This window comes from Camellia sinensis, chromosome 1 (assembly GCF_055761805.1).
Source record: "Camellia sinensis isolate YWXY chromosome 1, ASM5576180v1, whole genome shotgun sequence".
Classification (NCBI taxonomy): domain Eukaryota; kingdom Viridiplantae; phylum Streptophyta; class Magnoliopsida; order Ericales; family Theaceae; genus Camellia; species Camellia sinensis.
Genome location: NC_138961.1, coordinates 15,175,914 through 15,248,002, shown reverse-complemented (window position 1 = coordinate 15,248,002; position 72,089 = coordinate 15,175,914). Strand labels below are relative to the sequence as shown.

Sequence of the window (72,089 nt, the reverse complement as noted above, 5' to 3'; positions counted from 1 at the left end):
TCCGCTAGTATTTATGGATGTGGATTTCAATAGGCCAAGACGATAGTTCTAGGTCGAGATAATAGTGCCGAGCATTATTGTATAGTTTGCCGAGAATGTCCAATGCTGTGGAGGATGTTGTAGGGACGCCAAATAGTGTTTGTTAGCTGTGCCGAGCTGGGCTAGTACATTTGGGTTGTCGAAAGCTAGATCAGTAATTCATCTTTGATTGTGCTAAAAATATTTCCTTATATTGTTTAGTCTTCGACTTTATTTTGGCAACGCGGTCGGCTGGGTATTTGCTATTGCCGAATGATTTAATTAGAGTGGCATCACTGAACTGCGGAGGTAGAGGAACAGGCGAGTTGATAGGCCAATGGCGACGCCAAGTAAGGCGAGTTCCCAAATTGCTTAAAACAGTGGTGGCCGAGAAGTGCCAATGTACTGACTCTTGATCGGATTAGAACTCGATGAGTGAATGGTTGCCGATCAATTTGCCACAATGGGCTTATGTTTTTGGTGCATAATTGCTTGGAACTTGACCTACAGTTAGCATGCATTAAAAATCAATTGCCGATCACACGTCTTGTTACTTGCCGAGAACCTTTCTTAGAGGAGCAAGACCCAATTGGTGATTCTTGAATTGGCCCTATATTTTGTTTTCAAGCCGTTTCATTCGGACGACGGTGTCACCATAAGGATGACTACAACATTGCCCGTTGAAGTTGGGGCAAGTTGGCCATGCTTAAGTGAAATATTATTCTCAGCGACGAAATTGTCTATGCATTTCCAGTTGGTTGAGTGCCGTGAAACCATGCAATCTTATATCGCCATGAGGTGAAGGCATGCTGTATATCATCGAGCAAGTTTTTCGTTGCCGAGATGTATGGAACATAAATGGAGCATCTTTGTCGAAGGGAGCCTTTCATGCAAAATTGTTAACGATGTGCACAGCTTGATATAAACAATATAGCTATATATGTATGTATGGTTGCCGAATTGATTGTATCCATCGAAGTGCCCCACGTGAAGGTAGGTGATAATGATTATTGCCCTAGAAACAATACAGACGGTTGCTGGCCACTCATCTTGGATTTTGATGTGCCGAAACCTGCGATCGGTAACCTCTTTTGGTCGTGCTGATGATGCGAAGAAGTGGGGTGACGTTTGGCATGGCGTTGGGAATTTGTTGATCACGCTAAGAGCCGAGATGATTGCCGAAGCAACATAGAAATATATAAAGCTTTAAATAAGGAAACAATTCCAGGTGTGGATTTGGCAGAGCCACCCTTTGTATATTGCCGAAATGAAACTCCCACAAACAAAAGTGTGAAACCCAGTTTTAGAGAGAAAAAGTGAAAATGCTCTGCTTTGTTTTTGTTCTTGTTGGTTGTAGCAGACAAAAATTGATATTCAAAAAACAACCCACCACAACTAGCATCACAGATATATATTATATGTACGTAGATATGCATATTGTGAATCAAGTTGAATCAAAATGAAAATAAGAAACCCAACCATGGGTTGTATTACTTGGAATTGAGTTTAATTTTGTAGAAAGTGCACTAACCTTAATTCAACCAGCATACGTTTACTTACAGTAATATGTTTGTTGCGTTCTTCGTTGATCTCGTTCAGTCGTTCCCACAGACGGCACCAATTGTGAGACTAGGAAAATCCTCTCACATGGATTGTAGAGATCCAACAAAGAGATGAGCTTTGCCTATATAGATCTGCAAAGATGAGCCTGGTTAGCGCCACCCAACCGGGTTGCCGATTGGAGACACACCGATGGTGAAGTTAGTCACTGGATCTAGAGAAAGAAGATGAAGGAAATGAGGAGTGTTTGTGTGCTGTGTGGGGAAGAGAGATCATACCTCACTCTATGAGGTGTCTTCCTTTTATAGATGGGGAGTGGGCCGAATAAGCCCAACAGTTGGCCCATTAGCAGGCCTTATTTGGGTTAGCTTAATAAACTGATATATATTTTTTTTCTGGCTCCCGCAGATATATCTCTTAAGTGCTTATGGATGAAGGCTAATTGCTTAAGTTTGGATGAATTGATCAAATGTACATATGAGACCACTTTTTCAAGTGGTACATATTCAAAACAACTTTCAAAACATAACATGAAATAAAAGGGCTTGTTTGGTTTGTATTTGGGAGAGTTATTTTTGAAAAAAAAAATTTGGGGAGAGAGTTTATAATTTTTTTTGGTTTGTTTGGTTGTATATTTTGAAAGTAGTTTTGGAGTTTGGGATGATTTGATATTTTGTTGTAATTGAGTAGATGTATGTGAGAGAAAAAGTGATTGAGAAGGAGAGAGGAGAGAGAAAAGTGATTGATTGATGTGTAAGAGAGAGAAAGTGATTTTGGAAATTTTTTGAGAAAAACCACAAACCAAACAAAATTTTGATTTTTTTTTTTCAAAAACAACTCTCCCAAAAACAAACCAAACAAGCCCAAAGTGTTCCAATTTTTCCAAATTAATCTATACTTGTGTGCATCACCTAGTAAATTAGCCTAATAATCGGAACAAGAGCATATAATGTAAATAAGAATCACGTCATGATTAGTAGAGGTCAATCTTTGATCGGGCGGGTGGGGGTGCTCAATTCATGACCTTCCCCTCTCGTACCTAAGTTCCTGAACCAAGACACTTTGATGATGACGGATAAGTGGCCTTTGGCACGAGTCACAGGTTTCCTAAATTTTCTAAAAATATTTAGGTGGCGACTCTGTATCTGGCAAAGCAGTCCATTTTTGGCATTTTGATTCAAAATTGATTTTCCAAAAGATTTGCCATGTAGCACTTGTACTCTTTTAAAACTTTTGTGAAGTGTATTTGAATCCTTTATTTTGTTTAGGGAATCTTTGGTGTTGTTGTATCTTTATTTTGGAGGAGTACAAATTAATTTAAACTTGTTGGGATTGTTTGTTCATGCTTGTTTACGTTGAAAAGTTGTTGGGGAACTTAGAAATCTTGTTTGGGGGTTGACACCAATCTTGGTGGTGTTGACACTTGCCTTTTGTTTTTGGCCTTAAGGGTCGACACCAGTTTGGAAGGGTCGACCCTTGTGTGTTGCTGAATCTGGAAGTTACTTGCTGAAATTTGGTGTCGACACCAGTCTGGGAAGGGTCTACACCTTGCCTGTTAAACTCTTTGCTTTTCTGTTTGAAGGGTCGACCCCTGTGCCTGAAAGGTCAACACCTGCATATAAGTTTCAGCTTTTTGGATTGGTTTGGGCCCTACTTTTTGGGGGTTTTTGACTTGTCCTTTTTATTTGACTTTAGGGGAACTTTCTACTACTATAAATAGACCCAAACCACTTTCATCTCATTACTTTTTCTTCTCTTTTCCCCTCAAACCGTGATTTTTCTCCCCTCTCTCTAAAACTTAACTTTTCGCACCTCGATCTCTAGATCTACTCACCTACAGTGATCTTTTCACCATGGTCCTTTGAGAAAGATTATAGATCTCATCAAGGGCTTCCTTTTGGTCCGAATAGTTCGTGGTTTCGTTGCCGGTGGATTTTTGGGTTGTTTTCTCTTCGCTTCAAGAGGTAGGGATTTCTGTGCTCCTTTCCAATACTTCATCTATAGATAGATATGTGGTAGATTTTATTGCATAAAAACCATATTCATTATGGATTTCTTGAAAGCCATGAAAGGGGATCTAGGGTTTGATATTTGTGATTGGAGTTGTCAGGTTGTTTGTCGTTGGGTTATTTGGGAAATGATTTATTATGTTTGTGAGGAAAGGGAGAAAAACCCTAATTTATTATTATTGATTTAATGGATTTTAAAAAGGGAGGAAAGCCCTAATTTAATAGTATTGATATAATGGATTTAAAAGGGAGGGAGTTGAATAATCTTTAAATTTTGCTAATATGGGTTAGATAATTGTGTTTATATCAAAAGCAAATAAAAAGAGAAGTAACCACGGTGTTGGTATTATTTTAGACTAATCATGTGAAGTTGAGTTGAGTTATGGTTTTGATACCAATGGAATTGGTTTTGTAAAATAAAGAGGATGGATTTGGTTTTGGTTTTGTAAAATGACGAGAATGAATTCTTAGAAAATGGTTGGAGTTGTGTGGATTGGAAAATAAAGAAAAGTGGTCTTTTTGAAAGAAAATGAAATCGTCACCTTCTGTAAATTGATAATGAACTTGAGGTCGGATTTTGGAACCTTTACATATTATCACTTTTATTGAACTGAAAGTCTTGCGGGAATTGGATTGTTGTCCTACGAGTATTTATTACCTTTACTTAGAGGTTTTGTCCTTGGTCATCGGTGGAGGATGGCATTGTTGTGTTGAATAATATCGTGTATGTAGTACACTTGTGTTATTATGCATTCTAGTATGTTGAGATGGTTGGGAATTGGTCGCGCTTGGAATGAGAGGTACCAGTACCTTCCAGCTAGTGCCTAGAGAACTTGGCTGAGGTGCCATTACCTTCCAGCTGGTGTTTGGTAAATTGGGATTTTGTTATGGAAAGGTGTACCCTTGACTTGGCATTTCGTTATGGAAAGGTGTATCCTTAGCTTATCGTGCTTAAGGCAGATAGAGTAGAACTTATTTATCATTATTGTCTCAATGTATTTGTGTATATTATGGTTTATGATGGTTATGGTTCTGGAAGGCCGAGTTGCTTCATTCGTTGAGTAGATAGTTGTTGGTTGCTTGTTGCTTTCCCTTTGTACTGAATGTATATATATGTACAGATATGAGTGTGTTGGAAACAAACGTAAGTACTGTATTGAGATTGTGAATAATGTGAAGGACATCGAATACATATGAACATGTTTCAAAAGATAAATCAGGTGTACGTTCGAAAAGTGGGAGAAAACGTAATGAGCTTTGTGAAATTGTTTTCGTGAACTTGTTATTGTCATATGAATTTTGGGAAAAAGGGTAACAAGAAGAAAGAAAAGTAAATTGCTTATGTTGTTGAATGAAATGAATGATTTTGAGAAAAGTTCCTATATAAGTATATTTCTGTATAAACTGTCATATTGTGTACATGATATGATTTAAAGCATTCATGATCATAGCTATCTATATGTTGTTATTGTTTAGGATCATATTGGGATCCCTACTGGACTTTATGTTCATTCCACGTTGCTAATCTTTTTTCAGGTGAACGTGGAGAAGGATTTCAAGATCGAGGATCTTCTTTATGTGTTGGCCACGGGGCCTTTTATTTGTATGCGGAATGCCATTGATGTAAAAAATGGTTAAACCCTTTCTTTTAATTTAAAAGATGTAAGCCTACGGCCAATTTATTTATTATTATCACATGTTGCATTTATTTCATATTCGAATAAGAGAACCTATAATAATAGTACTCGTTAATGTATTAAATTTCTGCGCATGATCTCTGAAATTGTGTATAATGAAGGATTTGGTAATGGTATCCATTGATATAAAAAGTGGGGCGTGAAATACCGGATTTGGACTTATTTGTGTTTATCTATTTCACATTGCACTTGTGAAATCAGATTCAGAACCATGGGAGTCCGAACTATAGGGCTAGTCATATCTGAAAGGAGCACGAAAAACAAGCTACAACTGTGATCAAAATTTTATCACTCTATATCAAAATTTATCATTGAATTGGAAAATTCATTACTCAATTAAACAAACAGATGTTATAAACTGATAAAATTTATTTTTGAATAATTTGCTAGCATAGATGAGATACCGTGAAGATTACGAATAATTTTATTCATTAAACAATACACAAATATCTCAAAAAATGACAAATACAATGTATTACTTACATGGCAACTTGAAATGACTATGAATGATGTTGTTCCTTGTTTTTGTGCAAGCAAGTGTTCTGCATATTCGTTCATTATTTGTGTTGAAAACAAAAAACAAAAAAAGGAATTAATATAAATTAAACAGTAAAATGTTATTTCAATGAATTGCAAGCTGAGACTGAACTTTGGTTTCACTTGCTCTTCTCTCATTAAGATTTCCTTGTAGGCATTGTAGACTCGACTTTCTTCGCGCCCCGTTTCAGAGAGCTCGAATTGGTCCTACAGTTCGGACTCCTGTCACGGTTTTGAATCTAATCTCACAAAGTGCAATGTGAGATTGATAAACATCAAAGAGTCCAATCCGGCAAATCATTTTGGAAAATCAGATTTTGAATCAAATAATGCCAAAACTGGATTGCTTTGCCAGATTACAGAGTCGCCACCTAAATAATTTGTTTTTGGGAAATTTAGGAAACCCTGACTCGTGCCAAAGGCTACGTATCCGTCATCACCAAAGTTGTCTCGGCTCGGGAGCTTGGGTATGAGAGGGGAAGGTCCTGAAATGAGCACCCCCGCTTGCCCGATCAAAGATCGGCCTCTACTAAACATTATATGTTCTTTTTATAAATACATGTGTTCTTATTCCGGTTATTAGCTAACTTTACTATGTGACGCACACACAAGTATAGACTATGATCACAAGAATTGGAACGAATTCAACTTATGTTTGTTTTCGTAAATGGTTTGAAATTGCCACCCTCAAGTGGGCTAAAGCGCGGATTTGCCACCCTCAAGTGGGCTTAAAACATGATGATTTCCCACTTTGCAAAGTGGGCTTAAAACACGCATTCGTTGAATTGTTCCAATTCAAGCAACAAAGCCTTTATCCACAGGCATTCATGCAATTAATCACTTAAGCAAATAGCCTCATGGCAAGCATGCGAAACATGGCAACACTCACACTCATACAAGTATCCTAAAGAGTAAAACTTACATTGTACTCCAAGCTAAAACAAAAGCTAGTTAGAAATATGCATGATCCTAACTATGTAAAATGCCTAATATAACACATGCAATAATGCAACTAAATAGGCTTAGCTATCTAAGATGGCATATGAATGCAACAATTTTGATAACATGCTTTGAAACACGTATTCAAAGAAGTGTATTGAAATACGATGCAGTTTGTATGATGCGCCGAGCCCGGTGCATGCAAGCATAAGGTATACTAATCAAAACGTGCCCTAATCTAACCATCGAAAGCGGATAAATAAAAGGGAGAAAGAAGTGGGGTTGGAAGACATGCACACACACACACGCACACTTATACCAACATTTCGCCCTCGCAAAGGACGGTCCGAATGAATAGGCTAAGCTAATCTAACTAATCTAATTAAACTAATTAGACTAATTATTACACAACAAATTGAATAACTGGTAAACTACTTACTAATTATTACAACACTTAACTAATTAGCACACTAATTAATTAAATTACAAAACCAATGTATACTAACTAAACATGTAAAATGCTAACTCCACTGCCTCAGCTCTGCTTGAAAATTAGAAGATGCATGCATTGGTTTTCACCCTGAAAAGCCCACCGGTTTGCTCTTGAAAGGCTCTGTTTGCAGGGTTACTCCAAGAACTTTCTGCTCCACTTTACCAATTTACTGCTGAGGAATGCACCAGTGGCCTACTGGCCATGAGGGCTTGCTGCCGGACATCTGCCGGCCAAATAGAGGCACTGCCGGCCAAAGATGAAGCACTGTCGGCCACCAATGAAGCGCTACCGGCCACTGGTGTGTTGAATCACCAAACTGCAACAGAGCACAAACAGAGGAAAAATGAGGGTCTTCCAAGGATATGTACTATGCCCTCCTTATCATCTCAAAACATCAAAGAAGAGGCCCTCTTGGATCCAAAACCATCAATCAAGCATTTTCAATGCATGATGGCCAAAGATCCAAGTTGTACACTTTCAATAAATGCACAAAAACAAGACTCTAGACCATTACCTTGTCATGGAGGATCAAAGGCAATGGAGACTAAGGAGATTGGCTCATTTCATCACTTTGAGTATGAAATGGACCAATCTACCTTGTGTTCAATATAATGTCTGATTGAACACATGCAATGCAAACACAACATGCTTATCTTGGTCATGTTTTACTTGATTCAATTTTGTTTACACATTTTAGCATTACCAAGCCATTCTTTAATTGGTTTGTCCAAGGTGAGTGTCCTCTAATGAGAGATGGGTCAACCAAAGGATGATTTAAGACATGAGAGAGATCATGCCTTTGGCTAGGAGGAACTCTCAAAAGAGAGTTAAAGCCATTGAGCACAAGCTCTATCTCAAGCTTAAACACAATCATAAAGTTAACCAACCCTCAAAACAAATAGAAAAATGAAGAAATGAGGGAGGTCGCAGAATTTTTAGTGCTGAAATGGCATGCTCAAGACACTAAAACATGCAAGCAACACATGCACAACATGTTCCAAAGCCAAAAGCATAAAACTAGTGATGAGCATTACACTAGAGGCATGCAATATCAAGCTCAAATGATCAAACCAACTCAAAACAGAGCTAACACAAGCCAAAACAGTGGCTAAAACATGCTGAGATGGAAGCGTGAAAGACAAGAAAAACATGCTCGCATGCTAGCTCACAAACAAGACACAAAGTACAGCTCTCAAAAGCAATGAAAGAGTGGAATATGTGAGAGTGTAACAGAGATATATGCACTAAAATCATGTGTAAAATGATGTTATAACATGCAATCATCTCATACACAACATGTTGGAGGCCTTAAAACTCAAAGCTAGTAAAGGCCTTTGTACTACAACCATGCAAGATGAAGCTTATATGACCAAGACAACTCAAAACAAAGCCAAAGCATGCTAAATTAGTAGCAAAAACATGCTGAGATAGAGCCTCAATGAGGTAGAAAGACATGCTCACATGTTAAGCCAACTACACATGCAAACAAGATACAAGGAGGGGAGGCCACCCCCTCCTATTTTGGACCTCAAAACCAACTTTTTACCACTGAAAGGCCAAGAAAAGGGTGTTTCAAAAGCTTTGAAAGATGGCTCAAAAGGCTTTACAAGCCAAAGAGCAAAGGGAGGAAACCATCCCCTAACGAAACAAGGCTCAAACCATCATTTTAGAACCTTAAAACAGAGTTTTTTAGAGGTTAAAACCAGGCTCAAAGTAGTGTAAAAAGATGGCCAAGCACTTAACCAAAACAAAGCTTAAAAGAGGTAAGCTTATACCTTTGAAGCACAACAACAAAATAGCTAAAATTATAAGCCAAAACCAAGCTTAAGACCTCAAACCAAGCCTCAAAGAACCTCAGCTCCAAGGTGAAGGTGTTTGGTCAAGGTTCTTAGTTCAAATGTGTAGAGAATTCTCACTTTCAAGCACAAAATCAAGAGAGAGAGAGAGAGAGAGAGAGAGAGAGAGAGAAATTTTGCTCACAAAATTTTGTAACCCTTTGCATGTAAGAGGATGACTCCTATATATAGAAGATACAAAGGCTCTTCAAAGACATACAACCATCCACGTGCAAGCAGATGGCTCAACCTGTGCAAATAGCTAGCAAAAATATCACAAAAATATCTACTGATGCACTGGTGGCCGGCCGACCATCAATGATGGCCAGCAGGGCTCATCAATGGCTGGTAGGCCAAAGTCCATGGCCGGTAGTACCCAAAAGTGGCCGGCAGTGCACCAAAAAAAGCATGCTAAAAGGACCAACACATGGTCCAAAAATGATATAGAATTGATACAGGGTTTAGAAAGCTCAAACCTGTGGCGTTCTGCCGTGGCATTCGAGTGCCCGACGAGCAATCAAACTCGTCAATGGATGTACTTGCAAGAACATCCAAGTCTTGAGGATGGTTAAAAATGGGGTGTCTACAGGCATTTATTGCCTGCTTTAAAAGCAAAAGCAAAGTAGATTAATGAGAGAATTATTATTGGGTATTACAATTGATATATTCACAAATAGAGTTTTGATTCTACATTTCCAAAAAGTTCTTCACATTTGACTATTTTGTCAATATCATTCAAGTACAAATAGCTGCCTATTTGCTTTCCTTGTAAGATTGGATCACTGCAAATGTCAAAACAAAATTTATCACTGTATAACAAAATTTATTGCTCAATTAATCAAAAAAGGTTAGGGGAAAAAATTGAGCATCAAATTTTACTTGATGTATCAAATCCCTACAATGAACTCAAGTACACAATATAAATAAAAATGCCTAAATAATTTCATACCATTATTGAGACATAATGAAGATTAGCAAAATTTATCACTCAACTAAACAAATTAAGTAAAATTTATCACTATGTAACAAATTTTATCACTGTATATCAAAATTTATCAATGAATTAAGTAAACGAAGGTTATACATTGATAAATGCATGACTATATACCCAAATTTAGATTCCAAATTTGAAATTTTAGGACCAAATCATGTTCTTACCTATTGGTTTGTGTTGCCCAAAGACTAGTGAGTTTCATCCTTGATCTTTTTGGCAATTTGTGAAACATTGGATAGGAAGTGTCCATTTCCTTTATTAGATGTCATTGGTGTGTCTCCTCTTCTTTTGTGGTCTTTGCCCTTTCTTCAACCATTGGTTGTACTTCATCAACTTTCTTGTTCTGGTTTAGTTGTTTTTTCTTTATATACCAAATATTTGGATTCTTGTGCTCTCTTCTTGTTCCTCTATTTTTCACCATTTTTATCATTGAGCTCACAAGAGGCAATTTTTTGGGAGCAGTGGCTTCAACTTCAACTTCAATTTGTTGTTCTTGACTGTCAAGGTAGACATTTGATTCAACCAACATTGAAATTCTCTCATTAAATAGAACTATTTCCACATCCTTCACTTCCATTTGTATCTTTGCTTTGTTCCTTTCTTCTTCCATTTGTTTATTGTGCTTCATGAATTGGTCCTTAAGGTCATCATTTTTTTCTTGGATTCTTGCCTTCTCTATTTCTATCCTTTCGATTATCAATATATTTTCTTCTAGTTTCTCAAAGGTATGTTCATTAATTTTGACATGGTAGAGATTTGTTTCATAGGCAAGTTCCCTTTTTGCTTTCCTCTTTTCAGTCGACGTTTGATGCTTGAATCCTAGTGAAGCTGTTGGACCAACTTTCTGTTTGATCATTGTTTCTTCTTCATCATTTTCTAGCTTCCCAAAAGAATGCTCATTTCTTTGCACATGAACCGAACTTTCTTCAGTTTCATGCTCAAATTTGCTTTCCTTCTTGCATTCTTTTCTAATTGCAATGTTGTTGATTTCCTATTTTTTTTGAGCACTTGTTTCATGCTTGGGTTTTGGTGAATTTTTTCCTGGACTGAGATTGAATATCTTTTTTATAATTGGTTCATCTTCATTTTTAGATATTTCAGTCTGCTCTTCTTCTTCAAAGTTAGCTTCTTCATCTTTATCCTTCTTTTCAGTTTGTGGTAGCAATTGTTGGCATATGTTTTTTATCATTGTTTCTTTTTCATTTTCAGATATTTCAGCTTGCTCTTGTTTCTCAAAGTTAGCTTCTTCATCTTCATCCTCGTCTTCTATTTGTGGTAGCAATTGTTTGTATATTTTTTGTTCTTCATTTGTGTGTTTCAAAGTGCTCTCCTACATGAATGAAAATTATTAAAAAGAATGATATGATACAAATTTCAGTAATAAACTTATCATTCAGTGATTCAAATTTATAATAAGACTAGTCATTTGGTCCATGATAACAAGATTTTATCACTGAATTAGCGAAATTAAGCAAAATTTATCACTCAATTAAGGAAACTAGGCAAATTTATAACTGTGAGCAAAAATTTATCACTCCATATCAAAATTTATCGCTGTATAGCAAAATTCATCTCTCAATTAAGGAAATAAAGGTTATACACTGATAAATATTCTTTCTCGTATAATTTCCTAGGACAGAGGAAATGCGTAAATAATTTTCTACCAAAAATTGTGACACCATGAAGATTAAGAAGAATTTATCATTCAATTAGGTAAACTAAGGGAAATTTATCATTGAATTAGGCAAATTAAGTAAATTTATCAATGTGAGCAAAAATTTATTACTGTATAATAAAATCTATCATTCATTTAAGCAAAACAAAGGTTATCAATGCATACCACAATATTTTTCAGATCGTGCAAGGATGAATTTGCCAATTGTTGTCCCGTATATGTGATGTTCCATTTTACAAATCTTGGGATTGCGTTCTTGTCATTTGGTTTGACAATACAGTTGAGGACAAAAAAATTGTTATAACTAAGTATTTAGTAAATGTAAATATTATATCTTATAACTTGTAAGTGAGGTATTTACTTACTAACAAGACCATCACACATCCGGAGACTATATCAATTTGGTTCATGTTGCTTGCTATTGATCTTGTGAGCTGTTCTTTCGCTGCACCACACCAATCATAAAACTTCAATCTATCAATATCCTTGATATATTTCATGAACCCCCAATCGATTGTAGTCCTAGTGCCCAGATATAACAAAAGCGAACAGATAAAGAGGCACACAAGCCTGACAACATCTTCTATATCCTCGTTGTTGTTGTTTTCCAAAAGTTGAGTGACCGATTTTGTGATTGATGTTCTTGTTATTCTACTCTCTGTTATTTTCCTTCTTTTCACCATATCTATCTCATTTTTTCTTCCATATGAGAGATTCATATTCTTTTATCCACATGCAATCCCAAAAATCAACTTAAAGTCATTGCTTATCAATTTCAACTTTTTACCACCTATTTTGAAAGTTTCACCATCCATTTGGTAAGTTTGCAAGATTTTTGCAACCATATCATCATATTTCATAGAATCTCTTCTTTTTACCTTGTTTTTACTCAATCTATCAACTAGAAGTGAAAAAGGAGTCTTTGTCAATAATGCCAAATGCTCCTCTCTCAGTTTTGTTGTCTTGAAAAGCTTGATAAGAGATTGAATGTTAGAACGGTAGACATACTTTGCTTCATTATTATGTATCTATTTAGTCCTAGTTTTTCTTCCATCAACCTTTTTCTTCCCTCTTGCTTTGTGCAGCTATATAGCTTGTTTCAGTTGCTGGTGTTTGGTCTTTCCATTGTCAATGTTAGATTCAGATTCAACTTCTACTTCATTTTCACTTTCATCTATTGTTGGCTCTATAACACATTCAACTATGTCAATCTTTTTCTTCTTTGAGAAACTTGTTTCTCAACAACGTAATCTTTTATGATGACTGGGAACATCTTTAAAAAAACATCGAGCATAAACATTGAAGATTAAGAAGAATTTTTCACTGAACTAGGCAAACTAAGAAGAATTTATCACTCAATTATGCAAATTACGCAAATATATAACTGCATAGCAAAGTTTAGATTCCAAATTGCAAAAGAACATGAACATATCATGATGAAGATGAAAACAACTGATAATTTATCACTCAATGAGGCTGTAGACACCATATTTTTGACTGCCCTTAAGACTTGGGTGCTTTATTCCAAACACTCGATGATGAAAGTGGCATTGTGCGTGGTTCGAGGTCTCAACAAATGGGCCATGTTTAAAGCTCCAAAACAATACCAAACCTTCCATATTTCCACTGATTATACCCAAGAAATCCATTTTTACACATTGTGCCACCCTATGTTCTGGCTGAAATAGAAAAATAGGGGAACCCATTGAGGCTCGGTCATGCCTCATTGAGGGCCAGCCGTGTCTAAGTAGTTAGAAATGCTGTTCTGGGTGAGAGGTCACCAGTTGTCCATTTTTGAAGATATTTATGACACCTCTTGCTCAAATTCTATAAAAACGACCATATATCTCTGTTTTGAGGGTTGAACAATTTCTAACAAGCCTCTACACCACCTTGAGAGCTCTCTCTTCTCCTTCTTCTTGTGCAAGCAACACTTTAAGCTAACCTGTCACCTTGAACCTATATCCATACACCATATACACCTTCACACCTTAGCCTAGGAACCTTGGTTGAGCCTTGAACACCATAATTTAAGCTTGAGAGTGTGGTGAGACTTAGCTTGGTTCATAAGCAAAAGATTACTTCTTTGAGAGGCCTGGCCGAGCTTCATTGAGGGCCGGTCGGTCATCAATGTTTGGTCAGTAGTGTATTTTTGCAAAAAATAGAAGGCAATAGTTGAATGTGAAATAGAACAAGCTTGGGGCAGATAGAGCTGTTCTTGGACATTGTGTATGCAACCCTTGTGCATCCTTGCTTGCATCATGATCATTGTTATAATTAATTAATGAATTTATTATTGTTGTTATAATTAGTCTTGTCAATTATTAGTGATGTAATTAATTAATTTATTATTACTGTTTATTTGTAATTGTTATAGCTAGTTAGCTTAAATAGCCAGTTTACTTATCATGGTTATCCTTGTTGTAATAGCCTAGTTAGGTAGTTAATGCTTTAATTTATTCATTCGGTTATGTAATAATTAGTTTAATTCGGACTTTCGGACATTGATTTGCACCCTCTTGCATGAGGGCCAATATGTAATAACGTGTATGTCTTCCAACCCCACGTCTTTCTCCATTTTATTTACCTGCTTACAATGGTTAGTATAGAACATCATTTTTCAAATTAGCATTCTTATGATTCGCATCCATTGTCTTGCATGCTTCCAAGGTTTGGCTCATCATACTAATCCAATATCAATGTTGAAATTCATTGCATGAATACGTGCTTTATCGCATGTCTTGAATAGAATCATATGCCATGTTCATAGTCGAGCCTATTAAAATTGCATAACTTGTGCGTTGCATTTAGTCATATTGCATTAGTTAGGAGTATGCATATTTTCTAATTATTTTTCTTTATTTGGGCTCGGAGTACTAGGTGAGCAATTTTGAGTTTTAGCATCTTGCATTGAATGTTTGTGTTACCATGCCAAGTATATTTCCATGAGGCTAAGTGCTTAACTGATATAAGTGCTTGAATGCTTGCAGATGGAGGCCAATTGCCAAAATTGGGATAAATTGATTAATGTGCATACAAACTCACCTTTTTAAGCGACGAGTATCAAAAATAATTTTCAAACAAACATGAAATCAAAGCGTTCCAACTTTTGCAAATTAGTCTATACTTATGTGCGTCACATAGTAATGTTAGTCTAATAACCGGAACAAGAGCATATAATGTAAATAAAAATCACATCATGATTAGTAGAGGCCGATCTTTGATCGAGCGAGTGGGGTGCTCAATTCATGACCTTTCTCTCTTGTACCTAAGTTCCCGAGCCAAGACACTTTGGTGATAACTGACTAATGGCTTTTGGCATGAGTCTTGAGTTTCCTAAATTTTCCAAAAATATTTAGGTGGCAACTCTAAAATCTGGCAATGTAGTCCATTTTTGGCATTTTTCATTCAAATCAATCGATTTTCCAAAAGAATTGTCGGATTTGGACTCTTTTTGTGTTTTCACTGTTTCACATTGGCACTTGTGAAATCAGATTCAGAACCACGGGAGTCCGAACTGTACGGCTAGTCATATCTGAAAGGAGCATGAAAAGTAAGCTAAAGTTTCTGGCGACTCTGCTGGGGATTTCAAGAACTTGACTTAAAACTCGTGATGTGAAATTTTATCTACAGTTATATGTTCTTTGCATTGGATTTGCATTGGTGTGCTTAAGTCACTATGTTTGCCATCTGCTATTCCTGGATGGTTTGCCAGAGGCTTGCCCAAAAGCTTGCCAGAAGACTGATCGATCATGGACTCTGCCACGTTGGAAACACAACCCTTGGATCTGGATTACCGCTGTGCCGTTGGATCCTCCTTTCACTTTTCGGTGTTAGGTGTGAGAGGTATATTAGGTAGTCTTGCTGAGGTACCCCTTTTGACCAATCAGCCTAACTACATATAGTCAGCCTTAGTGACTTTTCAAACATAGGATAGGATGCCCTCCTATTTACTAGGCTATTATGAGACTGTTTGTTTGAATAGTAAAGCTGTAGATCACTCCAAAGCTAGGATGGGGAAACCTTAACCTCTCATAGGGGTGTTTTGAATGCTTTTGTGCAAAATGTGAAATCTTTGGCAATGTGTGATGCAATCCTTAGAGAGTCTTAATATTGAGGTGATTCCTTTTAAACTTGAGGGTCATATCATAATTAGATTTCGGTCGAAATCCAGGGGTTTGTGTTTGATATGGGTGCATGTTCTACAAGACCAGAACCAGGGCCAAAAATTGTATATTGCTTTGTTTTAACAAGTATACTTGGTATCCCGATCTGATGGGGCATTTGTTTTTAATGCTAGGTTTGTCTGAACCAAAGAAGGAGCAGTATCCAACTCAGCAAAGGCCCAAATCTAACCAGAAAGCCTTAACCCATCCTAGTCCATCCAATTTCGGAAAAAACACCCAGTAAAGGTCTAGTCCATCTAAAAACCCACTCAGCAAAGGTCCAATCCATCTGATCCCCAAGCTAACTCAGAAAAGATCCATCCAATACCAAAAGACCCATTCTAAAAAGCCCAATCTAGTCAAACTTGTCTAGACTAATCCGGTTAAGATACGTCAAGTATAACCGAGTCCAAATCCTTGTTAGTCAGCTCTCAAGTTAACCCATCTATTTCCCTGATTACTAACTCAACAGACTCGTAAAGGTATAGAGTCAGAAGAAGTTGTGGCCATGATAATGGCCCTAAACCAGGGGATTGCCATGCAGGATTAAACCAGTACTGAAATAAAACACCCATCTGGGGCAGCTACCATACATCCAGTCTCGGACCCCCAACCAAACTTTGGCCCACCTCGCTAGCTAAAGATTTGCAAGGACCAGATCCTCAAGAAGGGTTGGCTCAAGCTCGAGTTTTTAGACCCTTGATGCAGCCTAAAGAGGAGATTTTTCCCCTTGATAATAATGATCTCGACCCAGCCTTGTTAAAAATTACTAACCTTGAGAAGCAATTCAAAAAGGCACAGGGAATTAGCTGCATACCCGACATTGAGAATGGGTCCACCAAGGCTATTGTACGGCTCCCATATAGATTCAAAATGCCACCTATTGACCGTCTCGACAGGTTTGGAGATCCTATGGTTCATATCTAGCTTTTCTTGGATGTCTTGAAACCGATGCGTCTGACTAAGCCTCAAAAACTCTCCCTGTATGGAAAAACCCTGTCGGGTATAGCAGCTACTTGGTACGCCAAGTTAGAGGATAAAGTGAAGCAGAATTGGAAATATCTGGCTAAAGCATTTATCAATCAATATTCTTACAATACCCAAATTTAAATGACCACCCAAGACCTTGAAGCAACCCACCAAAATCCTGAAGAACCTGTTGTGGAATTTGTTGCAAGGTAGAGAGCAAAGGCAGCACAAATGACAGATTGACCTTCTGAGAGGGACCAAGTACTGATAATGGTGCAGAACCTTGAGCCTAATATGTTACAAAAGTTAATGGTTGCCCCACTATTCACTTTCAAACATTTGCATGAATTAGGGGTTCAAATTGAAAGTGTATTTAACAGAGGGATTATTCCTAGAGCAAGTGAACCAACGAGGAGGGTGTTTTTCGGGAGTACCAATGCTAGCAGTAGCACTATTCCCAAACCCACTGAAATCAATGCCATTGTCACTAATTCCAAGGCTGTTGACCTCTTTGCCAATACTAACCCACAAACAGCTAGCCTAACCTGAGCTTAAGGCAGAACTTTTACCCCCCTCCATATAAGCCTAACTAGCGCACTAAATGTCCTGGTGGAAAGAGGGTATCTCAAACCCCTTGATCCCTAACCTCTTCCTGACCAACTCCCTGCTAGACATAACCCCACTAAATGCTGTGCATATCATTAGCTGCGCGGTCATGGCATCGATCGTTGCTACCGCCTTCATCATGAGGTTCAGAATCTCATCAATAACGAGACAGTAGCTCCACCCCAAGAACCCAATGTTACCACCAATCCACTTCCCATCCACAACCAAGTACCTCCTCCTCACCTTAACCTTATCCATATACTACCACTTACCTTTAACCCCAACATATACATCACCCCTGCCCATTCACCCAAGCCTGAGTTCATTTCAGAAAGCACTGATTTGTGCATGATGGATACACCCACTCCAGTTTGGATACATCAAGAGCACCAAATGGTCGAACCCACCACTGCTGAGATGTTGAGAATGATTAAAGACCTTCAAGGAACGGTGGCAGATTTGACCTTTGGGGTTTCAACCTCATCAAAGGATTCTCCAATCTTGGGACAAACTAAAAGTGGATTGGGCCAATCAAAAGCGAACATGGTCGAAGCAAGTAGCAAGAATGAGTGTAGGGTAAGTATTGATCCTTATACACATTTTGGTGGGCTATTGAGACTTTGAACGTCAAAGGGTTGAACAAGCAGCAAATGCTCGCAGTCATTGTAAAGACTGTGGATGACACTTTTATCGCTCAGGTTGAGAGCATTTTGAATCAAGGGGCAAGCATTGGAAAGGATGCTTTACTAGAAACACCTGTCCTGATTCCAGTCCCAAGCCCATGAATACCCAGCCAACACCTACCAACCCATTTGCCAATGTTTCTAAACCTGATGCTTCCTCCTCCCAAAAACGAACCTTCACCAATTTCTATATGAGCCCAACCTCGCCTTAAAGGTATTGATGGAGAAAGGGCATCTCAAACCGCTCAATCCTCGACCTCCCACTAATCCTCTCCCACCTAAACATGACCCTACCCAATATTGCACATTCCATCAGCAGTACGGTCACCATACTGATCATTGATTTCGCCTTCGCTGTGAAATTCAAGACCTGATTGACAATAAGGTCATCACCCCACTTGAAAATCCCAAAAGCTGTCATTGAACCTCCCTAACTACAATAGATTGCCACCCCATAACATAAATCCCATCCATGGCTTGCCAACAACTAACCTTGACCCCAGCCAGCACAGTCAAGGAGATGTGTGGGGACAACCGGGGTAATTGTGAGGCTCAATCTGTGAGACTCAATATGGATGCCTAAAATCAATCCTATTGGGTGTAGATGTTAATGCTGACTTGAAGGTAGGTTTGGACCCTCTCGTGTGCTACTTGAAGTTGTTTTTGAATTTTGCCAATGGGCTTCGAGAGTGAAAATCCCATTTTGTATCAAGGATACTGATTTTGTTTTGAATTGTGTCTTGTAAATAGTTGAGTTATGCATTTTATTTTTGTTGTCTTTTCTTGTGTTGTTGCATCAGTTAAGTCTTTTTCTTTGAGACACTCTTGTGTACCCTCAGGTCTTCGTTTTTCTAAATAAGAAAGTGGGAGTCAAGTTTCTGATCATTTTATTGTGCCTACATTAGTCCATGTGTGACTTTTTTGAAAATGGAAAAGGATTTGATTTTTGTTTTTGAATGAGATTCCATTGATAAGCACGAGTGTTGAGAAGGACCCCCTAAATGGTTTGAGTAGATTCTGAATTACCAGCATAAAGTCCTTCATGATTTCCAAATTTTAAACTGTTTCTTTTGTAAACTTGCGAAGATAAATTCAGAATTGTACGGGGTATTCTATACTGCCCTGGGGTTTTTCTTCACCTTGGTGATCATTTTGGCAAAGCACAAGACGGCTTTCAGAACTCACAATCATAGAATTTCTTCCCCTACTGTTTTCATTACTTCAAAAGGAAATGGATAAAGGAAACCGAAAAGAAAAAGAAAAGAGAAAAAGAAAAAAAAGAAAAAGAAAAGGAAAAGAAAAGGGAAAAGAAGTCAACTACCAAGCTAGGGGTATCCATTGGAATGAGGAATAGAACTTTTGTCTAAATTCGGTAAAGCCAATGCGAGGCAGCACCACATTGCAAGAGGAACCAACTTTGGAAAGGAGCATGAGAAAAGAAGAAGACATGCATAAGAGAATGGAGAACCGAACTTAAATCAAGGCGAAGCCAGTTCCAGTATTAGGGCAAGGATGACTATTAATCAAATTCACCACAAATGTTATAATGCTATCCTTGAGAGGCTCGCTAGGCCAAAAACCCGAAATAGTGACCTAGGCAAAAGTTAGAGCATGAAAAAATAAGAAATCAAATAAATAGAGCTCGCAAGGTTGAAAACCCTGAAGGGGCGACTTTGGCAAAAGTTAGAGCGCAAAAGAAGAGTGTCAAAACCCGAGTGAACCTTAGCCATGAACTACGTTGACCTGATTCCCATTCTTGGGATACATAGGCAACTTCATCCTGAAGTTCGGTCTCAACCATATCCATCTTGTTCATCTCGACCCAATCATCATCTTGCCTAATTCACGTCATCAGCTTCGTGTCAATCCATGAGCTACACTGACTGCTGCACATATCATACTTACGTTGGGTAAGAAAGAACTAGCTTGAATCAGCAAGTGGAGAAATTTTCATTACTTGAACTTATCAGTTGAATTTTTCACTTGAGCAAAAAATGAATCAAAACACGGGTTTTGCGAAATTGAGTTTTAAAGGGAACATAAGTAAATACTAAGGGCACTATGAACGATCAGTTACCTTGAGTCTTTTTTTCTTTTGGGTCAGTTGTCATTTCTGTTGTGTTATGCCTGGTGTTTGTTTCAATCTGCGTTATTCATCAAGTCACCATAACGTGTCTGTTGCTCAAAAGTGCTTTTCATCGAGTCACCATGGCGTGTTTGTCGCTCAAAGTTTAACAGAGTGGCATCGCCAAGAATTCCATACACGAATGTTCTCTCCAAACTCAAAAACAAGTCCATGTATGGAATTTATAAACAAATTGAGAGTGCCCATACAAGGGGCATCGCATTCATGATCATTACAAAGTGTATGTGAGGAATCCGTCATTACTTTGGGGGAAAATGGAGTAGTTCTCAACATGCTGGGACAAAAGAGAAGCATACGTTTGATTAATTCGCAACCGTTCTAGGATCTGATGATCCCCATCACACATGCCTGCATACTGTTGAAAAGGTGGCTAGTGACTGGACATTAAGGGCAATTTTCAGTACATCTGACCGCGTTATCCATCGAACTAGGGGCATGAACCCATCCGGTGGCTAATGACTGGACATTAGGGGCAATTTTCAGTACATCTGACCGTGCTATCCATCGAACAAGGGGCATGAACCTAGTCGGTGGCTAATGACTGGACACTAGGGGCAATTTTCAGTACATCTGACCGTGCTATCCATCGAACAAGGGGCATGAACCTAGTCGGTGGCTAATGACTGGACACTAGGGGAAATTTTGAAGACATCTGATTGGGTCATCAATTAAACAAGGAGCATGGATCCAACATTTCTCTCCGTCCACTCAAAGCCATTTGTTAAGCACTATCCCCTGGATTAGGGTGAGCTCACCCCGATGATGATTCTGATACGATTCAGCTTTCGAAAGTTATCTCCGACCATTTCAAAAATCTCTTGGGATTGCCATTTTCCCCTCTGATTAATACATATGCTTTGGATTATGCATACGTGCTCATACACTTTGGTTTATTTGAATTGCATGATTGGTTGCTCCTGTTTCGTCAAGTTACCTTCCGCAATGTTTTTCAATTACATTTCAATAAGTTGTGGCAAGTTGATTTCAAATAAATTGTGGCAAGTTGCCCTACACTCATTTCATAAGGTACATGACGCATTACTTTGAGTACTGCTCATTTCCCTCTACATACCATGCATCTTTCAGTTTGTATTGCACTATTTCGTGCACCCTGCCTCGCGCTATTTTGTGCATTTACCTTGAGTTCGCCCTGTTTTGTGCATTCACTTTGAGTTCGCACTGTTTTATGCATTTACTTTGAGTTCGCACTATTTTGTGCACCTTGCATCGCACTATTTTGTGCACCTTGAGTTCGCACTATTTTGTGCACCTTGTGTTCGCATTATTTTGCGCACCTTACACCCCTTATCGTATTGTTTTGTGCACTTTGTTTGCACTGTTTTGTGCACTTTGTTCATACTATTTTGTGCACCTTGTATCGTACTATTTTGTGCACCTTGCATCGCATTGTCTTGTGCACTTATATAGCACTGTTTTGTGCATTCATTCACCCTCATTCGCACTGTCTTGTGCACTCACTGGGTCTAGGAGACTTTAAATCCTCTAGAGGTGCAGTTCCTTTGGTGTTTGTGATGCTCGAACGACTTCAAGTGGTTCAGTATAGCCACCTGACTGTGTTTGTAGTGAGTTCTTAGGAGATCAACTGAGACGGAGGAAATTAGAGTTCGAATGGCAATGCCTAGAACGCAAAGGTTCAAAATTTCTGAGACTAAAGTACGGTTTAAATACCCAGGGTGTATCCTTGGCTTGAAATCTGTATGGCAACCCCATAGGTTGAGGTAGCTTGTATACGCCTCAATTCTAGTTACTGAACCAACCTAGTCTATTACCTTGTTGGAGAATAGAAAAAGTTGCAAACATAGCTAGGGAGAAAAGTAGTACTCGTGGTTTGGAAGCGCAACAAGAACAAGAGGAAAATCCCCAACATCATAAGGTGAGTAATCTCCAATTGCCTCTATAAAGGACTTTCACTTTCCCAACTACTACATCGCATTTTATTAAGTATCATCTATCGCATTGCATATAACATCTATCGCATGTTATTACATCATGCATCTTTTCTATGTTAGGCTTAATTTGGCATGTGCTCATATCTTTCCCTCGTTGAAACATAGTTCTGTCATGTGTAAGTGCCCATGCTGCGTTGAGGCCAGTATTGAGGGTGTCAGCACCTTTTCTGTGTTAGACGTGGTTTATTTTGTGTCCATGCCTTTTCTAGGTAAGATGTCCCTTATTCACTACATCCATTGCATCTTACTTTGTCCAGTTGCATTCAACATTTAGGATCATTATCTTTCCCTAGCAGGTCATTCCTCACTTATATCATACCATCCAATTACTTGTACTTTTTCTCTTTCTACGAAAAACATAGTTTTGTAGGTGCTCGCACCCCTTTCATGTTAAAATATGGTTGTGTTATGTGTAAGCATCCATGCTGCGTTGAGGTCAGTATTGAGGATGTAGGTACTTAGCCTGCATTTGGCGTCATTTAGCTCGTAACCACACTTCTTTTCTATATAAAATGTAGTTTGATTTGCATCTTCATTTCTTTATGATATTTATGTGGTAAGCACTGCTCGTGGCTTAGATTGCTTACATTATATATCATTTGCATTGTTTCGTTGCATTGTGTATCATTTTGCATTCTGCCCCTGAACTATGCTGGTTTGATTCCTTGCAACGGGATATGTAGGCAACCCTCGAGTTCAACCAACTGTATCTGCATTTTGTTTGTTTACCCAAGTCTTACGGCCTTGTCAAAATGGGTCGTCTCCAGGCTTTGACATTCACTCGCGTTATTTCATAACTATTCGAGCACTGTCAAAGAGGGGCAACTGTAGACACCCTATTTTTGACCGCCCTTAAGACTTAGGTGCTTTATTCCAAACACTTGATGATGAAAGTGGTATTGTGCGTAGTTTGAGGTCTTAACGAAGGGGCCATGTTTGAAGCTCCGAAACAATACCAAACCTTCCATATTTCCATTAATTATACCCAAGAAATTCATTTTTACACAATGTGCCACCCTATGCTGAGGCTGAAACAGAAAAACAGGGGAACCCATTGAGGCCCGATCGTGCCTCATTGAGGGCCGGCCGTGGCTATTGAAGGCTGGCCGTGCCTTAATAGCGAGAAATACTATTCTGGGTGGGAGGCCGCCAGCTGTCCATTTTTGAAGATATTTATAACCCCTCTTGCTCAAATTCTATAAAAGCAACCATATATCTCTGTTTTGAGGGTTGAACAATTTCTAACAAGCCTCTACACCACCTTGAGAGCTCCTTTTTCTCCTTCTTCTTGTGCAAGCAACACTTTGAGCTAACTTATCACCTTGAACCTATATTCATACACCATATACACCTTCACACCTTAGCCTAGGAACCTTGGTTGAATCTTGAACACCATAATTCAATCTTAAGAGTGTGGTGAGACTTAGCTTGGTTTATAAGCAAAAGCTTGCTTCTTTGAGAGGCCCAGCTGGGCTTCATTGAGGGCCGGTCGGTCATCAATTTTTGGTCAGCAATGTATTTTTGTAGAAAACAGAAGGCAATGGCTGAGGGTGAAACAAAGCAAGCTTGGGGCAGACAGAGCTGTTCTTGGACATTGTGCATGCAACCCCTGCTCATCCTTGCTTGTATCATGATCATGATCCTTGCTTGTTAATTAAATTCATATTTTAAACATAGTCTTATAGTATCTCCAATAGTTAATTAGCTAAATGTTTAGTTATTGCTTTATTTTTTAACAATGTTGCTTCAATGGTGTAAATTCTGTAATTCTTTTTTTTTTTAACCAAATACCGGATAGTACTTGTAACGCCCCAATTTTTATACCCAAATGATAATACAATAACTATGGTTCTTTAAAGTAAAACTGAAAATAAATTCTCACACTTGCATTACATGATACAAATAGTCTTTAGGCGATAATACATTCACTTCAAATCAAAATAACATAAACAAATAGATACCCCAAAGGGTTTACAAGTTTCCAAGGCTAAGGCGTAGTTACACAAAATGGTTATTCAAACCCACACAAATACAGCCCTTGGCTTACAAACAGAGTTATAGTAAAATGAGAGCCTTGTACTCTCAACACATATTTCCTCGCCTTTAGTTAGGCGGGATCACCACATCTTTACCTGCACAAAAATCCCGTAGGGTGAGCATAAAGCCCAATAGGAAATCCTGAACAAAGTATATACATTTTATACAAGTCTCAAGAGATGAAATGCACATGTCAGGGTATGCCCCTTTTTGAAAGTAAATCACATTTTCATCTTTTCAAAACTATCATGCTCAATGATGTCAAGCAATTTCAATTGTTCAAAACTTAACAATTTATTGCAAAGGCGGTAAATACAACTCTGGTAATCCTTAGGTCGGTATCTGCAAGTAGACTATACAAGCACTACCAAATTGTCATTTTTACCAGTACTAACCGGAAGGCTCGACGCCTATCCGCCTGGGTTTTCGGACTTTCACCCCGGACTCTTAGGCCAACTTATTTGATATCATCTACACCACTTATCAAGACTTACCAACTTATTTACCCCAAAACCATTCCATAAAAACTTGTTTCTTAACATTCTTTTCCCAATGCAAGTTTTCAAATCAACTTTCAAAGTTTAATATAATCAAATGAATTGATATGCCAATTTCACAAGATGAATATAAATACTTTTATTCCGATTCATCATCCAAGGAATAACACAATTCTCTCTTCTCAAGTATCCTCAACAATTAGTCATTTCAAGACTATTTCAACGTTTTAAACAATAATTTCCAAAATGAACAACAATTCTCATATTTCATGAAATTCATCATTTATATAAATATAAATAAGAAATTTTCCAAACATCCATTTATTTTGACACACAAAATAAATATAACAATATTATTCATGGATTTTCAATTTCTTTTAAAAATTCCCAATTTCTAGGTTTTCTCACCAAAACTATACAACTCAAATCTTTTGAAAAGAAAACTTTTCAAAATCATATTTTCTTCAATCAACGAAGATCAAAACACATAAGATCATTTTAAAAGAATAAGAGACAAACCCATTTTCAAAATCGCTCAACTTCTTGAATCAACAATCAATTTTCAAAGCTGTCGAAGGATGATTTTGAAAATCATCTAGATCTTGCAAATATATATATATATATATATATATATAACTCTAAGAAAATCCCTACCTCAAGTATTGAAGAAGAATTGAGATGAAACCCCAAAATCAACGATGCCTAAACTCAATCTCCACCTCATACAATGAAGCCCTCGAGATGATAGCCAACTTTGATGAAGAACTTAGGTCTAAATCCCAATGGATTTGGAGAAATCAAAGAGAGAAGATGACTTTTAGAGAGAAAAGATCTAGATCTGAAATTCTAGAGAGTTTTAGAGAGAGAGAGAGAACTGAAAAAGTGATCTGAAATATCAGATTCACGAACTGATATAACATGGTCCGCTCGAGCGTGGAAAGCCCCGCTCGAGCGTCAGACATACCCTCCCTCTCAAGTGCGGAAAGCTCCGCTCAAGCGTCGAATACACTTTCCCAGTACTTTCGCAGATAGGTCAAACTTCTGGAACCAAACATTCTCTGCTCGAGCGCATAAACGGCCGCTCGAGTGAACGAGCAATTTTGAATGCATTTTTCATTTTTGCTTCGGGGGCACTGCCTCTCGTCCTCGCCTGGGCGCTGCCCCGGACCCGCCAAGGGGCGCTGCCCCCTAGACCCCCGCGAGCTGACTGGGCAGCTCGATCCCCGACCTACTCAGCGAAGTGGCAAAACATTAAAGAATTAACTTCTGATACAACTCTGCAAGGCGCAATTGGGGTTGGATTCACCTGTAAAGGTTTGGAGAGATTACCTGTTCCAAACACACCGCTACGACTCGATAACCAAAATAAGGGGAATACAGGGGAAGTAAGATACGTAACACTGTTCAAAACCATACCAACCCGAGCTCGGAACACTACACAGAGATGAGTCAAAATCGGGATCGCTACAACCTTCCCTCCTTAAAGAATTTTGTCCCTGAAATTTCAAATCAAACTACCCGAACAAAGGGTTTCTAGAAATCAAAACCACGCTATTTCATTTTCAAATCACAATACTAACTCTCAACCAAATTCCATCATTTCCACCATGGTTATCTCATTAACAACAACCTCCCAAATACACATACGCATGAAATTTCCCAAATGGTAATGGCAACTCTCAACAACCTTATTCTTAAAACAACAACACACATATCAACATGTGACAACTTTAAATACGTTTCCCTCAACACTGGGGAATATGACAAAGAAAAGCAGCTTAAGCATTTTCAAACAAATCCAGATATTTGGAGTGGAATTCCGCCTCCCGTTCCCACGTCGCTTGTTCAACCCCATGGTGTCTCCACAACATATTTACCAACGGCATAGTTTTGCCTCGTAGCACTTGCTCCCAGGTATCTAATATTTGAACCGGTCGTTCTTTGTAAGAGGCATCCTCATCAACCTCCAAGTCAGCCCAATCAAGCACATGAGAAGGGTCGGGTTCATGCTTCCTAAGCATAGCTACATGAAATACATTGTGAATTCTTGAAAGTTATGGCAGTAAAGCTAACCGGTATGCCACTTCCCCAATTCGCTCTAAGATCTCAAAAGGCCCAATGAACCTTGGAAATAATTTACCACTCTTACTAAATCTCATCAAACCCCGCCTTGGTGAGATTTTAAAAATCACATGGTCACTAACTTCAAAAGATAAAGGTCGTCTCCACTTATCAGTATAACTCTTTTGTCGGCTTTGGACCGTAGCTAACCTCTTCCGAATGAGAACAACTTTCTTGGTTGTCTCTCTAACAATTTCCGTACCAATAACGGTGCATCACCCACTTCGGCCCAACAAACTGGTGATCTACAAGGTTGGCCATACAAGGCCTCAAATTGTGCCATTCCAATACTATCTTGGTAACTATTGTTGTAAGCAAACTCAATCAATGGTAAGTGCCTTTCCCAAGGCCCCTTAAAATCAAGGACACAAGCTCTAAGCATGTCCTCCAAAATCTGAATGGTACGTTCCGACTGTCCATCGGTTTGAGGATGATAAGCGGTGCAAAGAGTCAACTTAGTTCCCAACTCCTCTTGAAGGCTTTGCCATAACCAGGTAGTAAAATGAGGTTTTGATCTGACACAATAGTCACAGGGATTCCATGAAGTCGAACTATCATTCTAATGTACAACTCTGCCAAGCGTTCAATTGAGTCGCTGGTGCACATCGGAATGAAATGGGTAGACTTAGTCAACCTATCAACAATCACCCAAACAGCGTCATTGCCTCGTTGTGTTCTAGGAAACCCAACTACAAAATCCATGGTAACACACTCCAATTTTCATTCGGCTATCGGTAAGGGTTGTAACAAACCCGCTGGTCTTTAGTGTTCGGCCTTCACTTGTTGACAAGTAAGGCACTTCGATACAAATAAAGCGATATCCCGCTTCGTACCTCTCCACCAAAACTGACAACTAAGATCATAATACAATTTAGTGCCTCTCGGGTGTACGGCAAGGCGTAAGTAATGGAACTCCCGAAGTACTTCCTCTCTACATGATTCCAGTACAAACAAACGGTCTAGGTAATGTACACTCAGATCCGAGTGAATGTTCAAACCTTTCTCTTCCTTCCCATTGGAAATCTTAACACGGATTGATTCCACATCACGGTCTCCTCGTTGTGCCTCTATGACCTTACTAATCAAGGTAGGTTGAGCAGTCAAAGTAAACAAGGTAGCACTCTCGTTGGACTCACCCAAGTGCAAATCAAACTTGCCAATTTCACCTAGCATAACCCATTCCCGAATGGCCACACTTGCCAAACTACTCACAGATTTCTGACGCAAAGCATCGGCCACCACATTGGCCTTCCCCGGATGATAGTGTAACTCAAAGTCATAATCCTCCATAAATTCCATCCACCTCCGTTGGCGTAAATTCAAATCTTTTTGAGAAAACAAATATTTTAGACTCATATGATCAGAGAAGAGTTCAAACTTCTCACTATACAAGTAATGCCTCCAAACTTTCAAGGAAAAAATCACCGCCGCTAATTCTAAATCATGGGTGGGGTAATTTTTCTCACGAGTCTTCAATTGTTGTGAACTGTAGGCCACAACTTTTCCCTTTTGCATCAAGACACAACCAAGTCCATCCCCGGACGCATCACAATGGACAGTGTAACTCAAACCCCTTTCCAGAATCATCAAAGCTGGTGCGGTAGTCAATCTAGTCTTAAGTTCTTGGAATGACTTTTCATAAGCCTCACTCCACACAAATTTGATACCCTTCCTAGTCAACCTTGTCAAAGGTGCGGCTAGTCTAGAGAAGTCCCTTACAAAGCGTCGATAGTACCCTGCTAACCCCAAGAAACTTCGGATCTAAAAAACATTCTTGGGTTGTTCCCAATCCTGTACTGCGTCTATGTTTGAGGAGTCTACAGTCACTCCTTCACTGGACACTACGTGCCCTAAAAATTTCACCTTGATGAGCCAAAACTTGCACTTATCAAATTTGACATACAAATGGTGCTCCTTAAGCAATTCAAGCACTACCCGTAAGTAAGCCTCATGTTCCTCCTCGGAGGTTGAATAAATTAAGATGTCGTCCACAAAGATGACCATAAAATGGTCCACATATTCTCGGAAGATTCAGTTCATCAAATCCATAAAGGAAGCCAGTACATTAGTCAACCGAAAAGGCATTACAAGGAATTCATAGTGGCCATAACGCATACGAAAGGCCATTTTTTGGATGTCCTCCTCCTGGACTCTTAATTGATGATACCCCGACCTCAAATCTATCTTTTAGAAGCAACGAGATTTAAGTTGGCCAAACAGATCATCTATTTTAGGTAGAGGATACTTGTTCTTAATAGTAACCCGATTCAACTTGCGGTAATCAATACACAACCGCAATGACCTATCCTTCTACTTTGAAAAGAGAGCCGGTGCTCCCCAAGGCGATGTACTAGGGCAAATGAAGCCCTTGTCTAAAAGTTCTTGGAGTTGAATCTTCAACTCATGCAATTTGGCTAGTGCAAATCTATATGGTGCCACGGAAATTGATGCCCTGCTAAGCACTAATTCAATGGAAAACTCGATCTCCCGGTGGGGTGGCAAACTAGTAAGATCCTCGGGAAAGACATCTGAGTATTCACAGACTACCCTTGGCAATTTAACACGGGCCCCGTTACTCTCACTATTCAAGAGAGTTGCAAGAAGGCCACTAAGCTTGCTCTTACTACGAAGGTCAAAAACTGGTGACAAGACCCTATCAACTCGATTCCCCAAAAAGTAAAAACAATCACCACCTGAGGTACAAACTGTAACTCTCTGACGGTAACAATCTATCACAGCTCAGTACAAACATAACTAGTCCATGCCTAGAATGACATCAAAACTCGACATGTCTAGCAACACAAAAGCTAACGGAAGTCGATGCCCGACGACTTCTATCTCACAACCATGACACCCCCGGTCTAAATCAATCATACCCCCAACAGGTGACTCTACTGTGAGTGGAGATGCTAATTGTGCCACCTCTAACCCCAATGCAGAAATAAATGCAGTAGACATAAATGAATGAGATGCACTCGTGTCTATCAACACATTAGCCAAAGTATTGCACACAACAAAAATACCTCTCACAACTGAGGATCCCAGTAATTGCTCTAGCGCGGTAACACCATACACACGTCCCAGTGGCCCCTGATGAACTTGTTCCTCTCTCCGAGCATAGGCCTCGTGCACCGACTGAGCCGAAGCGACTCCCCGGTCAACTCGTGAGGTCTGAACTAAGTGAGCCTGCTGGTAGCTTTGAGTCTACCTCGACCCTGATGCGCCAGATGCGCCTCCCAACTATGGGCAAGTCCTCTTCATGTGCCCCGGCTAACCACACTAAAAACAATTAAACCTTTGACCTCTATTCTGGGATTGAGATTGACCTTGAGATATATTAGGTGGCGGTGGTGGTAACATCAACTGCCCTCCTCCCTTCTGTGGGCATACAAAGGCTCTGTGACTCGGTTGGCCACACTTGAAATAAGAAAAGCCACTCTGTGTACTCTTTCCCGGGCCTGAACTAGGCAAAGGAAAGGTAGACTTAGATTGTTGAGGTTGGGATTGGGATAAGGAGCTGCCTCTGCTTTTCTTATTTTCCCTATAGTCCCCTTGTGGTTCCTGGCCCCTAGACCTCGAACCCCGAAGTCTCTCCTCCTCAGCCTGCACTGTAGTCTCTACATGTGATGCCGCCTCCACAAGACAGGCATAGTTCCGAATCATGTTTTCAACAACTTTGTACAAGATCTTAGTTCTCAATTCTTCTCAAACTCGATCCAACGACGTTCTTCCATTGCCACCAACTCCGGTGCAAACTGGGACAGACTAGAAAAAGCCGCCTCAAACTCAGTCACGGACATGTAATTTTGTTTGAGGTCCAGAAACTCTTGCCTCAATCTCTCCCCAGCAGTGGGAGGTAAGTACTTATCTTGGAAAGCAATCACAAATGCTTCCCATGTCGGTTCCACACTACCCTTGGCGTACTTCCACCATTGACCCGCATCTCTGTTTAGGTAGTAACTCGCTAAGGTCACCCTTAGTTCACTATCTTCAATGTGAAGCATCTCTTCACTATTTGTTTGAGCCACTCATCCGCTCTCTTGGGCTCCAGGCCACCAAGGAACTCATTCGGCTTGGCCCGCAGAAATTCTCTAGTAAGGAAACTAGGCTTTGCATCAACGATGTTCTCTTGGGCTTGGTTCTCATCCCTCAACAAGTTCATAGCCCCCGCTATTTCTTGGGCTAGGGTCCTCATTGCGATTTGACCCGCTTGTTCCACTTGTTCGTCCACATCAGCTTGGCCTGGCTCTTCCTCTTGTACCGGAATCTAATGGACCGGTACCTCATGCACACCCCGACGAGCCCTACCACATCTCCTGCCTCTACCACCACGGGTTTGACCTCTTCCTGACATCCTATACAACACAATATAAATAATTTAGCACACTAACACATACGTGCTTGTAATTTGCCTTACACGTTCAATCATAAAAAAAAATTCTCTATACTTCTTTACCATATAGACAATTTAATTTCACTCCATATAAGCACTTAGTCATGTAAACACATACGGATTATCCTTTTATGATGATATTCGTCCCACGAAAAACCATGAATTTTTAGTAAAACGAGAATTGATCAAGTATCCTTCAAAGAAGACCTCAACGAGTTTAACAGATGTAAACAACATCCCAAAAGTCCAATCCCATACCCATATAGCCACATAAGCATGTTATCACATAGTCACAAAATGTATAACATATTCTTATCATGCAACTTATCATGCAGCATGAACCCATGGTGGTAAAACAACCACTTCCCACGAGCTCCAAGTATTCAAACCTGATAGCTCTGATACCAAGTTGTAACGCCCCAATTTTTATACCCAACTGATAATACAATAACCATGGTTCTTTAAAGTAAAACTGAAAATAAATCCCCCCACTTCCATTACATGATACAAATAGTCTTCAGGCGATAATACATTCACTTCAAATTAAAATAACATAAACAAATAGATACCCCCAAGGGTTTACAAGTTTCTAACCTTAGGCCTGGTGTAGACACCCCATTTTCGACCGTCCTCAAGACTTGGATGTGCTTGTAGGTACATCTGGTGACCAGTTTGATTGCTCGCTGAGTGCTCGACTTTCGCGACGGAATGCTCCAGGTCTGATCCTTCCAGACCCTATTTCCATTCTGTCTCATTTTTGGACCATGCTTTGGTCTCTCCATAATGCTTGTTTTGGTGCACTGCCGGCCATGAAATGCCACTGCCAGCCATCAATTTATGCCTACCGGCCATAAATGAGGCACTACCGGCCATCACTGATCGGTTACCTTTATTTCAACAGATAAATTTTAGATATTTTTGAGCCAGTTGTTTGCAGGATAGGCCATCTGCTTGCACGTGGAGGGATGGATTGCTTTGAAGGCTCCTTGTATCTCCTATTTATAGAGGTCTTCTATATGCATGCAAGGGGGTTGGAAGTTTTGAGCTGAGATATTTTCCTCCCCCTCTCTCTCTAGAATCCTCTCTCTCCACATTTTAGCCTTGAAAGTGTGTTTTCTCTCCACTTTTGCACTAAAACGCCTAGCAAAACACCTTCACCTTAGGCTTGAGGTTCTTGGAGACCTTGTTGGAGCTCCTTGGAGTTGATTTTGGCTCAGAAGTTGGTTGTTTGCTTGCTGTTTTCTTGCTGTGCTACAAGGGTAAGAAACTATCTCTTTTAAGCTTTGTTCTAGTTCATTGTTTTGCCATCTTTGTATGCAACTTTGAAGCTGGTTTTAGTCCCAAAAAAGTTCTATTTTTAAGGCTTAAGGATGTTGGTTTGAGCCTTGCGTGGTTAGGGGGGTGGTTCCCCTCTTTGCTCTTTGACTTGTAAAGCTTCTCGAGCTATATTTCTAAGATTTTGTTTTAATCTTTGCTTGGCCTTTCTACCACTGAAACTCAGAGGAATTTCAGTGGTAGAAAGTTGGTTTTGAGGCTTAAAATAGGAAGGGGTCATCCCCTTTCCTTGTGTCTTGTTTGCTTGTGTTGATGGCTTAGTAGTTGAGCATGTGTTTCCACCATCTCTTGACTTGATCTCAGCATATTTTTGGCTTTATTTCAGCATGCTTAAGCTCTATTTTTGGCTGGCTTGGCCACTTCTTGCATGTTTCTTACACTTGTAGTGTAGTCTTGCTAATTAGTCTTGTATGCTTGATGCTTTAGCCCCTGATTCTAGCTTATTTTGGCTACACTCCAGCATGTTTTTGCCCATGTTTTGGTATGCTTGAACTCTTTTTTGGGTGGCCTTGATCATATGAGACTTGCTTTGTATAGCCCTAGTGTAATCTTTCTCACTAGCCTTGAGTTTTAAGGCCCTTGACATACTTTGGTTGAGTTATTTGCATGCCTTAGCATCATTCTACACATGATTTCAGTGCATGTGGCCTTGTCTCACTTTCACATATATCACTCTTTAAGTGTGTTTAAGAGTTGAGCTTTATGCCTTGTTTGTGAGCCAATGCATGAACATCATTTTCTTGCCTTTCATGCTATCATCTCATCACATTGTGGCCATTGTTTGGGCATGCATGAAGTCTATTTAGGGATGGTTTAGTCCATCAAGCATTGTCTTGCATGCCTCTAATGTAATACACTTCACTAGCTTTGATGCTTAAGCCTTTCAACATGCATTACATGGGTTGTGTTGCATGGTTTTGAGTCACTTAGCATATTATTTCAGTGCTAAAATATATGTCATTGCACTCCATGGTTTCAATCTTTCACTTGCCTTGAAAGTGATCTTAAGCCCCTTGTTGGCTTGGGCATGGAATTGAGGCTCTCATGCCTAGTGGTTTTAACCTTCTCTTGAGGGTTTCTACTAACCAAAGGCATGAGGCTTCCTCTATACTCAAGGTGCTTGTGGCTAAGGCCATCTTTCCAATTAGAGGACTTTTCACATTGGACTTAACCGGCTAAAGAATGGCTCGGTAATGAAAAATGTGTAAACAAGAATCAAATCAAGTAAAACATGTCAAGATAAGCATGTTGAATGTGCATTGCATTGTCTTCAATCGGATGTTATACTGAACACAAGGTAAATTGGTTCATTTCATACTTGAAGTGATGAAAATGAGCCAATTCCCTTTGTCTCCATTGCCTTTGATCTTCCATGATAAGGTAGTGGTCTTGGAGTCTTGTTTGTCTTGCATTTATTGAATTTGTGCAAGTTGAATCCTTGGCCATCATGCATTGCATGCTTGATTGATTGTTTTGGATCCAATGGTACCTTTCCTTTGATGTTTTGAAATGATAAGGAGTGGCACAGTACATACATGCCCTAGGAAGACCCTCCCTTTCTTCTGTTTTGTGCTCTGTTACAGTTTGGTGTCATAGCACACCAGTGGCCAGCAGTGCCACACTGATGGCCGGCACCCTTGCACTGTTGGCCGACAGAGGCTCACTCTTGGCCGGCAGATGGCCGGTAGTAACACTTCATGGCCGGCAGGCCACTGGTGCACTCCCCAACATTGGTTTGGTAAGTTTCAGCAATAAGTTCTTGAAGACACCGTGCAAACAGAGCCTCTAAAGAGCAAACCAGAAGGCTTTTCGAGGCGAGAAACCAAATGCGTGCATGCATGTTCAACTTCTTAGAACAGAGCTGAGGCAGTACAAGTTTAGGGCTTTACTTGTTAGCTAGCATTTGATTTGTAATTTAATTTAATTAATTTGTTAATTAGTTAAAGTGTTGTAATAATTAAATAGCTTAGTTTAGCTGTTTCTTTATTGGTTTGTAATAATTAGTCTAATTAGTTTAATTAGATTAGTTAGATTAGCTTAGCTTATTCATTCGGACCCTCCTTCGCGAGGGCGTATTATTGTAACAAGCGTGCGTGTGTGTGTGCATGTCTTCCAACCCCACGTCTTTCTCCCTTTTACTTATAAGCTTTTAATGGTTAGTTTTAGGGCATGTTTTGATTAGCATCCTTATGCTTGCATGTGTGCATCATTCATTTGTATTGCATGCATCGGGCTCAGCGCATCATTTAAATTGCATCGTATTTCAATACTTACTTGAATACGTGTTTCAAAGCATGTTATCAAGTGTTGCATTTATATGCCATTTTAGATAGCCGAGCCTATTTAGTTGCATTTGTGCACGTGTTGCATTAGGCATTCTGTATAGTTAGGATCATGCATGATTTCTAACTAGTTTTCTATTTTGGCTCGGAGTACATTGTAAGTTTTACACTTTAGCATACTGCATGAGATGTGTATGTTTCCATGATAGCATGCTTTCCATGAGGTTATTTGCTTAATTGCTATAACTGCATGAATGCCTGTGGATGAAGGCTTGATTGCCTAAATTGGAACAATTCGACAATTGTGAGTTTTAAGTCCACTTGAGGTGACAAAATCATGTTTTCAAGCCCACTTGAGAGTGACAAATTCGTGCTTTAGCCTACTTGCGAGTAGCATTTCCAAACCATTTTCAAAAGACAAACATAAGTTGTTTTGTTCCAACTTGAGCGATTTAGTCTATACTTGTATGCTGTCCGCATCACGTAGTAAAGTTAGATTAATAATCAGAACAAGAACACACGAGGTTTATAAAACAACATATCATGTTTAGTAGAAGCTGATCTTTGATCGGACGAGCGAGGGTGCTCATTTCAGGACCTTCCCCTCTCGTACCCAAGTTCCCGAGCCGAGACAACTTTGGTGATGACGAACACGTGGCCATTGGCACGAGTCAGGGTTTCCTAAATTTTCCAAAAATAAAATATTTAGGTGGCGACTCTGTAATCTGGCAAAGCAATCCATGTTTGGCGCTTTCTCATTCAAAATTGATTTTCCAAAACCAATTGCCAGATTTGGACTCTTTGGTGTTTATCAGTCTCACATTATACTTTGTGAGATTAGATTCAGAAACGTGACAGGAGTCCGAACTGTAGTAGTAAGACAAATTCGCGCCCTCTCCGAAAGGGGGGCGCGCGAAGAAAGTTGGGTCTACACCTGGTTACACAAAATGATTATTCAAACCCACACAAATATAGCCCTTGGCTTACAAACAGAGTTACAGCAAAATGAGAGCCTTGTACTCTCAACACATATTTCCTCGCCTTTAGTTAGGCGGGATTACCACATCTTTTCTTGCACAAAAATCCCGTAGGGTGAGCATAAAGCCTAGTAGGAAATCTTTAACAAAGTATATACATTTTATACAAGTCTCAAGAGATAAAATGCACATGTCATGCTATGCCCCTTTTTGAAAGTAAATCACATTTTCATCTTTTGAAAACTATCATGCTCAATGATGTCATACAATTTCAATTGTTCAAAACTTAACAATTTATTCAAGGGCGGTAAATACGACTTTGGTAATCCCTACGTCGGTGTCTGCAAGTAGACTATACAAGTACTACCAAATTGTCATTTTTATCGGTATTAATCGGAAGGCTCGACACCTATCTGCGCGGGTTTTTGGTCTTTCACCTCGGACTCTGAGGCTAACTTATTCAATATCATCTACACCACCTATCAAGACTTACTAACGTATTTACCCCAAAATCATTCCATGAAAACTTATTTCTCAACATTCTTTTCTCAATGCAAGTTTTCAAATCAACTTTCAAAGTTTAATGTAATTAAATGAATTGATATGCCAATTTTACAAGATGAATATAATTACTTTTATTCCGATTCATTATCTAAGGAATAACACAATTCTCTCTTCTCAAGTATCCTCAACAATTAGTCATTTCAAGACTATTTTAACGTTTTAAACAATAATTTCCAAAATGAACAACAATTCTCATATTCCATGAAATTCATCATTTATATAAATATAAATAAGAAAATTTCCAAACATCCATTTATTTTGACACACAAAATAAATATAACAATATCATTCATGGATTTTCAATTTCTTTTAAAAATTCCCAATTTCTAGGTTTTCTCACCAAAACTATATAACTCAAATCTTTTGAAAAGAAAACTTTTCAAAATCATCTTTTCTTCAATCAACGAAGATCAAAACCCATAAGATCATTTTAAAAAAACAAGAGACAAACCCATTTTCAAAATCGCTCAACTTCTTAAATCAACAATCAATTTTTAAAGCTATTGAAGGATGATTTTGAAAATCATCTAGATCTTGCAAATATATATATATATATATATATAACTCTAAGAAAATCCCTACATTAAGTATTGAAGAAGAATTGAGATGAAACCCCAAAATTAACGATGCCTAAACTTGATCTCCACCGCACACAACGAAGCCCTCGAGATGATAGCCAACTTTAATAAAGAACTTAGGTCTAAATCCCAACAGATTTGGAGAAATCAAAGAGAGAAGATGACTTAGAGAGAGAGAGAGAGAGAGAACTGAAAAAGTGATCTGAAATATCAGATTCACGAACTGATATAACATGGTCTGCTCAAGCATGGAAAGCCCCGCTCGAGCGTCAGACATAGCCTCCCGCTCAAGGGCGGAAAGCTCCACTCGAGCGTCAAATACACTTTCCCAATACTTTTGCAGACAGGTCAAACTTCTACAACCAAACATACTTTGCTCGAACGCATAAACGGCCGCTCGAGCGGACAAGCAACTTCGAATGCATTTTACATTTTTGCTTCGGGGGCGCTGCCCCTTGTCCCCGCCTGGGCACTATTCATGACCAGTCAGGGGGTGCTGCCCCCTAGACTCCCGCGAGCTGACCTGGCAGCTCGATCCCTGACCTACTCAGCGAAGTGGCAAAACATAAAAGAATTAACTTCTGATACAACTCTGCAAGACACAATTCGGGTTGGATTCGCATTTAAAGGTTTAGAGACATTACCTATTCCAAACACACCGCTACAACCCGATAACCAAAATAAGGGGAATACAGGGAAATTAAGATACGCAACACTGTTCAAAGCCATACCAATCCGAACCCGGAACACCACACAGAGACGGGTTAAAACCGGGATCGCAACAGTATTGCTATATAAGATGAGAGATATAGAAAGAAAAAGCGTTATGAGATTTTAGTTATAACTAAACCTTGTAAAAAATTTAGGTTAAAAGTTTAATAATGCTAAGATATAGAATAATGTTTAGCTATTCCTTAGAGAACTCAAAATTAAGCTTCATGTTATTTTTTTACAATAACAAGTCTATATCATACCATTGGAGAGTTTGACATAAAACTAAAAAGTCATTTTAAAAAAAATATATATTTAGTTTTTTTTTTTTTTCAATTTTGTGCCAAATTTATATATATATATATATATATATTTAAGTTCATCTAATGTAGAAGAATTTAAACAATAAAAGAAAATTTATTCATAAATCTCATATGGAGGACTGCTGATCCATTTAGTAAGAGAGTATTTGGTTGGACGGATTGGATAAGGAGGATTAGAATTCATCGGATTTAAATCTTGGGACTGTGAATCTTTCGGACTATTTGGTTAGATTGGATGTGTATTTCGTATTTGCTTTCTCATGGGATTAGATGATTATTTTTAGTGAATACAGTATTTGGTTGGACGGATTAGATAAGAATAAATATTTAAAAGACTATTTTACCTTTGTGATTTATAATTTATATTTTTTATTTAATATATAATTTTAAATTTGTAATCTATAATTTATAATTTATAATTTAACAACATTAAAAATTTTTAATTTAAAAGGCCATAATTTTTAATTAAATTAAATTTATAATTTTTATTTTTTATTTAATATATAAATTTAAATTAACAACACTAAAAAAAGTTTAATTTATAATTTTTAATTAAATTAAATTTATAATTTATATTTTTTATTTAATTTATAATTTTAAATTAATAATATTAAAAAAATAATTTATAAATATTCAAAAGACTATTTTCTTCATTTTTAGGCCAAGTTTGGGAAGTTGAAAATAATCTATCTTGTATCTTTTATCTTTTTTCCATCACATCTCCTCTCTACTTTTCTGCACGTCTTTTTATAAAAAGACAAAAAATACACTTATTTAAGTCATTCCAAACAACCCCTTAATATGACATTTCACGCGCTTGACGCTGGTCACGTTAGTCGAAATCCTGTCTAAATGACTACAATAATAAAGGTGGAGACCCCCTTTAGGGGTCACCCCCTTCACCCCCTTTGCATTTAATTGGCTAACTTTTTTTTTTTTTTTTTCCAATCCCCAACCCCCACGTTGGGGGGGGGGGATTTTGACGGCGGGGGGATTTTGACGGCGCATGAATCATTGTTCATGACTACAAATCCTCCTCCATTACTACAACTCCTGTCACTTGACATTTCCCATCACGTTACTCGCATCCGCCTTCTCCATCACTACAATTTACAAATCCCCCTCCCTAACCCTTGAATCAAACGCACCCATGTTCGCCCTGGCCTTGCTGTTTCTCTTGCTCTCCATAGCCGAAGACCGCCAGCCCCGTCGGCGGCGGGGCGTTCTCTCAGTGCTGACATCTTCTTCACAATCTCTCACTCTCTCGACGTCAAGAACTAGTTTCGGTAGCTCAGGTTTGCTTCTGACTCTAAACTTCATTTACATCAGGGCTTTTGATTTCAAAACCCTAACCCTTATTGAATATCTGATATTAAGTTTGGTTCTGAATCAAAATTAACATCTGTAGCCAATAGCTGTGCCACTTTGATTTCAAAACTCTGACTGTGAAGAATGAATATCTGATACTAAGTTTTATTTTCTTGGCTTTTTCGTTTGAAAAAATTCAAAATTTTTATTCCAATTATTGGCTCTTTCTCTATCTCTCTTTGATTCCATCTATAATCAGCAATGTCATTGATCACATTACCAAATCATTGCTTGTTTCTTTTGTTTCTGTATCTTTCTCTGCTTTCTGTTTGTTTGTGGTTTTTTTTTTTTTTGAAAACCAATAAAATTTTATTGGTTTTTTTAAGCTACAAAATTTCTTTGTTATCTATAAATTGGGCGACACTCATGTCTCTCTTGATTATTATTGAGAGAGAGAGAGAGAGTGAGTGACACTGTAGAGACTTCTTGATTTATTATTCTCTCTCGAAGTTTGGTTGACTAGTGCCGGGGTTTAGTCGGTTTTGAGAGAATCAAGTCAATTAGGTCTAGAGACACAGAAAATAAAGGTTGACCAATCTTATAGAAAATACAGATTAACAATTTCTTTAATGACGGGTCCCACAGTCTAATTGTATATGGCTAAGATTATTTTCTATGATTAGTTAGTTCTGTGTCCTTGGGGAGCTTGCTTGTTAATGGTTATCAATGCATTTGTGAGTGTGTTTATACACTTTTACATATCAAATGGGGTGAATGAAGGTTGGGTCTCATGATGTTTACTAAGAGTTTGACAGTTAAAGGTCTTTTTCATCACATTTATAGAATTAGTTTCATAGCAATGTATGTGTGTCCAAATTTTCATGGTTAAAGATTAATTTACTTGGTTTATTGGTATATTTTAAGGTTTGTTTTATAACATTTTTTTTAATTTTTTTTTTTGTGGGTGAATAAGTTATAAAATAAAATGCAAAAAAATACAAGATTACAAGGGGAATACCCATGGCCTACCAAGAACTAGACAGAGGGACAAACAGAGCAACCTACAACAAACAAAACCCACAAGATAGAACTAAATATAACTAGACATAGCTCAGGCGATGGATAAAATGAAATGTCCTGTCCATAAGCCCCATCCATGAAAGGTGGGGCTGTGAACAGAACCAACCAAATCTTAAAAGCCACCTCCTGTTCAAAGACCATAAAACAGTGGCTAACAACAATACAGCAGAGACCTGCAATGCAGAGAAACTGGAGCAACACGACACTACAACCAGCAGTCTTAGATCCCCTACACAACTCGTAGGGATAGGTGGAGGCAAACAAAATCAATATATATAGCAGCTGGTGTGGTTCAACAGAAAAATGTAGACATCTCAAAAATAAACAAAACAGTTCAACATGGGAATAAAATCAATGATAAAACAAACACACTCCAAATTTATGGCTAACATCACTCAACCCTTATCACACAATTCCTTGCCAATGCACCTGCACCAAATTCCTGCAAGAACATGATAGATAAATAATAGCATAACATACATTTTCATGCTCACATCACTCAACCCACATTTGCTGAACTCACATCCCTCACATTTGGTAAGCATCCTTCTGGACCTGCAAATATAACAGCTCATAACAGATTAGTATACCTCTTTATAGAACCTCCCATCACTCAACCCTCATATAGTCACTCCCCATCACTCGACCCTCAAAAGCTACACTCCACTCAAATTAAGAATGGTAGCTGGGAGTCTCCATTCTTGCTGAAACCAATCATTAGAGGTTGAATTCTTGATGTTCTTGAAGGCCAGGTACATGTATCTGATCATGCTTATGATGCTCTTTAAGACTACCTCTTCAGGCTTTATTTCTTTGTTAATCACCCTGCTGTTTCTCTTCAACCTGAGTTGATAAACAGTGCAGCAAAAGCCAAGCTTTTTAATAATGGTAGCTAAAGATTTACCCTTACAATCTTTAGCCACCACCACACCCACCCAATCAGTCTAGCTATGACAATTCCAGTTCACATTGCATTTTCTAAGGATAGCAACCCAAATTTTAGAGGAGAAAGGGCATTGAAAAAACAAGTGGTCATGATCTTTCCCATTTTGCCCACACAAAGGGCAGGTGAGGGCAAGGTTAATACCAAATATAACAAGCCTATCACTAGTATTGAGTCTACCAAGGATAGCCGTCATGACCCGATCCCGCCACTAAGGATTAAGGTCATAACCGGCCAATAATTATGAGATTATCTATGGCCTCAAACATATACAGACATTTAATAATGAGAATGGGGCCAAAACAGAAGTAGATTTAAAAACTCTGTCCAATGAGCTATGCTTACATGGTAAAACAAACATTCCATTAACATTCCATAATAACTCACACATGTAGTCAGAATTAACATCTTATATGTCCAGGAACTTTCAAACGTGCAATCAGTTAAACGAAAAGCTTATATACATGGTGATCCAACGTATTCATCGAGGTGACAAAGAGAAAACAAAAGAAACAAAACAAGTCTCATGTGTGAGACATTCGGGCTGACTTTACAAAAACTTGACTTCTCTTATGACTTTCATTAAGGCTGGGTTTGGACATCTCTTTGCTCACCTACACACACATAAATGAAAGTGAGCGATAGTCTAGTGAATAATATCAAAATAAAAGGAGTTACATGAATGAAATTTGTAGCAAACATATCAAACGCCCATAGGCCCATTTAAATTTCTATCTAATAGATCAAACGGCCTCAGGCCTAAATATATCAAACGGCCTTGGGCCCAATTCGTTCGTGTCAAACGGCCTTCAACCCAATCATTCATGTCAAACGGCTTTTGGCCCAACTATTCATATCAAACGGCCTTTGGCCCATCATTCATTTCCATATTCGCATTCATGTGCGTGTGTCATACTCATGATCATAATCACATTTGTATTCAATTAGTCTTATGTAAGAAACTGACATTTAGACCATTCATCCATAATTCAAAATACAAATCCATAAGGCTCATACAGAAGTAACGTTGTGGAAAATAACGTACTTGAACATATCTTTATTAAGATATTACTCACAGTGATCTGTCGGATGATTTGTCCTTGCGCTTGACCCTACATATATCATAAACATAATGGGTCACAAGTGATTCAATCCGTTCTTAATATATATATATATATATATATATATATGTATATATATATATATATTCCTCTTAGGCCTCGTTCTTATCTTCTTAGTCCATTTACAATGCTCAATGTATGCCTAAGAGTGCTCAGAAATAAAAGAGAATGGAAAACAAAACACAAAATCACTTTTCAAAATTTCTGAAACAGGGTTCCTTGCTCGAGCGCAGCTTTGGTCGTTCGAGCGGACCCCTTTGGTTTGCAAAAGTGTTGGTTGCCTTATTTTTTTTGCTCGAGTGTGACTTTGGACACTCGAGCTGAGAGTCAAAACATGTGACTGGGCACTCGAGCGTAACTCCTCTCGCTCGAGCGGACATCAATGTCTGTAAAACTTCTAGGAGCTAACATTTTACGCTCGAGCGGCGATTTTCCCGCTCGAGCAGTCTCGATGAATTATGGGTTTTCCATAATTCTGTTTGAAGCTCAAAAACATATTTCAAAGGTTCCAAAGTTTGCAAATCAATGCCAAATCATGGAAAAACATCATGTATCATAAGAACTTGGATAAATTAAGACCAATTGTCCAAAATCATGGTCCATTTCCAAATCCATTCCGAATTCTCTCACAAATTCCAAAACTCATGCATTCAAACTTCATACAACTTCATATCTTTATGAATCATGCATGCATATTAATTATTGACTCCAATTCTACTTCAAATGGCACAAATGATGCCCATAATCATGAATTTCAACAAAATTATGCATGCATGTAAGCTTTGATGCTCAATTCTTCATATTCAACATGCCTTATGCTAAATCATGCAATTCTATGGCAACTCTCTACATGCATGACCATATTGACTTCAAATTTATTATAATCCACTCAATTCTTGTTCTTAATTGCACATCTTGCTTGAATTCACTTAATTACGAACTTAAACTCATGAAGTTGAGTTCAATTACTCACCTAGGAGCTCCAATCTCTTAAATTCTAGCTAGTTTTAGAGCCTAGCTTTCCAAATCTTCAAGGTTTGAGACAATTCTACAATTTTTCCTCTTCTTCTCTCTAGAACTGGCCCTCTCTCTCTCTCTAGAGTGTGATTTCAGCCAAATATAGGTAAATAAGTTCCAAAAGTGAGTATAAGTGTAAATAGGCCAAATATATATTTTCCTTAATCAACTTATATTAAGGCTAATTAATTGAGCTTAAATTAATCAATTTAATCTAATTATTTTGATTCGAATCAATTTCAAATCAAATTTCACTGTAGGCTCTAAAAATCATGCTAAGCACAAAAATACAGCCAATTTCGCTTTTTGACGACTCTACGGTCTTTAATTAAATTTTATAGTAGAGAATCAAATAGATTTTCATACGATGAACAAATTGAAATTCAAAAACACGTATAATCACATCAATGACACTCAAAATCATATCAAGCACATAATCACAATCATAATTAAGATTATTTAACGTAACAGGGGACATGGTTACCACAATAGCTATCTACACAATAAAACTGGCTTTAGGTATAGAATGAGGGCCCAGAGCAGCCCAACCCATTAATTCTTAGGCCACTTAGTTCTCCATTGCTGCCAAGAAGAACCAATGCTAAACATGCCATCATTATTAGGAACCAAATAACTTTGTCAGCCCTTAACAGGTAGGGTGACAAATCAGGAGGAGTGGTAGAAATGATCTCTTGTACCTCCTATGATGAGGCATTTGGCCAATTCCACCCATATAAATAACAATAGACCTCACTTTAGAATGGCATTCAAGAGCAGTATCATTGATGAGCCTATGCTCATACTTAGACCAAAGAGAACCAAATGGATGCCAATTGTCATACCAGAGAAAAGTATTCTCACCAAAGCCTATCAAACATTTGATAGGAGGGTAAATAAGGCCTCTTAGAGACATCAATTTCCTCCAAACCCAAGAGGGGTCACTAGGAACTTTGACTCTCCAAAAACTATGGCCTTTTAAGAGATAGGATTTAACCCATTGACACCATATGGATTGCTCAATGCTCACCCCCCGAGACAAGGGACCAAGTGTGTTTAGACACAGTAACTTTGTTCCAAATCTCCATAGATTTAAACCCAAGACCCCCTTCACCTTTAGGGGCACATAACCTATCCCAAGCAACCTTATGCCCAGTCTTCTTAAGCTCAAGCCCAAACAACAAAAAAGATCTGAACAAAGCCTCAACCTCCTTAATTACCTTTTTGGGAATAATACAGAGAGAGGACCAGTAAACTTGCATAGAGAAGAGGGTAGAGCTGATCAATTGAGCCCTACCTGCAAAGGATAGAACTTTGTTAGTCCCCGACTTAATCCTATTGGTGATTCTAGTAATCAAGCTGGTACAGTCAACGACTTTCAGCCTAGTGGTTATAAAAGGGACACCCAAATATCTGACCGGTAGCTAACCCTCCAGAATACTTCTCCTCAAGTGATGATCACATCCAAAAAAGAAGATATGGCTTTTGTCAGGGTTAGGAGCTAGACCAGAGAGAACTTGGAATTCAATGAGACCTTGCTTAATAAGCTCAACAGATTGAACATGCCCCTTACAAAAAATCATGAGATCATCCGCAAAACAAAGATTAACAATTTTATTTTTGCCACATCTCCAGTGGAAGTTTAATTGATTGTCAAGAGACTTCTCATTTAAGATTCTAGCCAGGACTTCCATGACAATGACAAAAAGGTAAGGGGACATAGGATCCACGTGTCTCAAACCCTTAGCCCCTTGAAATAACCATGCAGGCTACCATTAATACAGATAAAGAAATAAGCCGAGGTAACACAAGCTTTTATCCAATTGATGAGTCTAGTTGGAAAAACCATAGCTCTAAGCACGTCAAACAAAACATCCCATCTCACATTATCATAAGTTTTCATAAGGTCAACCTTCATGGAACATTTTGGCGATGAAGACTTTTTATGGTACCCTCTCATAAGTTCCTGGGAAAGGAAGATATTATCAACAATTCTTCGACCTTGGACAAAGGCGGCTTGCACAGGATCAATCACATCAGGAAGCACATTCTTGATCCTATTAGCAATGATTTTGGCTATACACTTATAGATAGTGTTGCAGCAAGAAATAGGCTTATAGTCTCCCACCTTGCCAGCGTTAGGGATTTTAGGCACCAAGGCAATAGTAGTGCAATTGATCTAGCAACTCACCCGAGTCAAAGAAAGATTTAATAGCTTGGATAACATCAATACCAACAATATCCCAAGCGCTATGGAAAAACCCCGCAGAGTACCCATCAGGACCCGGAGCTTTATTTGGATTAAGGGACCCAAAAGCACATTAATCTCCTCAACAGTCACATCTTGCCCCAAAGTAGTGACTTGGGCGCTCAAAAGACATCTATTGATTAAATTATTGACTCTACCAAACCCATCATAGTTACCCTCACTCAGGGAACCAAACAAATTGGAGAAGGGAGAAACAAAAGCTTCATGAAGATCATGTGGTTTGGTCACCCGAACCCCATTATCCAGAGTAACACTACTAATTCTCCCTCTATTTATGATATTCCTAACGGTCCTGAAGAAAAAACTACTATTCCTATCACCCAAACTCAGCCATTGAATTCTAGATTTTTGCTTAGCCAGACTCTCCTCAGCTAGACACAAGTCAACATATTTCATACACAAATCTCTTTCAGAAGATTGCAAAACCATATTCCCAAGGTCCCTATCAAGCTTGATTTGGATATTCTCAAACTCCTCTCTAGAAACTTCAACTCTCACAGAGACATTACTAAAATCTTTTTTATTCATATTTTTCAAAAGGGGTTTCAGAGTTCTAAGTTTACCGCAAATTCTAAACATCGGAGAACCTCTGACAAACTTCCACCACACCCCTCTGACAGTAGAGGGGAAATCACTATGGTCAGCCCAAAAGTTAAAAGTATTTGAAAGGTTTCTTGAAGCTAGTACCATTGGGAATGATACTAAGAACAGCAGGAGGGTGGTCAGACAGGCCAGAAGGATAGAACTAGGCATGAGACAAAGGAAAAGCCTTAAGCTTGTTATCATTCACTAAAACTCTCACTTTTAGAAGTTATGTAATGATCATCCCCTTGTTTGTTAGCCCAAGTAAAATGGCAACCACTATAGGAAATATCATCAAAACCAGCCTGAACAATGGAATAATAAAACTGTTCCTTAGCAATGGACCAGGTCTGTGAGCCCCCTATCTTATCATGAGGATATCTGATGGCATTAAAATCCCCCATCCATACAACAGGGCTATTAGACATTTGGGAAGCAAGCTCCACAAGCTTGTCAAAAAGAGCAACTCTTAACTGGTGTCGATTTTCAGCATATAATGCAGCACAGAAGCGAGGTTGATATACCCAAATCCACGGGACTAGAACTAGAATCCACCAGAAAAAATATACTATGAAGAATATTATTGATGTCTTAAAGAAAAGTTGTCTAAGCCTTATGGCTTACAAGAATATTTATACTACTAGAGCTTTAGACGAAAACAGAAAGAAAATCAAAATCAAATCTGTCTAAAATTCTGCTAGAACATTTGTAATAAAACAAAAAGAAAAGTGCTTAAATTTCTCTCAGCAACAATTAAGGAAGTGTTCCAAAAAATCATCTCAGCAACTTTCAATCAATCAAGCTAACTTTATGCAATTATTGATCTCTTGCAATTGCAATAAAATATTCTGTCCTGCATCAATCCCCTCCACTTCAAAAGAACTTGCCCTCGAGTTATTCTCTGGGTAGTGGCTCATCTGGATGGTACTCGAAGAAATCTGCAACATTGAAGGTAGGAGAAATTTGCATATACTCTGGAAGATCAATCACATAAGGATTGTCATTGAGCCTTGACTTGGAAAGGATCATATTTTTTGGTTTGCCAACTTGTTGTAAGTAGCTGCAGCGAATCGGTTCTTGCGTAAATGCACCAGTACTCGATCTCCTTTTAACACTTTAGTTCGGCGATGCTTGGCTGCGGCTGCCTTATACTTGTTATTGGCTTTCTCTAGACTTTGCCTCACCTCAGCCTGAATATTCTGAACTCGGTCTGCCATGTTTTCAGCTGCAACACTCAACCCTGGAAGCTTTGGTAATGAAGCCAAATCAAGTATAAGCTTTGGAGGTTTAGTGTAGACGACCTCAAATGGGGTCTTCCCCATTGATCTGTTGAATGTGCTGTTGAAGGCAAATTCAATCTGAGGTAGAGCTACATCCCACTGTTTTGGCCTGTTACCGGAGACACATCTGATCATGTTTCCCAAGGATCGATTTGTCACCTCAGTTTGCCCATCAATTTGTGGATGGCTTGTGCTACTGTAATTCGAGCTTGTATCAAAACGCCTCCATAGTGTTCGCCAAAAATGACTGAGAAACTTGACATCACAATCCGAAGTAATAGTCTGTGGAACTCCATGTAGGCGAACAATTTCTTGAAAGAAGAGGTTCGCCACACGAGTAGCATTTGGCGTCTTTCTACTAGGAATGAAGTGTGCCATTTTAGAAAATCTGTCAACTACTACAAACACAGAATCCACACCTCATTGAGTTCGCGAAAGACCCAGCACAAAATCCATGGAAAGGTCCTCCCACATATTTTCTGGTATGGGTAGTGGTGTGTACAGGTCTGTGTTTTGTGCTTACCCTTTTACTTTTTGACAAATATGACACTTTTGCACGAACTTCCCAACATCCCTCTTCAGTTGTGGCCAATGATATCGTTCTCCCACTAAAGCAATGGTCTTGTCTTGTCCCACATGACCTCCTAAAGCACCATTGTGCAAGTCTCGAATGATTTTCTCCCTCAGAGATGTCCTTGGAATGCATAGTTGGTCACCATAAAAGAGATAACCATCTTGAATATGATAGTTGCCAATTGCTTGTTTTAGTTGACACTTGTTTCACAGACAACTGAAATATTCATCATCCTCATACAACCCCTTAATGAATTCAAAACCAATAATTTCATAACTCGGAGTTGTTAGCAAAGCTGTCCGCCGACTTAATGCATCAGCCACCTTGTTTTGTTGCCCTGTCTTGTGTTTTAACACAAAAGTGAACCTTTGTATAAAGGAAATCCATCTCGCATGCATTCTGTTCAGGCTCCCCTGTGTATTAACAAACTTCAATGCTTGGTGATCGCTGTACAACACGAGCCCGTTGAATCAGATAATGTTCCCAATGCTTAACAGCCCGAATCCATTTCTGTCGTGCCTCACTGAGTTTCACTAAAATATTCTACTGGTCGGCCTTCTTGAGATAGGACTGCCCCAATTCCCACTATAGAAGCATTGCTCTCAACTTCAAACAGCTTATCAAAGTTTGGTAATGCTAAAACTGGAGCACTACACAACTTCTCCTTGATCAATATAAAACTCTTCTCTTGCTCACCTCTCCACTGATACTTCCCTTTCTTCATATACTCAGTAATTGGGGCCACAATACTATTGAAGTTTCGGATGAACCTTCTATAGAAAGTAGCTAAGCCATGGAAGCTTCTAACTTGACTGACATTTGTTGCAGTCCGCCAATCCCGGATTGCCCTAACCTTCTCTTCATCCACTTGATACCATCTGCTCCAATAATAAATCCCCAAAACAGCAGCTTCTTAGTCAAGAAGCAACACTTCTTTAAGTTAGCATATAACTTGTTATCTCGAAGAACTTGAAGAACGTCTCTCAGATGTCCCATATGATCAGCTTCTGATTGACTGTAAATCAAAATGTCATCAAAACACACCACAACAAACTTGCCAATAAATGGTTTCAGAACCTGGTTGATCAGCCTCATAAAGGTACTTGGTGGATTCGTCAACCCGAATGGCATAACAAACCACTCGTACAATCCTTCGTTTGTTTTGAAGGCTGTCTTCCACTCATCGCCAGGTCTGATCCTTATTTGATGGTAACCAATACGCAAATCAATTCTTGAAAATATTTTAGACCCAGCAAGCATGTCTAACATATCATTCAAGCGTGGTATGGGAAACCTGTACTTCACTGTAATCCTGTTGATCGCTCTACTATCCATGCACATCCTCCAGCTTCCATCTTTTTTTGGCATTTGTAATGCTGGTACTACACAAGGACTCATGCTCTCTCTATTATGACCCTTCCGAGTCAATACATCAACCTGTCTCTGTAACTCCTCACACTCTGCATGACTCATTCGGTAGTGCGGAAGATTCGGAAGGCTTGCTCCGGGGACCAAGTCAATACAGCGCTGTATATCCCTCATGGGTGGTAGGTCATCAGGAAGCTCATCTGGGGTAATGTCTGAAAATTCTGCTAATAAAGGTTGTAGATTCTCTGGAGCATTGAAGTTCATACGCATTGATTCTGTTCCCTTGACAACTAAAGCAACAAATTCACCAGCCTCTTTCATATCTTTAACAAAATAAGATATAGGAACTGAGACAAAGGACTTCCCTTCCACATTAGAAGTTTGGGGTAGTTCTTCTCGCATTGGAACTGATTTAATTATCTTCTTGTTCCAATTGAACACGTAAGTATTATCTTTACCCTTATGGGTTGCATCGACATCATATTGCCAAGGCCTCCCTAGCAGCACATGACATGCATCCATATTTACTACATCACAAGGTACTTCAACCCTATAACTCTTACCATTTGAAAGAGGAATGCAACAAATTTCTGTTACCTAGATTTTGGCACCTTTCTTGATCCATCCAATCTTATAAGGAGAAGGATGACTCTTGGTGTTCAACTGGAACTTGTCAACAAGAGCCTTTGACACAATATTTTCACTGCTGCCGCTGTCTATGATTATGACACACACCTTTGCATTGATGGTACAACAAGTTCTGAAGATGTTATGCCTCTGCAGGTCAGACTCCTGCTTCGGGGCATATAAAAGCCTCTGCACTACACACACAACTCGATCTCCTTGATCTCCTCCGGTAACCTCAACATCTTCGTCCTCATTATGACCTTCATAATCATCGCTTTCTTCGTTCCCAGATTCTGCATTATCATCCTCAGTTACGTTCACCATATTAGCCTGCCTTCGATTTGGACACTCATTAGAATGGTGCCCATGTTGATTGCAACGGTAACACTTTTCAATGGTTGGACGTTGATAGGGATTATTGTTACGGTTCTGTGGAGGAGCAACAGGCTGTTTGTTCATAATTGGATCACGCTGGACTACTTGTTGAGCTTCTCGTTGCTGCTGACTTGCTGGTGTAATTTATTATGTTTCTATTATGTTTTATTGGATCAAGCTGTTTCTATTATGTTTTATTCGAGTAATTTATTTTTAGTTGTTCTACTTTTAATATTGTTTCTTTGGAAAAATATCCTTTGAGGCCATGAATCTTAATCAACCTCATTAATGACATATGAATAAAAAATGATATTGCAACTTAACATTATGTAAAAGTTTGATTCTCAATGTTGAAAGTAAAAATATTAAAGTGAAATTTTGATAAAAGTGTAAAAAGCCTAATTAACAATAAAAAATCTTAACAATAATGTAGTATACCTCGATTCTATTGCCAAATTGGAGTTAAATTTTTTAAGCTCTTCTAATATATTAAATGTTAAATGTGATCCAGGTTCAACTCGAAAATAATGGCCGATCAAAATGCCATAGCGGACGAGAATACAGTGACAAAACAAGCTGGGTTGATGGCATTGGGTGGCATATCGATAGCTGCTATACTTTCAGTTCTTGGCACAATGCCTAATCAGCATCATGGGACTGAAAAGCTCATTCTCAACATTGTAGATATATTGCACCATAACAAGTGGCCACCTAAATTATTTATGTTCATATTGTTCACATGTGGATTTTCGTCGGGTTTGCTCGTGGCCGTGATTCCACTATGGAAAATGATTACGGAATGGTCATTTTATTTGAAGGCTCTTGTGCTTATTCCTGCGATTGGAATCTATGGCACTTTCTGTTTTATATTGAACGAGAAGTTGCCAAATTTTACCTTAGGTAGTATTCCTGGTTTCCTCGTCGTGTGGCTACTTGCTGTTTTATTGACCCTTTTGACTGCTGTAGCATATGCTATTATATCGAAGGCGTATAGCCGAATTGTTTCTTCATATCGCCAATAAGAATTGGATCAAACTTTTTGGTGGAAAACATTGCTATCTTACTTGAAGTCCTTGTATTTCTGTTGGCAAACTTTATGGTGAGATTTTGTTATGGTTAAATTTGTAATGTAACTCGTTATGACAGTTTTCCGATTGTTGTTTATGACACTTTTGTGGTCTACTTTTGTAATCAGCCAAATTCGGTTTAGGTATACCAGTTTGTACTTTTGATGTTTTCGTTATGAAGTTAATTTGGTTTTGTTATTATATACAAACCATGTGTCTTTTTGGGGGTGTAATAGTTGAAACTGCTTTTGTTTTGTAGTTTATTTTGTTTTCAACAATGTTACAATCTCCCCAAAATAAAAATGATGAGTATTCATTTGAGTTGGTTTTAACTGTCAGTGACTAGGGCTGGCTTAAGCCTAATTGTGATGTTTTTGTAAGTAAATTGTTATGTCAAAGGCCCTCAAGTTTTAACTCTCTTGTTCTCAAGAAAGGATGCGTTTGTTTGGACGAACTGGATAAGGGGGGATTGTAATCCATCAGACTATTAGTCTTGGGATACATTGTCTCGGAACTATTTGGTTGGACTAAATTTGTATCCTATATTTGTTTAGTCATGGGATTAGATGTCTGTATTGAACTATTTTTAGTTATCCAATGTTTATTTGGGATATTATGGAGAAGGATAAATGCTCAAATGACTATTTTATCCTTTTCAATTATTTACTAAGTAATAGCAATATTAAACATAGCGTTAATATTTTAATTATTTTTAGCTAGATTAAATAAAAATTTATTTTATTTTATTTTTGGCCGAATATTTTAATTATTTTAATTTATTATTTTCAATTAAATTAAATTTATAATTTATAATTTATGTTTTTTATTTAATATATAATTTTAAATTAACGACAATAAAAAATAATTTTATTTAATATATAAATTAAATTTTCAAAAACACAAAAAAAATTAATTTATAAGTCCATAATTTACAATTTATTATTTTTAAATAAATTTAATTTATAATTTATATTTTTTATTTAATATATAATTTTAAATTAACAACACTAAAAAAATAATTTAATTTAATATGTAAATTTAATTTTTTAACAACACTAAAAAAATTTAATTTATAAGGCCATAATTTATAATTTATTATTTTTAATTAAATTAAATTTATAATTTAAATTTTTTGTTTAATATATAATTTTAAATTAACAACGCTAAAAAAATAATTTATAAATGTTCAAAAATTTATTTTATCATTTTCTAATTGTTTGCTAAATAATAACATTGAGGGTAAAATGGACATTTCACAAAATAATCCCCTGGGATACCAATCCCATGGTTTTTATCCCACCTCCTCCCATGAGATAGGATAGTCCCATATTTGTGGGACTAATAGTCCCGGGGACTATTAGTCCCACTACAAGAAAAAACACTTTTGGTGACCACCTATTTTTTTTGGTCGCAAATAGTTCACTTTCTGCGACTAAAATCTAACTTTTGGCGACCACAATTTTTTGGTCACGAAAAATCACCTTTTGGCGACCAAAAAAAAAGTTAGTCGCAGAAAGTATACCTATTGGCGACCAAAGGCTTTTTTGGTCGCGGAAGATCACCTTTTGGCGACCAAAAAAATGTTGGTCACGGAAAGTATACCCTTTGGCGACCAAAGGCTTTTTTGGTCGCGGAAAGTATACCTTTTGGTGACCAAAAAAATGTTGGTCGTGGAAAGTATACCCTTTGGTGACCAAAAAAAAAGTTGGTCGCGAAAAGTATACCTATTGGCGACCAAGGGCTTTTTTGGTCGCGGAAGATTACCCTTTGGCGACCAAAGAAAAAAGTTGGTCGCGGAAAGTATACTATTGGCGACCAAAGGCTTTTTTGGTCGCGAAAGATTACCCTTTGGCGACCAAAAAAAAAAGTTGGTCGCAGAAAGTTATGGCAGGATAATTTTTTTAAAAAATGGATACTACTGTAATTACATGCTATTTTTCTATTTAGGCATTAAAAGTTTTATAAAATAATATATTACCCAATTTTTATGGGTTATATATTTTCTCTACCAAATATGAACAAGAAGCATGTTATTGGCAGAGTGGATTGAGTGCATGGTGACTCCTTGGTCAGGAGTTCAAGTCTTAGGCAGCGCAAAAGAATTAATTTTTTTGGGTCAAGGCGCTGACTTTTGGCGGCCAACTTATCTTTGGTCGCTAAAAGTTTCCTATTGGCTAATATGAATTGGACTTTTTGCGACCAAAAAAGTTGGTCGCCAATGGTCACTTTTTTTGGTCGCTAAAAGTTCCCTTTTGGCTAATATGAATTGGACTTTCCGCGACCAAAAAAGTTGGTCGCGAATGGTCACTTTTAACGACCAAAGGCTTTTTTGGTCGCATAAAACTATCTGTCACGAGGCTTTAGCGACCAACTCACGACCAACGTATTTTGGTCGCGAAAAGGTTTTAGCGACCAAATATGATACTTTTCGCGACCAAACATGTTCGTCACGGAAAGTGTTTTTTCTAGTAGTGTTCGGAGCAAAAAAAAAATGAAACAAATAATGAACTATTAATATGGTGGGACTAATAGTCCAATCCCACCCTCTGATCTTTCAAAACAAACACACCCAAAAGGTATACTCCTTATTTAAACTTTGGGGTGATTGGTACGAGATTTTTGTGACATAAATGATTAAAATAAGTTTTAGTTATATACCCAAGTCATTAAGTAGGTTTTGTGCCTTGTTCAGAATCAAAGTTACGTTAGTTATTAGACTTGATAATTTCATTAGGAGGCTTATATGATATTTTGTTATGAACCAATTTGATTTTAGTTAAGTGTAAGTTTTGAACCGTCTACACATTTTATAGGTGTGTATAATTGCATTTTCCCATAAATAAAGTTGTTACCCTGCATGAGAATTAGTTCAAAATTAATAATACTTCTATGTTTTTATATATTATACTCAACTTAATACAATAAAAGAAAAAACTCTCATAATGGATTGATTAAAATCAATCTCGTGCCTTCCTACATTGAAGCGTATAGAAGTGGTTAACTAAGTTAAATATTTATTTATTTTTATTAACAAAAGTAATATTTTATTACAATAATAAAACACTAATAAATGGAAATAGAAGCTTATGAAAAGTCTAGCAGTGGTAAATGACAAAAACATTGACCAAGTCACCTATTACAATATCTAAGAGAGAGACAGGAAATATTATATTGAATATTATAGCAGTGTATATAAGACTCCTTTATATAGGAGGAGAGAAATATAAGCATGATAATCTAAGTATGGTTATGATAAACTATGGTATGCATGATAGATAGAATACATAGTCACTATATTTAACACTCCTCTCAAACTCAAGTAGGGATGCCAACTTGAGTTTGGAGAGAAACTAAAATATGAAATGAAACTAAAAATAAAATAAAACATGGATAGATCCAAGGCAAATAGAATGCAAAGTCCGGATGGGAGCACATGGGCGCTTGAGATATATCACAGGCCAGAGCTAGCCGGGAGACAGATTATAGTTGTGTTGGACCGTTATAGAAGAAGAGCAAGTGTTGAACCAGCAAACGTAGCACACATGTAACTTACAGCGTGGTACTAAACGATGATGACAATGAAGAAGTGCCCCAGGGGGGACTTGGAAAGGAATCATGTGTGCCAGGAGGCGGCTTGGAAAGGAACAAAAAATGCTTCAAGGGGTGACTTCGGGAATGCGCCAAGGGAGTGGCCTAGAGAGTGCGCCAAGGGAGGCGACTTAGGGAGTGAGCCAAAGGGCCAAGAGGCAGCATAGACAATGTGCCAAGGGGTGACTTAAAGGGTGCGCTAAGGTAGGCGGCTTAGGTAATGCGCCAAGGAGGCAGCTTCGGGAGTGCACCAAATGGCTGCTTGGGAAGTTCGTATGGTGTATTACCATACTCACCATGATATAGGTATAATATCTCTCCTTAAACTCAAATAGGTTTAAAAATAAAAAGTTATTTGAGGTTGAAACATAGGGAATGACAAAGCAGAGGGTAGAAGATGTCAACTATGAAAATAATAATAATTTTTTTTTAGTAGATTGACAACAGATAGATGGAAAAAATAGGTGTAATTAAAAAACGAATATATATTGAAGGGTGGGGAACAAATGTTTTAAATAAATAATGAAAGTGTGATGATAATGAAAAGTTTGAAAAATGGGTTTGAAAAGTTGGAGAGGTGGACAAAAGGCAAACAAACTCCATAGGTGAGTATTTTCACTGGGTCAAAATATAATAATAATAATAATAATAATAATAATAATAATAATAATAATAATAATAATAATAATAATAATAATAATAATAAGGGGATTTTTTTTTAGGATCCCTGTCATTAAGATTTTATAGTATAAAGGATATTTAATATTTTCATAATGTCTAAGATTCCTCAACATCAATCTAGAGAAAATTCGATCCCAGAGAAATTCTGGATCCATCCCAGAGAAATTTTGTTCCCAGAGAAATTATGGATCCATCACTAGAGAAATTATCTTCCCAAAGAAATTCTGCACTTCCCTATAATTTCTCTGTCTGCTGATAAGTTCTCCTCCATATTCTCGTTATTGATAGCTTCTCATCACTCTTCTTATCAAACTCAATCTTTGAAGCAACAGTAGCCTTTTCTGCAACTTGTCCATGGGGCCTAAGAGCTGGTCCCAATCAGAGCTAGTCCAAACTAGAGAAATTTTCTGGTTCAAGCCAAAGAAAATTCAATCCAGAGTCCAGAGAAATTCTGGAGAAGAGAAATTTTGGAGAATTTCTTCCCAGAAAAATCATATCTTTCCAGAGAAAAACACCATTACTTGACTATGAGAACAAATTAACAATTCTTTTTCTCAGCAACCAAACATATAACATCAATCAAATAAACCACCCCTCCCCCCCAAAAAAAATAAAATAAAAAATGAAACAACTGAGAGGGAGAGAGAGAGACCTACTTGAGATTAGGTCAAGGCAAATTGGACATGCAAAAGAACTTGATCGCGTTGTTTCTAGTAATGCGTCCATCACCATATGAGTTTATCAATAAGAATCAATTTGGGGGAAAAAATCACTTCGGAGAGAGAGAGATTGATTCACACAAATCAACCTTACCAGTAAACTTTGCTGCAACACCCACACTTCGGGTTGTCTCCACCATCTTTATGTTTAAAGAACCAAGAGCATCGTCTTCAAACATGGCCCTGTGTAAGGTCCAAAAACTAGTTCAATAATAATTGAATATGTGTCTATTTGTGACGAATGATTTGGCATTACAATTTAGGTCACAGAAATAGCAAGTATGTTAGGCGGTGATCGTCGTGTAATCGGTCGAAAGTGCCTCCGATTACGATGGATCTGAATGTATTTGGCGGCAAAATTTTGGAATCTGCTGCAGAGTCATCCGAAATCGCCATTGAAATAGGTAGAGAGAGATTGCGAAAGACAAAGGGAAGAAAAACAAAAATGAAAACTGTGTGAATTTTGATGATGATGCTGCAATTTCACAACAAAATGGGAAAAAGCAGGATTGATTTCGAAGCAACTACTCAACTGAAGCCCCGTTGTTGCGTTGGGAAGATGCTAAGGTACAGTGAACCTGGAACAAAATAGGAGCAGCGGGAGAGAGAGATAGAAAGTGTGAGATATATCAAATTTCTCTGTGATAGATGAGTGTGGGTTTAGAGACTTTAGACATCAAAAAATAATATTGTGGATCTCTTTCATTACTAAAAATGGGAAATGGTCCTTACACTAATTTTCCCTAATAATAATAAAGCGAAGGTCACATGGATGTCTGACCAAAAAAAAAAAAAAAAAAGAGAGAAAATGATATATAAAAATATAATGGTGGGCAAGGTTGCCGCCTACTAGTAAGGCAAAGAACACCAAGAGCTTAACTTATAGTTTTGATACCATGTTATAATATCTAAAAGAGAGAAAGAGAATATTATATTGAATATTACAATAGTGTATACAAGACTCTTTTATATAGGAGGAGAGATAGTATGGCAATTGTAAATATGATAATAAATATAATATGATATATATAAGAGACAAAATATGTAGTTGCTATATTTAACTCCACCAAACAGTTGCAGCATTCCAAATGGAACCTAAACGCTCCTCATTACTTCAATATTAATAGAAAAACAATCATAATCGATATTGACTTTAACCCATCCAACTGCTCAAGTTAAATAATTGATTAAAAACGGTTTACCGGCATTAAAATAGGTTGCTAAAATCTATAGAAATGCTGCTAAAAATATTAGCAATAGTTTTTGCCTAAAGCAGCGGTGCTAATTAAATATGGTTTAAGGTTTATTGGGACGCTTCAAAAATGCCATCTCATGATGAGATTCTCATCTGATTGTTTGATGTCACCATGTGTCATAGTGGCATTTTTATTAAATGCGGCTAAATATTTCAGAATCTCAAATTTTCTTAATTTTTCCTTTTCGCTGATTCACACTTGTTTATTAAATGGAATTTTCAAAATTCATTACACATTTTTTTTTTTATAATTTAAATAACATTGATTTTGTTTGGTTCTAATTCTTGAATTCAATTTTTTGAAAATTGAGTTTTTTATTTTTCATTTTTTTTGTTTTTATGATTTTTTTAATATTTTAAACAATTTTTATTTTTTATTTTTAGATACACTTAATATCAATCAATTTAAAAATATAATATTTGTGAATTTTTTTTTAAAAAATTTACTAAATACCAAAAATTTAGAAAAAATTAAAATTCAGTATATTCTTGTGTATTCATTAACTTTTTAGAATATTTTTTATAAATATTTAATTTTTAGGTACAGTTAGGTTAGGTGCACGTAAAAAGTAAAAAAATTGTTAAAAATATTAAAAAAATTTCAGTAAAAGTAGAAAAAAAATGAAAAACAAAAAAACCAATTTTAAGAAAATTGAATTCAAAAAATTAGAACCAAATAAGATGATTTTTTTTTTCTTATAACCAAAAGTACAAATATATTATACAACATTCGTGTATGTAACAATAGTTTATTTTTGTTCAGAGGCCTACAAGTTATTTTAGCTGATGATGATGTCGTAAATAGAACCGTGACAAAAAGGCTGCTCGAGAAACTTGCCAAGTAACTGTCGTTTCATCTGGATTTGAATGTTGGGTGCTCTTGGCCCAATTGGGAATTTGTTACTAGTAGTTGTTTTAGATCTTCAAATTAAATGCCCTAAATGGATGGGTTTGTGAAGAAGATCATGACTCAATACCAGATTTTATTGATCTTGAATATTCGACGACATTACAATCATCTCATCATGACGCCTATATACACAACTCTAATACACTCCTCTAAAATATGAGTATGGTAAGGGATCATGAAAAAAAATATCATAAAAATGATAATGAAAGATTTTACACTTTTAGATTATACACATAAGGAAACACCACACAATAATCAAAGAACGAAAAATCTTTATGAAGCATTTTATGATATCTTTTTCATGATTCTTACTATTATTCCTAAAATATCTCCATTGTTTGGCACATGCACTGATTAGTTAGTTGCAACCTCCTTGTAACTAACTAGATGAACTGGCTCACGCCTTGAGCACATGCAGAATTCATAACTGCTCTGGCAGCTGCAGCTCTGCTAATTAAGGCTGCAGTTGGAACTCTTGAAAACTTTGTAGCCATTGTTTCAGCATACTTAACATTCCCCAACAAGCTGATGGGATGCTCAAATACCATTAGCTTGTTCTTAAGATACTGAAAGCGAGAAACAGATAATGGCTTAGTGAACAAATCAGCTAGCTAATCAACAGTAGGAATGTATTTGAGAATAAAATGCTTGGCCAGAACTTTGTCTCTCACGAAATGACAATCAATTTCTATATGCTTGGAACGAGAGTGAAAAATAGGATTGGAAGCCAAGGCTATGGCAGAGAGATCGTCACACCAAAGAATAGGTGTGGTAGGTGATAAGATACCCATTTCAGTGAGAAACATAAAAATCCAACTCAGTTCGGCAATAGCATGAGCTAAGGCTCGATACTCAGCCTCAGCGGAAGGTCTAGATACAGCGGCTTGTTTCTTTGCTGACCAAGACACCAAATTAGACCCCAGAAAAACACAATAACGTGATGTAGACTTTCTATCATGAACATCACCTACCCAATTTGAATTTGAGAAACCATGAACGTCAAAAGTGATGGGAGTAAATGTCAAACTATGAGTGAGAGTACCTTGCACAAATCTGAGAATCCCTTTCGCAGTAGCAAAATTGCCCACTGTAGGAGCAAGCATGTGTTGACATGCTTGATTTACAGCTAAAGAATGATCAGGTCGAGTAATGGTATGGTACTGCAAGGCCCCAACAAGACTTCTATAAAGAGTAGGATTAGCAAAAGGAAGAGAAACATTAGGAGGAATACTTGGTTTGACAGATGTAGAAGAGGAACAAGGTTTACAAGTAGAAAGATCTGCTTTCAGAAGTATTTATTTGGCATATTTCTGTTGTGAAAGAAGATACCTGAAGTTGGTAGATTGACAAAAATGCCTAGAAAATATAAAACGTTCTCTAATTCCTTCATAGAGAATGCATTATGCATGGGAGTGATAAGAGTTTGGAGAGGAATTGCTCCCAGTAGGTAAGATATCATCTACGTAGATAAGCAAGTAAGTCACTGAGGTGGATGTTCTTTGAATAAACAGGGACGAATCACATTTGCTGTTGATAAACCATTGAGAGAATAAGAAGGTAGAAAAGGTGGAATACCAGGCCCTTAGAGCTTGTTTTAGGCCATATAATGTTTTGTGAAGTTTGCAGACATGATTGGGTGAAGATGAGTCAACAAATCTTGGAGGCTGAAGCATAAACACTTCCTCTTCAAGAATCCCATAAAGAAAGGCATTGGAAATGCCCAGTTGTTTAGTGACCAGTTGTGATGAAGAGCAAGACAAAGCAGAATTCTAATGGTAGGTTGCTTAGCCACTGGGCTAAATGTTTCATGAAAATCAGTCCCCTCTTGCTGCAAGTACCCTTTGGCTACCAATCTAGCTTTATATCGATACCATTAGAGTTTCTTTTAACTTTGAAAACCTATTTACACCCTATGGCATTTTTAGTGGGTGGAAGAAAGACTAAGGACCAAGTTCGTTGTTTTTGAAGAGCATGAAATTCTTCAAGCATGGCCTTATGCCATATAAGAGAGAGTAAAGCTTCCTTGTAAGAAGGTGGTTACTGAGTCCAAATAGAGAGCAGCAGTAGAAGAACTAATAGCAGCTAAACAGTGAGGAAAGGCTGCAAATTTAGACCTAGTAACCATAGAATGGGCATTAGAAGGAATAGGTGGTGGTGGTAAAGGAGGTAACTGAATGGCAATAGACTGAATGGGAACTGCAGGACATTGAGGGGAAGATACAAATGGAATAGAAGAAGATGAACTAGCAACAGAATGTGAAGCAGGTTGAGGAGTAGAAGAAGAAGTCTGAGAAGAAAGTGAGGGAGAACGACGAATCCAAGTAGAAGGAGCAAGAGGTGAAGACCAGAAAAAGAATGAATGGCAAGAAGAGAAGATGGAGATGATGAATGAGAACCAGTTGGAGAAGAAAGAGAAGAAGCAAATGGAAAAACATGTTCGTTGAAGACTACATGTCTAGATAGATAAATTTTACTTGTAAGAGGATCAAGACATCTGTAGCCTTTGGCAAAAGGATGATAGCCAAGAAAAACACAGGACACCGATTTGGATTATAATTTAGTTGACTGCCAAGGGAAGCATTGACAGCCAAAAGTCCTGAAATAGGAGTAATCTAAAATGGATTGAAGAAGAACTTCAAATGGTGACTTATTACCAAGTTTGGAGGGTGGCAATCTGTTAATAAGAAAGGTAGCAATGGCTATAACATCAAACCAGCAATACGAAAGGAGCAAGAGGTGAAGACCAGAAAAAGAATGAATGGCAAGAAGAGAAGATGGAGATGATGAATGAGAACCAGTTGGAGAAGAAAGAGAAGAAGCAAACGGAAAAATATGTTCGTTGAAGACTACATGTCTAGATAGATAAATTTTACTTGTAAGAGGATCAAGACATCTGTAGCCTTTGGCAAAAGGATGATAGCCAAGAAAAACACAGGACACCGATTTGGGTTGTAATTTAGTTGACTGCCAAGGGAAGCATTGACAGCCAAAAGTCCTGAAATAGGAGTAATCTAAAATGGATTGAAGAAGAACTTCAAATGGTGACTTATTACCAAGTTTGGAGGGTGGCAATCTGTTAATAAGAAAGGTAGCAATGACTATAGCATCAAACCAGCAATGCAAAAGCATAGAAGAATGGTGAAGAAGAGCAATGGCAGTCTCATTAATGTGTCTGTGCTTCCTCTCAGCAACACCATTTTGAGAGGGAGTGTAAGGACAAGAATGCTGATGAACCACACCATGAGTATTCAAGAATGCCTTCATGTTGGATGTAAAATATTCTAAACCTCCATCAGTTCGCAAAATTTTCAAATTAGTAGTAATTTGCTTCTCAACGTAAGCCTGAAACTTTAAGAATTTGTCACATACTTCACTTTTATAGGCTAAGGGATAAAGCCAAGTAAATCTACTATAATCATCAACAAAGAGAACATAATACTTGTAGCCAAAACTAGAAACATATGGTCCTCAAACATCACTATGGATAAGGGAAAGTGGTGCATTCACTGTAGAATTAGACATTTGAAATAGGAGTCTATGACTCTTAGTTATGCAACAATCAATACAATTAGGATACGTTGAATTATTATTAGTACTAGAAATAGACAAGTAAGATATGAGATTATTAAATTCCAGGATAGATGGATGGCCTAATCTCTTATGCCAAAGTAATGAAGCTATAGGTGTGGAAGCATGAGAAGAACTGAAGTGACCATACAAAGCAGGGGATGATATGGCAATAATAGATGAAGAAGAATAATGAAAGTTTTATAAGCCATTGACATTAGAACCCTGATGAATAATTCTCCTCGAATCTTTGTCCAGAATCACAAACTTAGAGTCATCACAAGTGATGATACAATTATTATCTTCGGTTAATTTGTGAACAAAAACAAGATGAGAGGAAATAGAAGGAGTATGTAAGGCATTGTTCAATTTAAAAGAAAAATGAGGTGTAGGAAGTAAGCCTTTACCAGTGTTATGGATAGGAACTGTATTACCATCACCAATTGTTACTTGATCAGATCCTTGATAAGCTTGAGAAGAACTGAGATTACTCAAATCATGAGCAATATGATCAGTAGCAGCAGAGTCTAAGAACCAAGGAATTGAAGGATAAGAGACTACATGGGATGAAGCAACAAATGCTTTAGAATTGTTCTTTATAGAAGTGGAAGGCTGAAACTGCGGATCCATTCTATACCAACAATCCAAAGTCGAGTGACCATGTCCTCCACGGACTTGACAAGTCAGAGATGAACTAGTTCAACCTCTCACTACAACAAACTACAGTTTTGCGACTAAATTTGGCGACCAAACCAAATTTAGTCACCAAAAGGTATATTTTTGGCGAATAATAAAGTTTTAGTCACCAAAGGTTGAAGGTTTAGCTACTATATTTGTGACGCCCCAAAAATCGGGAACATCAGAGAATATATTAACAAATAAATACAAGGTTTATCTAAGATTACAAAATAGAAAACGTCACTAATGAGTCCTTTGATTAATAATCAAGTAAGATCCTAAGAAGGTCGGAGGAGCCAATATAGCCTCCCTTTAAAGTCCAACCACCTTAGATAGCAAAGTTATTCTTTTGACAGATCTTAACAAGATATTAACACTAGGTTTACATGAGTCAACGAGAAAATAAGGATTAGGTACTATAAAAGATATGTATAGATATATAATAATTACAAAATCATGTCTTAAATACAATAAGGGATTTATCACTTACAATCTCAAAACATGCCTATGAAACTAGTTTCTAACTCTCTTAGGATAGCCGTACGTCTTCAATACTTCAGCGTTACCTTTGACCGGTCTAATAGACTTCAATTCCTGGCATGAAATGCCATAAGCTTTGAATGCCCAGTAAACGCACACACACCCTGTTCTTTTTTTTCCAATTCAATACACCATCACATTTATAACAAGCAAGTAATGAAACATGATATTTAAGTCAACAACAAAGGATTACAAGGTTAGATGTTAGTATTCTAGAAATCCCCAAAGAGATTTCATCCTCCCAACCATAAGAATTGGACACCGAACTATTCGGAACTCCCCCTTTTGCTGCTTTGTTGCAGAACTTACCTCGAATGCCTACCAACGGTAATATACCATGTAGTGCCAACCGCAAGGCCTCAAAAGGGACGACGAAAAGAAAAAAGTTTTATCACCTTGAATCCAACCTCGTCCTTCAAAATTTTTTTTTTATCCTCCTAAATGTCCCATTTGGACCCAGCCTGATCTCAGCAAATCAAATCATTGTAAAGAGTCCGAATACGTCCGTTCCATTGTAGGGGTTATGCGACAACTGCTTGCGCATGACTTAAATTTCAATTAGGGAGCACATCCCATCAATCCACACATAACATGTTATCATTTCTTCATTATTCAAGCGATCGAAAACCCAATTCCACCCCAATTAAGTTTTCCGTTAAGTTAAATGTCTTAAATTAAAGTTAGAACAACTTAACAAGATAGTAATATCCACATAAGCATGAGCATTATCAAATGAAGAAGATAGGGAACATAACCATAACACATGCAATTTCATACCAAGATATGATCATATACTAATAAGCACATTCATGAAGACAAGAGCATAAAACACCAATGTGAAACAAAATTTTCAGATTTAGTACCACTTAAAGATTACAGTTTAAAAGACCATTTCAGATTTTTTTTCTGAACCTGGGCTTCCTATGGTTTGTAAATAATTTTATCTAGTTTTCAGAACATTTTTCATAAATGGAATAGCTTTTCTAGATTTTTAGTTATTTGAGAAACACTCTAGCGCTGTCCAGATTCATCGACCATTATGGAAATTGGGTTTTCCCTCAAACTGCTCACTCTTTTTCAATGAAACTGATTTTCCTTGAAATCTAACTCTTTAAGGAAGCTTTTGACATAAAGATTAGGTCAAGGGAATTTTTCTACATTTTTCTAGAAATTTTGGAAGTTGGCTGTAAAAACTGAATTTTCATGCACAATACTCAAAATAAGAAGATTGGTGAGAAAAGAGACCAACTAAGGGAAATTTTTCACTTCTTTTGTGATGAAAACATACTAAATAATGTATCAATAACTCAGATTTTTAGAGAGATGGTATGCCATTGGAAATAATGTGAGATATGAAAAAAAATGTAGTTTTGCATCTATTAAAAGGAAATACAAGTAGAAGAAGGATCAAAGCTTAACTCATTAACTTTGAATACATAAACACCATTACAATACATCTAAAAATATTATTTTAAACTTCTAGTAACATGTATTTGAAAAAGGAAATAGAAGGAGAGAAGGTGATGTGGCTTACATGAGGCTTGGTTGAATTGCTAACAAACTTTCTCTTTCTCTCCTATCCTCCACCAAACTCACTCTCTTGCCCTCTCTTCTCTTTCAGCCGTGTGGTGTGGTGTGTGTGTTGTTCTTGTGTGAAAAATTCTAACGGTGAGGTTTCCATTATAGGAAAATTGGTACAAAAGGTCCATTTTGCTCAGGACCAGAGTGCCTAGAATTGAGCTGAGAAAAATTCTGGGCTGGGGAACCAGGGCCGCACGTGCGGGACCGCACGTGTGGAATTCAGGGGATGTTTGGGGCAGCACACTGCACGTGTGGAATTCAGGGGATGTTTGGGGCAACACACTACAATAGATGTAGGTGCTGGAGGAGGTGCGGCATGGGAAGGCCGCACGTACGGGGTTGAGGGCCGCACGTGCGAAAGGTAGGCTCTGCACATGCGAGGGCGCGTGCTTCACACGCTGGCAGTTTGAAAACTCTGTTTTTTTTTTTTTAATCTCATTTTGGCTAAGTTTGTATCATTTTCTAACCCTCCATTCTCACTCTAAAAGGGCATTTTGCTCCTCATTCTCTCTACAAACCTTCACCAAACACCCAAATGCCTTGATTTCTTACAATCCATGGGGTTTTGATCCATCATCTTTCACAAACCTTGGAGAGCAAAGTAAGAACCTCACTTTGTACGGTGGAGATCAACTTTCTACAACTTTTTGATTTCTAGGGTTTCTTCTCTCATCTTCTCGAAGACTGGAGGTGGGGACTCCTTTGAGTTATATATATATGTTTTGCAATGATGATGTGTTTTAAGGGTTTTCTTGAAGTTATTATATTGCTTTTGATTTTGTGGTTTAAAATGTAGAGATTTCAAAAGTGGGTTTAAAATCTCAATATAAAATAGTTTGGGGTCAATTTGTGATTTAAAAAAAATGTGATGGCTTTTGGTTTAATTTATGAATTTGAACATTTATTTTAGAGTAGAATTTAACTAAATTGGGTTTAGAGAATCTAATGCAGTTTGAATTTCTTGTTTCGAATAAAAAGGCTATCAACTGAAGAACATGATGAAAACCGAAAGAATCTAGGGTTTTCGAGTGGTAATTCCATATTTAGGGAGTTGATTAATCAGTATTAGGGTATTAGAAATTATTCCTAAGTTACCGAAATCGATTACGGTTTACGAGTTTTAAATTAGCACATGTATTTTGATCATAGGGTTAAAATTACAATTAATTAAGAAACTGAGAGACTTCAAAGAAATAATTTAAAAGTAAGGGACTTTAAAAAAAAAAATAAGGAATCGAGGGTCTTTATTGACATAGTTCAGAAGTAAGGGTCTAAATAGAATTACAAAGGTCAGGGGCCTCATAAATAATATTAGCATGTGAAAACGATTACTAAACTATTGGGGTCGATTAGGGTTTGTATGAGTTCATTTGCAATGCATCTCCGATTCTAGGGTTAAATTTGTGAATAAACAAAGAACTAAGGGCTTTATTATAATAACTAAAAATTTAGGGACTTAATAGGGTTTACAAAAGTTAGGGGTCTCACAATATTATTTTAGTGGAGATATATTGTTTTTTGGTGTAGACACCCCATTTTTGACCGTCCTCAAGACTTGGACGTCACCGTTTGAACACCCGGTGATCATCCATGTTTGTGTTCGTTTGGAGTTCCCGGAGGCCTCGGCTATGCGCCTTGCCTCAGGATCTCCAAACTCGACTATTTAGTGTCTGGTTTAGCACCAAACACTTGTGTTTTGCCTTGTAGGGGCAGGGAATGCCTTGTGAGGCATCCCCACACATCACCGGCCATGGCCAGAGGCCACCGGCTGGTGTTTTGTTGCCATCGGCAATGTATATTGCCGGTCGGCATTCTTTGTTGCCGGTCGGCAGTCCATTTTGTCAAAATGGCAATTTTGAGCAGCCGACTACTGTTCATCTGCTTTTGCAGATATTTTAATACAGCTGTATGGCATTTTGTTCCCCTCCATACACGTGTATGGAGGGATGGCTTCCTTGTTAGCTTCTTGAGTAAGCTTTACAAGATTGGCTCCTCTATAAGAGGAGCCCTCCCCTCTTAGCTTTAGGGTTAGACATTTTAGAGAGGAAAACATTGTTAGAAGCTCTGGTTCTAGGGTTAGAACTTATACATATTCTATCTCTATATCTCTCCCTCCCTTGAGTGTTCTAGGTGTATTTGTTCATAGTATTGCACACAAACACCTACCATTACACCTTCCCTTGGCTATTGAGGTTCTAAGGGATTGTTTTCAGAGTTTTGGGGCTAGTTTAAGCTCAAAGAAGCTGCTGGAGCTTCATTTGTGAAGAGGGTCTCCAAGGGTAACAATCTTACTCCTTTATTCCCCATTTTTGCATACTATTTTTGCCTATCTTAGAATTTTTTTTGAGCTTAGTGTATAATATAAAAAAGTTCTGTTTTTAGGCCCTCTAAATAGTTTTTTTAGAGTGTTTTGTGATTTGAGGTTGTTTGACCCCTCTTAAGCCTTGAGAGGCCCCATTTTGTGCTATTTTGAGTGAGCTCCGGGACTTTGGTGTTTGGGCCTCCTCACCACTGAAATCTTGAGGGATTTCAGTGGTAAGGATGGTGCCTTGAAGTCCCAAGAAGGAGAGGGTCACCCCCTCTCCTTGTTGTCCTTGAAAAGGGCCATTTTTGGCCTCTTGAGGGAGCACCTAGCTAAGCTTCATGTTGACCATGCCTTAGCGGATTTTTGTGCTTATTATGTCATAATATGCCTCTGTTTTTAATTGGTTTTGGTACACCATGCATGCTTCGCATACCTACCTTGTAATGCCATGTTTAGGCCTTAACATGCCTTAGGTTGTAAACCATTGTTCAAGCATGTTTTAGGTCTAGCTTTGTGAAGCTTTTGTGCTTATCTTGCCATGCTAGAGGTTTGTCCTTAGTTATTTTGGTCGGCCATGGCATGTTTAGTATAGCCCCTTTGCATTTTGGCTTGTTGGCTTTAAGTATGTGAGGGTATAGCATAAGTTACTTGCTTTATTTTAATGGTTTGGCACCATTTATAGCATCATTTCAGTCCCCTTTGCATGCTTGCATGCTTGCCTTGGATGCCTCTTTGATGCCTTATGAGCTTGTGTGGTATGCTCCTTGAAAGTGCATTTGTGCATGCTTTTGAATTCAAGCTATTTAGATGCCATCTAAGTGGTCTTTTGGGCTTTGTTTTATGTGCTAAAACTCTATTTTTGGTCATTAAATTCATGCCATGTTTGGTCTTGCTAAGTGTAGTTCAATACTTCATCAGCTTGTCTTGAATGCTTGGGCCATTTGTTGCATGTTTAGCCTATCTTGTTTGCTTGGTTTGGCACCATGTTCTTGCATGATTTTCAGAGTTTAATGCATGCCCCATGTCCATGATTATTCCCTTTTAAGTGTGCTTAAAAGATTCCCTTTGATGCTTAAGTGTTTAGGCCTTAACATGTGCATGTGTGTATGTGTGTTTGGTCCCATCTTCTTAAGCTTTGGCCACTGTTTTGGGACCTAACTTAGAGCCGTCCAATTAGTGTAAGTCCATCCCTTGTATGCCATTCAAGTGCTATTACATTACCTCATGTTTACATGCTTTGGTTGCATGTGTTGCATGCTTGAAATCATTTGCATTTGGCATGCATTCCCTTGGTCAAATTACAAGCATGTTGCATGATTAGATAACATCTTGCACGCTCTAAGTAGTTTGCATAGTTGTGGCATGTTTGTTTGCCTTGTTACTTAGGTTGTGTACCTAATATGCATGGCATGTTTGCATGCTCCCCTTTATACCGTGTTGCATGTTAGTTAACATGCTTAGGTTGCATTGAACATGCATGCCTTGTCCCTTGATTTAGTGACAAGGATTGGGCCTCTTTGGTTTGTTGGTTTGCATTGCACTTGACATCAAATGTGCACACTTGGTCCCTTGGGCCATCACGCATGGAAATACGCGATTGATGGTCCGAGAACCAAGAGGCATGTCCCTTTGAGTCACTAACATGATAAGGGACATGATTGGTGCATACATTGCTTGAATTGCATTGCCATGCAAAGTCCTGTCCTCTGCTGCTGTCCAACAAGTTCTGCAGGCACTTTCTGCCGATTGACTGCATAGAGTGCCGACCGGCAACCCATCGATGGCCGATGGATGCATTCTTGGCTGATGACCACCAGATCACAGCCGGTGATGATTCCTTCCAACCGGTGGCATTCCCCAGTATCCAGAGAAGCAATTTTGAGACTTTGACAGTCTTCAGAGGAGCGGAGCAGGGAAAACAGAGGCAGATTGCGCATGGCAGTGGATTCCCGAGCAAGACCGACCATGCATTGCATTGAGCTCTCTTCCCGAGGCGGTTTACTATTTTTCCTAGCTTAGTTAGTTTGTTAACTAATTAGGTAATTTGTAATAATTAATTAGCTAGGATAGTTAATTCATTATTCGAATTGTATTATTCTTTTGGTCCCTCCGAAAGAGGGCGAATCTGTAATAAGTGTGGGTGAGTGTGTGCATGCCTTCCAACCCCCACTTCTTTCTCCCTTTTACTTACCTGCTTTGATGGTTAGTAATAGGTCATGTTTAAATTAGCATACCTTATGCTATGCATGCGTGCATCCATACATTTGTCTTGCATGCACCGGGCTCGGCGCATCATTCTAACTGCACCTGTATTTCAATTCCAAATTGAATACGTGTTAGTTGCAGCATTTCACATACCATGTTTAGGATAGCCGAGCCTATTTGGATTGCATCTTTGCATGTGTTGCATTAGCCATTTCAAATACGAACTAGGATCATGCATGTGATTGCTAACTAGTTCCTGTCTTGGCTTTGAGTACTCTGTAAGTTCTTTTGCTTTAGCATCCTTGCATGCGTGTGAGTGTTGCCATAACAGCATGATTACCATGAGGCTAGCTGCTTATGTGATATAACTGCTTGAATGCCTGTGGATGGAGGTTGAGTTACCTAAATTGGAAAAAACGCATTAAAGCTGTGAATTTTAAGCCCACTAGATAGTGGCAAAACCACCTTTTCTAAAAGCCAACTTGAGGGTGGCAAAACCTGCATTTTAGCCTACTTGCGAGTAGCAAGCCATTTTCAAAACAAACATGTAATGTTTTTGCTCCAATTTAGGCGATTTGGTCTATACTTGTTTGCTGTGCGCATAACATAGTAATGCTAGGCTAATAAATGGAATAAGAACACATAATGCTTTCAAAACAAGATATCACGGTTAGTAGAGGCCGATCTTTGATCAGGCGAGAGGGGGTGCTCATAGCTGACCTTCTCCAATCGTATCCAAGTTCCCGAGCCGAGGCAACTTTGGTGATGACGGACACGTGGCCTTTGGCACCGAGTCAGGGTTTCCTAAATCCCCCCATTTTAAAATATTTAGGTGTCGACTCTGTATCTGGCAAAGCAGTCCATGTTTGGCACTTCTTTTCAAAAATCTGTTTCTCAAAACGATTTGCCGGATTTGGACTCTTTGGTTCAGATTAAGAACCGTGACACAAATCGAGTCCGAACTGTAGCGAGGGCCCCCCACGCGGGTGCGTCTACAGTTTCTGGCGACTCCACTGGGGATTTTAGAGAGCTTGACTCGAACTCATGATATCCTGTTTTGATCTCATTTATGTGTCTCTTTGCATTGCATGTGCATTGGTACGCCTAGGACACCGTGTTTGCCATCTGCCATTCCCGAACGGTTTGTTGGAGGCTTGTCTTGTCAAGGCATGACCATAAGGCTGACCGGTTATGGGCTCTGACAGTATGGGAACACAAACCCCGGTTTTACCGGGTCACCATTTTTGACCATTCGACCTAGTGCATATCGAAATCCATAGTGACCATTCCAAGCTAGGACAGGTTGCTTACCCGTTTATAGGTTGTTTGAAACCGCTGAGTGCGTAGTGAAACCCTAGCTCTTGGCAAAATAGGACAGGGAAACCCTACCCCAACATAGGGGTGTTTTGGCTCTCTTTACTTGCTATGTTCTTTTAGAGTGTATCTCTACAGGAATGTACATATCAGTTTACAAGATTGAGTATTAGACCCGAGGGCACCAGTATCAGTATTGTCGAGAAATCAGTTAATATCCGCGGGTATCAGTTCAGTTTCGAGAACAGTGATTCTGGAGAACAGTGATCGGCAATAGAGTGCAGTTGTTCGGCTACACCTGTATTTGATCCGTTTGGGCTGAAATGCTGCTTGTTTTCCCTTTCAGTTCAGAGAGTTCAGAGAGTTGATACAGAATAGCTAGTGTTCCCCTTTGACTGAGGCAGGACTTATGACGACGCAGAATTCAGAAGAGATCGTGGTTATGACGGCTGTATTAGATCAAGGGATCACTCTGCAAAGTGAGACCAACATTGATACGCCACATCCACCCAGGTCGCCTGTTGTGCACCCGGTCTGGGCCCCCCAGCTATACCAGGCTTGCGAGCCAACTACATTTGAACTAATGGGGATGATAGGTGATCTCCAGAGGTCTGTGGCGGATCTCGCCTACGGAATGTTTGCTTCACCTCTAGCCGCACCATATGCCGGAAGTTTTGTACCCCAGGAGCCCCCGTTGTTGGGGCGAATTGTGATTGAACTTAGCCAACCGGAGATGGCCTCCAGCTATGGTAATGACATACCAACATCAACCCAAACCCTCGATCAGGCTGAGGCCAAAGGAAAAGACAAAGTGAAGGCAGATGCCGATCCCATTGAACAACTGCTGCGGGCAGTCGTGGCTTTGAAAGCCGGGGGGATGAATAAGCAACAGATATCCGCAGTTGTGGCAAAAACTGTGGAGGATGCTTTCCCCACTCCACCTGAGGGTAGTTCCAGTCAGTCAGAAGATCGGGATAGGCCCCGTCATGCCAGAATAGTTCCTCCTATTTCCAGCCCTGCACC

General features: G+C 38.2%; 1 protein-coding gene across 1 annotated transcript; it reads right to left on the bottom strand.

Moving 5' to 3' along the window:
* Positions 1 to 31,143: 31,143 nt before the first annotated feature.
* Positions 31,144 to 46,540, bottom strand: LOC145820024 (uncharacterized). The gene is made up of 10 exons (XM_082914331.1): positions 45,773 to 46,540; positions 45,467 to 45,664; positions 45,011 to 45,350; positions 44,612 to 44,878; positions 44,283 to 44,451; positions 42,523 to 42,558; positions 41,164 to 41,346; positions 40,998 to 41,058; positions 40,933 to 40,945; positions 31,144 to 31,307 (listed from the first exon to the last, which is right to left on the bottom strand). The coding sequence occupies exons 1-10, from the start codon at positions 46,538 to 46,540 to the stop codon at positions 31,144 to 31,146; spliced, it is 2,199 nt and encodes a 732-aa protein (XP_082770457.1).
* Positions 46,541 to 72,089: the final 25,549 nt, after the last annotated feature.

Excerpts from the sequence above, each read along its gene's own strand:
- LOC145820024 (XM_082914331.1), bottom strand. The coding sequence starts at position 46,540 with ATGGTACTAGCTTCAAGAAACCTTTCAAATACTTTTAACTTTTGGGCT. Across the intron at positions 45,351-45,466 it reads TTATGAAAACTTATGATAAT|CCTGCATGGTTATTTCAAGG; the intron begins GTGAGATGGGAT and ends TATTAATGGTAG. Across the intron at positions 41,347-42,522 it reads AAATCATCCGACAGATCACT|GTTGAAGAGAAACAGCAGGG; the intron begins GTGAGTAATATC and ends TTATCAACTCAG.